Source organism: Hibiscus syriacus, unplaced genomic scaffold, assembly GCF_006381635.1.
Source record: "Hibiscus syriacus cultivar Baekdansim isolate YM2019G1 unplaced genomic scaffold, ASM638163v2 tig00111851_pilon, whole genome shotgun sequence".
Classification (NCBI taxonomy): Eukaryota; Viridiplantae; Streptophyta; class Magnoliopsida; order Malvales; family Malvaceae; genus Hibiscus; species Hibiscus syriacus.
In genome coordinates, this window is record NW_024063203.1 from 1 (window position 1) to 58,257 (window position 58,257).

The 58,257-nt window shown below is 34.1% G+C and overlaps 8 protein-coding genes and 2 pseudogenes across 11 annotated transcripts; 7 read left to right on the forward strand and 3 right to left on the reverse strand.

The window, feature by feature from the left end:
• Window positions 1–1,439: 1,439 nt before the first annotated feature.
• LOC120172475 (putative vesicle-associated membrane protein 726) lies at window positions 1,440–4,403 on the forward strand (the record flags this gene model as incomplete). Its single annotated transcript, XM_039179925.1, has 6 exons — window positions 1,440–1,648; window positions 2,954–3,091; window positions 3,207–3,286; window positions 3,392–3,511; window positions 3,687–3,718; window positions 4,183–4,403. Coding segments are annotated over 6 exons (800 nt in total), but the record flags the coding sequence as incomplete, so codon positions are not given.
• Window positions 4,404–7,533: 3,130 nt separating this feature from the next.
• On the forward strand, window positions 7,534–10,581 carry LOC120172435 (tetraspanin-18-like). Its single transcript, XM_039179889.1, has 6 exons — window positions 7,534–7,963; window positions 8,438–8,537; window positions 8,877–8,957; window positions 9,058–9,162; window positions 9,577–9,783; window positions 10,285–10,581. The coding sequence occupies exons 1-6, from the start codon at window positions 7,647–7,649 to the stop codon at window positions 10,324–10,326; spliced, it is 852 nt and encodes a 283-aa protein (XP_039035820.1). The 5' UTR covers window positions 7,534–7,646; the 3' UTR covers window positions 10,327–10,581.
• A 961-nt stretch (window positions 10,582–11,542) lies between these two features.
• On the forward strand, window positions 11,543–12,019 carry LOC120172424 (photosystem I reaction center subunit IV A, chloroplastic-like). The gene has a single exon (XM_039179880.1). The coding sequence runs from the start codon at window positions 11,594–11,596 to the stop codon at window positions 12,002–12,004; it is 411 nt and encodes a 136-aa protein (XP_039035811.1). The 5' UTR covers window positions 11,543–11,593; the 3' UTR covers window positions 12,005–12,019.
• A 6,238-nt stretch (window positions 12,020–18,257) lies between these two features.
• On the forward strand, window positions 18,258–23,521 carry LOC120172449 (probable inactive histone-lysine N-methyltransferase SUVR2). Of its 4 annotated transcripts, none has more exons than XM_039179903.1 (10): window positions 18,258–18,384; window positions 19,081–19,321; window positions 19,412–19,444; window positions 19,554–20,166; window positions 20,457–21,583; window positions 21,719–21,969; window positions 22,216–22,282; window positions 22,381–22,431; window positions 22,841–22,937; window positions 23,232–23,521. In XM_039179903.1, exons 2-10 carry the CDS (start codon window positions 19,139–19,141, stop codon window positions 23,258–23,260), a joined length of 2,451 nt encoding a protein of 816 aa, XP_039035834.1. In that variant the 5' UTR covers window positions 18,258–18,384; window positions 19,081–19,138; the 3' UTR covers window positions 23,261–23,521. The 4 variants fall into 4 exon arrangements, with proteins under 4 accessions (XP_039035834.1, XP_039035832.1, XP_039035831.1 ...); XM_039179901.1 differs by having other exon boundaries at window positions 18,376–18,460; XM_039179900.1 differs by lacking the exon at window positions 18,258–18,384 and adding an exon at window positions 18,633–18,746.
• A 2,007-nt stretch (window positions 23,522–25,528) lies between these two features.
• Window positions 25,529–31,067, forward strand: LOC120172448 (annotated as a pseudogene).
• Window positions 31,068–31,898: 831 nt separating this feature from the next.
• On the forward strand, window positions 31,899–34,955 carry LOC120172460 (phospholipid--sterol O-acyltransferase-like). The gene is made up of 5 exons (XM_039179914.1): window positions 31,899–32,230; window positions 33,411–33,546; window positions 33,659–33,803; window positions 34,541–34,710; window positions 34,810–34,955. Exons 1-5 carry the CDS (start codon window positions 31,910–31,912, stop codon window positions 34,938–34,940), a joined length of 903 nt encoding a protein of 300 aa, XP_039035845.1. The 5' UTR covers window positions 31,899–31,909; the 3' UTR covers window positions 34,941–34,955.
• Window positions 34,956–35,180: 225 nt separating this feature from the next.
• On the forward strand, window positions 35,181–38,848 carry LOC120172505 (annotated as a pseudogene).
• Window positions 38,849–44,281: 5,433 nt separating this feature from the next.
• Window positions 44,282–44,906, reverse strand: LOC120172506 (ethylene-responsive transcription factor 1B-like). Its single transcript, XM_039179955.1, has one exon. It carries the CDS (start codon window positions 44,904–44,906, stop codon window positions 44,337–44,339), a length of 570 nt encoding a protein of 189 aa, XP_039035886.1. The 3' UTR covers window positions 44,282–44,336.
• A 6,359-nt stretch (window positions 44,907–51,265) lies between these two features.
• Window positions 51,266–51,771, reverse strand: LOC120172507 (ethylene-response factor C3-like). The gene is made up of 2 exons (XM_039179956.1): window positions 51,583–51,771; window positions 51,266–51,529 (listed from the first exon to the last, which is right to left on the reverse strand). Exons 1-2 carry the CDS (start codon window positions 51,769–51,771, stop codon window positions 51,266–51,268), a joined length of 453 nt encoding a protein of 150 aa, XP_039035887.1.
• A 1,865-nt stretch (window positions 51,772–53,636) lies between these two features.
• LOC120172508 (ethylene-response factor C3-like) lies at window positions 53,637–54,308 on the reverse strand. Its single transcript, XM_039179957.1, has one exon. The coding sequence runs from the start codon at window positions 54,306–54,308 to the stop codon at window positions 53,637–53,639; it is 672 nt and encodes a 223-aa protein (XP_039035888.1).
• Between the last annotated feature and the right edge of the window lie 3,949 nt (window positions 54,309–58,257).

Here is a 58,257-nt window from a genome sequence, read left to right on the forward strand (position 1 = left end):
AAAAAACTCGATCCGATCAATCGGGTTAGATCGGAACCCGTCTGGGTCGGTCGGTCGAACCCGTAGGTTCGGTTCCATACCCTTCCCTAGGTAAGGATGGGTGTAACACTCACCCTGCTTGTTTGTCATCATCCCTACTTGCAGGTTGTTCGTGTTTTTTATATTTATTTTTAAACTCATAACCTTAAATAAGTGCTAAATTCGAACAGGGTTTTTTTAAACGAAAAAAAAAACAACGTGAACATGCCAATTTCAATTATCTTCATATCGACCGATCACCGCATTCACCCAACCAAGCTAATCACACTACAATCAATGCCCAACCATAAATCGTCATAAACTCTTAACGTAACTCGGATTGAAAAGGGAAAGAACGTCAGAAATACAATTCATTTTCGGTTTAAATGTTTAGAGACAGTCATAAAATCATACTGATCACTAAAGCATCTTGATAGGAAACAATATACCCTAAATTGCCCCCAGAGGGTAAGCGCAAGGCTCTTATCTTGTGATCGGGATCGAATCTCACGATGGGCAATTCTAATTCTGACTGCCGGAGGTCTTTCACGGAAACTACTCTCAACCTGGTAGTGGGGCAGTCTACTACCCTACCTCCCCTTATTCCATTACATATGAAATAGGGTCACTATTTAATTTAATGGTGTGGTGAGCAAAAATGAAACATGTTTAACAAGTTTGGGAACTTAAAAATATGAGAAAAAATAAATAATTGATCGGGAACGAGAGAAGAAAATATCTTTTGATAATGGTAAGTCAGAGAAACCATCAATGACGATAAAAAAAATGATGATAAAAGTGTAAGTTGTAGTTGATAAAAAAATAATTTTTCATATAAAGAAGAAAGAATATGGATGTAAAGGTTAATTATCGAATTATATGACCTGATTGAAAGAATATGAGAGTGTTAAGGTTAAACATTTATTCTAACTTAAGATAGATCCTTTCATTATTTTTGTTACTTATTTAAAGAATATAGAGATGTTTATGCTTTAAAATAAGGGTTGAATTTATAGGTTTATAAAGGGAAAGGGTTAATTTTTGAATTAAAATTAGGATCAAATTGAAAGAATATGTACATGTTAAAGATTAAATGTATAACAGATGTTTTATGTTTTTTTTAAAATGAGGGTTGAATTAATAGATTGTATAAACGAAAAGGATTAATTTATTGAATTATATAAAATTAAGATCAAATTAAAAAAATAGACCCGTATTAGAGATGAAATGTATTATTATCCTAACGGAAAAGAATAAATTGAAAAGAAATAATGTATTGGACCTTCAATTGGGAGGCCCAAAAGATCAGATTTAGCTTCTCCTCTAAGCGAGAAAGATAAAGGAAAGTCTCCTTTCTTTCTTTCCCTCTCTGAATCTAAAACCTCCGATCTTTCCTCTCTTTTCATTCGGTTCCATCTCAGTGGGAGAGGAGTTGTTTTCAGATGGGGCAACGTCGTTGATCTACGCCTTCGTGGCGCGAGGCACGGTCATTTTAGCCGACTACACGGAGTTCACCGGCAACTTCACCGGCATAGCTCTCAGTGTCTCCAGAAACTTCCTGCTTCAAACAACAAGTTCACTTACAACTGTGATGGCCACACTTTCAACTATCTCGTCGATAGCGGCTTCAGTAATCTCTCCTCTCTCTCTCTCATTTTTATTAAATTTATTATTTTTTCGATTTTGTTTATCGATTTCTCTGTGATCTGCCTTATTTGGCTGCTTCTTCGACGACGAAGTTTTTTTCTTCTTCTTTTATCGTTGTTATTGATAGAATCAGTTGTATTCTTTCTATTTTAGGAATATAGATGATTAAACTTGTGGTATTTGTAACTTTAGAAATTTAAATTTATCTAAAAGATTGAATATTTTTCCGATTAAAATGAATTAAATCCGCGTAGAAATATTGTTATTAAGGCCTTCTTAGCTACATATTGAAGCAAATAGCAGTGGGTCGCATTTCGATACAAAATCAAGTGCTAGCATTTTTGGATAATTGAAAATTAAAAACTTGAATATTTTATAAGCAATCGAAATGTGCACTTTCATAGAACTATTATTACGTATAAATGTGTGCGATAATTTAATCATAATTTGCACATTCTTAACCAAATATGATTTTAATTTTTCACTTTTGCTTGCTTCTAGTGGCCTGAACAGAGTAGATTTGAAGTTTTTGCTTTTTTTTTGTCATTTCAATATAGTGTACTTGACTGATTGTGTGCTTTTCAAATTTTAGTTTGAAGGCATTTTTTGCTTATGCTTCATATTTATTGGAATAATTGTTAGCATGTTATGTATTTTGAGTACATATGTACTTATAGCAAACGATTAATGTCCTACAATATGAACAGACATGCTGATAGGTGAATTTTTAAAAATACACGACAGTACAAGACTGTAAGAATATTGCTATATAATAAAAACTGGTGCTTTTTATCAAATATGAACATGATAATGGATTATTATTATTATTATTTAAAACTCGAATCTTCAAAAACTCCACCAGAATCAAATGCTTATAGTTTATTTCATATTTGAAAGAAGAAAAATTATTCTGTGTTCTGGGTGTGTAACTGCCAGCCATTTCACGATCATGTTTTGACCATACCCAACTTTCTTTATATTTTTTTTGATGTGTCATTATATGTTCTATATGTATTTTTCTGTGTCAAATGCATTGATACTTGGACACTCCTTTAACAGAATGTCTTTGCTTCATAGCTTTTAGAAGAAGAATGGACGGTTTGGTCCATTAATGTTTTGTTCATACATTGAAAGACTGAGAGTCTAGGCATTCATTTCAAATTGGGTACATTTGGTGCTCACATGATGTTTTCCTGTTGCTTCACAACTTGTGTGTTGGGTTGCATCCTTTATCATAAACACAAGGTTACTTCATTATTGTTTGAATTGACCTCCTTTCTCTTTGCAGCTTATTGTGTGGTTGCTATTGAATCTGTTGGCCGACAGGTTCCTATGGCATTTCTTGAGAGAATTAAAGAGGATTTTACCAAGATATGGTGGAGGAAAAGCTGTTGCTCCTGCAAACAGCTTGAGCCAAGGAGTTTGGGTATTTTCTTTTCCTTGACCTTAAAGAGTAATGTTATTCGTACTTGAGTTTGTGTGTCGGATACAAGTATTTGTCCGATACGGCATGTTCAATTTATCTTTGTTCTAAAATTCAGTTTCTGGAGGATCTTTCCCTTCTTGGAGGGTCATATTCTTGTACCCATATGTACATATATACCGGATATGTTAGACACAAGTATTGCTTGAAAATGCAGAGTTGCAGCAATAATGTTAAAGAGTGTCTTTTTTTGTTTTGTTATCAAGGACATTGATAGCTACGTTTATTATATCTTTAATCTAGGCCAAAACTGAAGGAGCATATGCAGTATTGCATTGATCATCCTGAGGAGATTAGTAAGATTGCCAAGGTGAAAGCTCAAGTTTCAGAAGTCAAAGGAGTTATGATGGAAATATTGAGAAGGTAATTATTGACTTATTGTCATCTTTCATATTTTTTTATGTACATGCTAACATGGACTATCACGTGGTGTGAGGGTTTTAAGTGAAATAGTCCGGCTTGACAAAAATATGGAAAATGATAATAAAGCGTTTGTGATCTTTTTTTTTTGTGTTTTCTGTTAACATTTATTTTGCAGGTTCTGGACCGTGGCGAGAAAATTGAGCTTCTGTGGATAAAACAGAAAACCTTCGCTCCCAGGTCAGCAAACGAATATCATATTCTTCTACTTAAGCAATATTTGCACTATGATAGAACCATATCTGGAATTGTGTTGGCATAGGTAATCTACGAAAAATGAAAAGTTGAAACAGCATAACATGTAGGGCAGTAATTTGGTTTGTTATTTGACTAATTGGAAAATATGAAAACAAAACTGTTAATGATAGCATCACAAGGCAACTCAAGGGTAAGAATGTTAAGTTAAATGTGGGATCCTTGAGCATATGCGGTTCAGTTTTGCATTTCTTTCATTTAAAAGCTTTTATCAATACTAGTTCTCAAATATTCAGGAGCTAGCCGAACACTTCAATTAGCAAGCCCGATTATTTCTTACATGATTCTCCTACTGGTGCTTCAAAATTATAGATTATAGATTATAGAAAGGGTATTTGTTGTTTTTTTGGGCATTATAGGCACAAGATTTCCGGCAGCAGGGAACCCAGATGAGGAGAAAGATGTGGTTTCAAAACATGAAGATAAAGCTGATAGTTATTGGAATCCTGATCGCTTTGATTCTCATCATTGTACTGTCCGTTTGCCATGGCTTCAAATGCACTTGACGAATTGCTTGTCAACTCTAAATTCCACTGCCGTCTCATATATCGCAATTGCTGCAGTAACAAGTAATGTATGATGCTCGTAGTAACAGTTTTTTTTTTTTTTTTTGAATTTCATGTGCTTAATGATATAGCCTATATCAGAAGACTTTGTGCATGTAGAATATAAGTTTGTATGGATTCTTTTTGAATAGTAGGTTGATGTGTGGATACATGATATGCTGAAAATTAAAAAAATGGTGTTTTTAGGGTTAGGCCGAAAGTACCAAATGCATTTCTAGGAGGTTTGATCAATGATTTAATCATCAAACAAGCTTGGAAATGATTCTACAACCTCAAAAGCCTCAAAATCCATCATCAATTTCATAAACCTTAATATGAATATAAACCCTAAAATTTGAGATCTTTGAACTCAATCAAGATTTGCATGCAATAATAGTACCAAATGATAGAGCTCATCGAATAGAATAACTTTTTATTTTACGTCTTAATCCAAAAACCTAATAAATTGGCTTACAAATGAAAAATAATTTTTTTTTACCTAGAGTATGAAGGTCGTAATGGATGGGAAATATGGTCAAGTTTTCATGAAATTTTAATTAATTTTATATTAATTTATCATGTATTTAAGCTTAAATGAATATAAAATTCATTTAAAGAGAAATGACAATTTTACTATTAATTAAATTTGATAATTACATCTATACCAAGTCAGATAACCCTTATCATCTTTATAAAGTAAAATATAAATAATTTAATTTACCCTTTACAACTTTTCTAAAATTTCAATCTTTTCATTTTTCAATCGGTAATCCAAATTGAACATGGAAAATATTTATCAAATCCAATATATACTATTATTTTTCATCATTTTAAAATTTGGAAATAATATTTTTAAGCTTAATATATTATAATTCAAATTTTCTCAAAATTTTTATTCGATCTGTTTTATCAAATTTTTACTGGATTTTAACACTTTCTAGTTTTTAACACCAATTCTGGATCAATAATTTGATTTCAATAAAACCACACTCTCAAGATTAAACTATTCATGGAATAAAAATTTGTTTTAAGAAAATTACCACTTAGGTTATCAAACTTTTTCCTATTTTATACTTTAACCACTAAACTTTCAAAAGTTATATTTTGGTTACTAACCAAAATTTTGGGTATTACAATATTAGTTACATAGTTATTATCTTCTTCTGAAAAACTTGTATGATAGGATGTGCAACATAATCGTTTTAAAACACTACGACCTCTCACTTCTTTTTTATGAAGTGGGGTCCACTACCACATCTCCAAAACATGACATTATCCAAATTAATCAGTCAATATATTAGATATTAGTAGTGATAGTGGTTCTATAATTTAATTTTTTTGAATTTACAAGTTTATTGAATTAAATTTATTGGAGGAATAAATTTGTTGAATTAAATTAAAAATAGGATCAAATTGATAAAATGTGAAAGTTGTAATAATGACTAAATTTATAATTATATAAATTTTGTTAACGGTCACGTCAATCTCTCCCTTAAAAGATGGCTTGATTACTATCGTCTAAATAATTAAGTGTTTTGATTAATAAATTTAAGAAATATGTGGCAGAGTGATAAATTGAAATCCTCCCATAATTAAATAATGAAGGATATAATTTACCCTAAAAAAAAAAACTTACATTTAGTAGTAATAAACTATACTCGACCGTCAATGGACACAAATTGTAACTGTCGAGTCTGTGGTCATTTCCTTGCCTTATTTACTTCACAAAATCCTGAGCTTTTTAATGCTTTTTGGTCATATATAGGTGAAGAGGTCCCCTTTGAATATAAGGAAAAATACAATGCAATCCCTCAAAAAAAATACAATGCAAATTGATATTACAATTTAGTAAATTTTCTATTTAAGTGTTTCTATATCGGATTAGAGTGTAATCAGGGGAATGTTATTGGAATGTCAAAAAGTTTAGAGACAAATTTAGCATGACAATCATAGTTTGAAGATGAATTTGAAATGTTCAAAAGTTTAGAGATCCATTTAGAATGAAAGTTATAGTTTATGAATCAATTTTAAATAAGAGTCATAGTTTAAGGAGGTAAGGTGCAATTAACTCTTACATTAATATTATTTTTGTGCAACTTTCACTTGCTTTCGCTCTATAAAAAGGGCCCAAGGGCACGAGCACATTGATACGTATGAGCATTATTTAGGGACCAACATCTTGCTGGTTTTGGCTCTCTGCATGGCTCAGTCACTCGTCGCCTACTTGATCCCGAATAAGTCACGTTCACGTCATCAACCGGCACCAACGAGACGCTCGAGGCTCACTTCCGATAAAAAGACGACGATCTCGGACTCCGCTACGTACGTCCCCATCCATGGCAAGTTCAACTGGACGTTCCACGCCGAGTTCTTCTCCCGGACAAGTACTCCTGCCACATGTGGAGCCATGGCGAAAAGTATCTCGATGTTTTCTGGGTGAACGATAAGTTCCTCATGGAGGAGTGCGGCGGAAACAACTGCCGGTGGAGTTGGAAAATGACGGAGTCTATTTGTTCAGCTATCAACATAGTGAGTATCGTTTGAAATATAAGTGGGATGGCATGGTGAACATATGGGGAAGAAAATGAGTTAAAAGCTGCTATTATTTGAATGTTCATAGTGGAATGAAGGGAAAGTTTAATAGATCAATAATTTAGGGTAAACTATGCGGATAGTCCCTTATGTTTAGGGTCTGACCGACTTTAGTCACCAATTTAAAAATTAAGGAGAAATAATCCCTAACATTATTGATCCATTTGATTTTAGTCCCTAATTTTCATTAACCCCTTTTGTTTAAGTCCCTAACATGGATGAGGGACTAAAATTGAATGGATCAATAACGTTAGGGATCATTCCTTCTTAATTTTAAATTAGTGACCAAAGTCAGTCAAACTAAAAACATAGGGGACTATCTGCATAGTTCACCCATAATTTTATTGCAATAGGATTTTAATATTTAATTATTATAAAATAATTAAATCACATGCACTTTTGGTTATGCGGTCTCTCAAAACTCTATAATGTTATTGAAGCAAATATAAAGTCGACGAAAACCAAACATAATTTGTCTAATGTATTATTTTGTTATATTAGTAATAATTGTGAACGGAAAAAAGAGAAGCTTATTTAAACTTTAGAGACTATTTATGTAGTTTACCCATTAAAAAAGTTGTTATTATCTGCGAAAGTCAATAAACGCAGTTTCGATCTCATTACTTCCCAAAATCAAATGATCGAAACGAAAATTGAAGTCGAAATCGATTGAAAGATCATAGGGAATGCAGACGAATTGCTGCCACGTTCCGTTTGCGTTTGTTCTCAAGTTGTTGAATTCTCTCCAAGCTTTCGTTGGAGTATCGATTGTTCTCTACTCAATATGGATGCTGGATCAGTGGAACCATCACGTCCCGATTTCTCCGCCTGCTTTAGCGCCGTCACCGTCTTCTTCTGTACCTGATTCGGTACTCTTCAATTCGGGACCGGAGGTTGGAGCTCAAGCAGCTAGGGTCTTCGACGGTTTAGCTGCCGGGTTGGTCTTCGGGTTGGGTGATGGTGTCGAGTTAAACTTGAGCTCCGTTGAACTACCTGCTCCCTGGTATTTCCTCTATTTAGTCCATTTTTAAAAAGAAATTTATACAATTGGAGTGGACACTGCATTAATGCTATAAACAAATTGGAAGCAAAGAAGACGAATTTTAATTGTTTGAGAGGACATGTTAATAAACTCACTTTAAGACTTGTATATCTGGAAACCTTTGATCATTTAATTTAATGATTTGTTCTTAGGTGAGGTTCCTTAAGTTTTTCAACAAAACATGCCATGCATCAAAATTGCTAGCTCGATTCGAGTTGTTTTCTGTGTTGTTTCTTTTACCTCTTAATATTTAGTTAGTAATTTACCATTACTCCACTGGCTAGTTGACGTGGTGATTTTTTTTTCATAAAAAAAGTTTAAAGTGAAGTTTTTGTGATTATTGCATTAGATGGTTTATTGTAGAACTTGCTTATTGTGGTGCTTTCGGTTAGACATTTGGATTGCAAACTTTGATGATTTTCTTCTTTGTTTCAGGTTCATATACTCTTTTATGGGAATAGGAATCGCATTATGTTGCATTACTCTCATCGGTTGCATAGCTGCTGAATCTGTTAATGGATGCTGCCTTTGCTTTGTATCCTACCAGATGAGTCTTTACATTTCTTTTTCTAGTGAATTTGGCTTAAAGATAACTTAAAACTGAAGTGATTGTGAACATCTCTAGTTCTCTGCGGTAGACATTAGCGATTTTTAACGAAAAAAGCTAATTTCAGACAATGGTTTTCTATTTATTGGAGCACAAAATTTAATATTTCATCTTCTACATTTTCACTTTTAAGTGTCTCTAAAACTAAATACTTGTTAAATTTATTGGCAAAGAAGAAATTGGTGATTTTAAGTTCTATATCCGCAGCCAAGTATCCAATGGACTGCTTTCCGGTAATGTTTTTCCTTAACTTGATAAAACTGCCAGTATACACTTCTCAAAATTGTTTTAATTCTAATTGAAGCTGCTTTGGTTGCATTTATTGCAATTGACCGTAGGTGGGAGAAGGTATATTTTTCTTTTTGGTACGTTGGGTTTAGCTTGAGATGCTATGGTTTTGATCACGTGCAGGTTATCATTTACAACTAAATACCATATTTTATGACAGGATCTTCCATTTGACCCAACTGGGGAACTTGATAGCTTCCGATCTTTTGTCGAAGACAATGTTGATATATGTAAATGGGTTGGCCTCGGCGTGGTCGTCATTCAAGTATATCTTTTAACCCATGTTCTCCTGCAGTTTATGACATTAAACATTATAAATTAATTGTTTGCAGTTATTAAGCTCATCAAAAGAAAATGTAGTTACTAAATAAGTACATACTTTTTTGACCAGTTGCATTGCACTTCATCAGATGAAGGTTCTACTGAAGTTCATTTATGATGCAATGATCTTCTGACCATGTTTTGCAAAAGTATTTATTTTGGGTTTCACCTCTTGTAGCACTGAACTGTTTTCTTAGTTAATATATATATATATATATTATATTTGTGTTAACTATATCCAAAGGCTAGATGGAAAGGATCTTGTTTTCTGTTAGGAAATAAAATATAAGTTCTCGCCTAAATGCCTGATAAATCTTCTGGTTTCTTTACTCTAATCAATATTCCTTCAATGTTTCAGGCATTAGCCTTGTTAGTAGCAATAATTTTACGGGCAATGGTTTCTGCTAGAAGAAGAGACATTGAAGAGGAAGATGATTATGAAAGCGACCGAGGTAGAACTTGGGAGCCACTCCTGAACCCTCAGTCTAGCCACTCATCTACGTCGGCCAAGGGTGATGGCAGGGGAGCACAATCTAACATGTGGGGTTCACGAATGAGAGAAAAGGTATCCCGACTTTCAGTACATGTAACTCATCTTTAGTAGAGAAAAGATGGCTGGCATGCTAGTTATATGGGACAGTTCACTTGTTATTTTATTTGTTTATTTTGTATGATGTGAAATCTTTTATGCGTCATGCCGAAATCTAATTCGAGATTGAATGATGATCACTGCCGGTGAAACTGGTTCCTTCAAGTTGTCTTCATACCGAAGTGAATCTCATCACTGGAATGCTACATGCGAGTTTTTTTTAAGTAATCTATTGAAGTATTTGGTGATCAGGTGGAATGCATGAAAATCTGGAATCTTAATAGCAAATGCCTGATGGTTGAATACATATCCAGTTCGTAATTATACATGAGTTCATTCAACATAACTTTGGTGTATTAGAATGCAGTAACTTCAGTTAACACCAAGTTATATTTGCCCTTGTATCTTTCATGTGATGCAATTTCTTTAAAGTTGTTTCATTTCCTACATTATGCTATCGAATCTTGTATATTGCAGTTTGGATTGCAGAGTGGCGGTAACTATAATTCACTGAAATAGAAGGCCATCTGCAAGTATGAAGTTGAAGTAGAATGATGATCAAGAGACTGCTCTATCTCACAGGCGGCAGTATCTTCCGTATTTCAAACCGATCAGGTACATATCATCACACTCCTTTAAATTCTTTGTATTTCCGAATGAAATTTATGTTTTGCATAGATCTTTGGACTCGTTCGTGTGTATTACTGACTGTATAATCATGTTTATGAAACGATTCTAATGATTGAATCTGTTGTTACTGTTATTCTGTCTGGGCAAATACTGTACTACTGTTGTCATTTGAAATGATTTGTTTGAGTGAATGTTGTATAAACGTTGTTGATTTCATGTCCTTTTCGCCTCTTCCTCAACCCTATTGTTTCCCTTGGACTGTGTTGCCTGTTGAAGAATGAACCGGTGACTCATCATAAGCATTAGCTCTGTGCTGGTGCATGAATATAATAAATATTTGGGTAAATTACACTCGTAATCACCAACCTATAGTTTCTTTTCAATTAGGGTCATCGAACTATTTTTTTTACAAAAGCATTACTAATGTTATCTTTTTTTTTATTATTTTAGTGATCGACGATTAAATATTTAACGTAGACACTGATATGATATTTTTTTCTTTTAAATTTTTTACGTCATTTTCTCTCTTCATCAATAATCTATGTAATTTTTTTTAAATTTTTTATATGCAATGGAATCCTCAGATAAGATAATTAAATCAATTAAATCTTCAAACTAAGAAGTTGTATTAATTAATTTTTCCGTTAAATCTTTTTTTAAGATATTATTGTCATGTGGTTTATTGCGGTAGATTTTATGGATTTTAGATAAAAGTTATAAATTTTTTATTGAAAATTAATAAAGTTATAAAAGTATTATTTACAATATTATATGGGACATGTGTATTAACTTATAAAAAAGAACTAAATTCAATGGTTATTAAAATAATTTTTTTACATAAAATATTTTCAATCGCATTATTAAGATATTGTAATTTTTTTAATATTTTAAATTCATTGAAAGAAAAATGAAAACATAGCTCAGAGTACAAAATTTGAATCACATTATCCAAACAAATAAGATATTGTGCATACGTGGCAGCTTCCTAGTGGGTGAAAAAATCAAAAGAGCCCACTCCTCCAAAATATCAGATAATCCATTGATGAACAAGAATCCAATAAATTCAAGGCCTTTCGATCTTTGTTCCTTCATTTGCTTAAAAAAAATTGAACCACACAGTTTCAACAATTCCATCTGTTTACGACACAGAGAGACAATGGCCAGCTGCGGCGGCTTCGGCATGGCAACGGCTGCCTCGAGGTTTCTATTAACTCCCAACGTAACGGCCACTGCAAAGACCAACATCAACATGGCCTTTTTCCCTTCCAAAATCAACAACAACAACAATTTACGGCTCGTTGTGAGGGCAGCCGAGGATGCTTCGCCAGCAGAGCCAGCGCCGGCAACCGCCACGGCGGTACCAGAAGGTGGCGAAGCACCTAAGCCCAAGCCACCATTCATTGGACCAAAAAGAGGAGCCAAGGTTAGCTTCCACCTCATAATGACAACTTTCATCGCCAACCCAATTATTCTTCTCCTTAGGACCAGTAGGGCCATCCTCTCCGTAAAGCTCAACCGAGAGCTTATCGAAAATTTTCTTCACCGAAGACCGAAGCATCATCGGTAATACATGAACGATTTTATCCAATTCAGTTCTCGAATCATAGACGATCTTCAGGCCCTATTTTTGCTTAAAATGCAACCAACCAGGCTCTGCTACAACCCCATCTCCTAGATATTCTTCAGCAACAAGTTCATATCGAGTACTCGAATCAACGTACAAGTTACTACTAGCGCAATCGTTTCGAATCCCGATTCCTAGTGTTGCAGAACCTTGAATGTAAGTCCCCGGGTGAGAAAACCTTGCGTGTCCATTTTTTGACGAGTAGACGATCGCTTTATTTCCTTGTACTCCAAATCATATGCATTCACCCATGTACCACCACTGTGCTGGGAGAAGTATATGCTCCCCTGCATCCCTCGATGAGACGGTCTCGTCCTGGCATCAAATCGCAAGAAAAAGTCCCACGGAAACACCCCTCTTGTATCCCTCGATGAGATGGTCTCGAGCTCCAAACTCTAACAAAAATTCCGAATGCATAACCCGATAATATTCGCATCCATCCATCAAATCAGCTCGAACACCTCTCACTTCATCTAGTTTAGATTTTTTAGAAGAATTCGTGACCAAATGACCTGCAGCGTTATAGCCCTATGGAGGCTGCGGCAACTAGAAGAAACCGCAACCTACAGGACTTCCCTCACTACCATCGCTTGATTTCCAAACTAGCTTATAATCAAGAGGCACTCTAAGGCTCGGTGAGGTAATATCGAGAAATCAGTGGCATTCGATTCAGAAGGCGTTTCCCACTTAACAAGAACAGAACCTCTTAAAGGTTGGTCATTAGATTGACAATAGTGATCAAGGCCATAAAATCCATCAGGTATTCCAACTGGTTTATAAAACGAGACACCCCTTTTCGTGTCCTCCAAGTTACTGCTGTAGATGAACTTTGATCTCGAGACTTTAACAACTTCGAGTTCTCTGAGATTTATTATTCTAGAAGCAAATCCTTCACCTGAAAATAGAGGCAGTCAATAAAAACATTTACAGAATAATTTTTTTTTAAGTATTGTATCCAACGGTCGCACCCGACACTACAAGAATTAATATTTTTAGTGACCATTTGATCATGACACCAAGATTTTCGTCACAAAGACAAAAAATATTTGTCACTTTTGAAATGAATAATTGTGACTTATTTTTATTTTGTCACTCTTTAGATAATAATTGTGATAATTTTGAAGTTCATCACAAGTAATTTGTCACTAATAATGTTTGATTGTTATCAAAGCAAGTTGTCGTTATCAATTGCTCACTAATAGAGTAGTCGAATAGGCTCCAACTTATTTTTCGTGGGAAAAATTGTAATAGTGATAATATATTACGTAGTCATTATTATTATTATTATTATTCATAATTGTGATGAAAACATTTTGTCACTAATCTTAGTTGGTGATTTGTGACGAAAATAATTTTTATCACTAATGAAGTAAATAGTTGTGTCCTACGTATATTTAGTCACTAATAAAATGTTTGAATTGACATCACATTTTTTAAACAAAAAACAATATAATAATTATAACATATTAAGTGGTCTCTATCCTTGTTCATATTTGTGATAGTAACATCTGTTCACTAGTAAGTTTATCATTTTATAATGATATACTTGTGATGATCTTAAATTATGTCACAAGTATTACTATAAAAGTAAATATATTTATTGACAAATTGATGACTATTAGTAATTTTGTCACAAATATCAAACTTTTGGTGACAAAAAATTTGTATGAAGCTATTAATAAAAATAAGTGTAATATTTTTTTATTTCATCACTGTTATAGTAATAATTATGATGAATATATTTTTCTCATAATTAAATTCTCACTATAAGTATATAATTGTGATACAAATTTTTCAATCATAAAAATTTTGATACTATTAAAATTCGTAGATTGACACAATTATCCTTGAAGAGAAATGATATGATAGTGACAATATATAAAATGATAATTATTTTTTTATATTTATTGTGGTAATAAAGTTGCTTGTCATTTAAAATTTTACTTTTTGTTGTGATAAGTATTGACATCAATAATAATTAAAATTTTTGTTAAGATAAATTAGTTTATTGAATGGTAAAATTTTGTTATTAGTCTTATGCTCTAATTCGATTAATTTTAGTCTTTATATATTTTAAAATTTTAAATTTCAATAACTATCTAAATTGTACAATGAGTATATAACTAATAAATGACTAAAAAAATTACATTAACTTTTTAAATATTTTATTTTATATTATTATGATTTTTTTATTAACAAGATAAATGACTGACGATACTATAAGCTTTGATAGTGTCATTTAATCTTCAATTATAATTAATTTTTTTCTTCAAAATAATTGATTAATTTTTATATGTAATTTATGATCTTTATGGAGATATACATGAAGTTTGCAAACACCGTTAAGTATTAGTACTTTCTTTTTTAATTTAAGACTTTAACTACAAGAGGTTAATACATTGTCAAATATTTTTATTTTATTTTTAAATATAATTTAAGAACACTTGGTATTATTTTATATTTAAATCTTAATATTTATATAATTATATTTAAAAATAAACCTAATTATTTTTTATATTTACCTTCCATGAACATATTTCATATGAGAAATCATAGAAAATTAAATTAAATTATTATAATAATAAATAATATTATATATATTAAAATAAATAAAATTAATTCCAACAATAATTTAACATAAAAATTATTTTTTGCCAATAACATATATTTCTTTCTCAACACAATGGCTAGACGTTGCACTATTTCCCTGAAGGTCACAAGTTCAATGACAATGATTACAGTACAAGTTCCTAAAAAAAGATGTATACAACTAAAAATGTAATATCTATTATAATTGATTGCATAATAATTTTTTTAATTAATTTAGTTATGTAGTTGTGATAAATTATTTGTCACTAATAAGGATGCTATTAGTGTCTAAATTTTCGTCAATGTTATTAATATTTATGTGTCAAAAAAAAGGTCACAAAACATACTTTTAGTGTCAGATAAATTTATTACAATTTCTATCGATAATAATATCAAACATTTGGTCACTAAAAATACTTAGTGTGATAATATCGATGGTCACAAAATATATTTTTAGTGTCAATTTTTTTTTATCACAATTTAAATTGATAATTGTTTCGAATAGATGGACACAAAAAAAAATGAACAATTGTGACAGATTTTAAAATGATTGTCACTAATATAATATTGACGAATTATTAGTGACGACTTGAAAATTTTATCACTATGTATTTTAATGTCTAAATTTAGTGTTTTAGTGACAATGAAGATGATTTTTTTTTGTAGTACGAGTACAAATAACATAGATTTTAACATACTCTTTTGAGTATGTATTTATATCCGTATCGAAAATTACATCTCATATTTTAGACGTATAATCCAATATAGATCTGATCACGAATCACCTATCGATAAAAAAATGAATATATATATTTATATTAAAAGATTAACTCTTTATTTTTTCTTTCGATGAATATTTTCTCATCAACAAAATACACAACGATAGGGAAACCCAGCATTCAAAATGCGGAAATTGTTTTGGAGTTGAGAAATGCAAGTACCTGGAGGCCATTGAGGAGGAGGAGCTGGGCCGGGAAGAGAGAAGGTTTCAGGCTCGGAAGGCGGCAGTGTATCCATTTTCTTCCGGTAGAAACATCCGCACCCGATCATTTCTCTTTTGATCTTAACAAGCTCTGCAAAACTGGGATTAATTCAGATGCTACTTTGCGGCTGATCTCCATACCCGTTGGCATTATTTTAATAGGACTCCCATTTTGTTTATGATACGCAGGGTTGCATGCAATTAACTTTTTTTTTTTATTTAATAAAAAAGAGATAAACTATACGAATAGTCACCAATATTTGAGTAAGTTTTAGTTTACACCATTGATGTTTCAAAAGTCACATATCGGTCACTAATGTTATCGTTTGTTATAAATTGATCACTCGATGTTAAAAACCATTACTGTGGGTGAAGAAAAACTGATGTGGCCTGTTAATATGATTTTTTGGCATCATTTAATCATATTATACCATTTTGAGAGACAGGGTAAGCTCTTACGCCTCACCTTCATCTTAAAGCTCCAACCCAAAACATAATGAGATAAGAACATAAAGCAAGTTGAGGATGAAATCCAAAATACATATCATCGTTAATGATTGAAGAAAGATCAAGATGCTTAGATAAAAGTGGAGTCTTGAGTTTAGAAACCTTCAACGGAGCTAAAGTAACATCCATTCGCTTCTCTGGACCATGATATTCGATCCAAACTTGTATCCTTTTCCCACTAAACATACTCAGGTTTCTAAGCTGACGACTGCCATCCTCGTAATATCCAACTGGAGTAGATGCAATAGACATTAAACCATTAATATCAATCCCAACGTGATTGTTATTGATGTCACCCGAATCTCTACTTTGTATGGTATCGAGTTATACAGACTACAGCAACAACGTGGTTTCTTCTATTGCCATTGTTGATGTCATTGAAGAGTCCAAGATACTAGTTTGGAAGAGCTCCGGGAAGGCCCATGGTCAGTGAAATCACGAATGCGATGCCGTGTCCGTTGATAGTCAGATACTCGGAAGTAATTGCGAAGACAAAGGTGTTAGAGAAAGAAGAAACAGAGCCTTTAGTTGAGTTCTTGAAGTTTAGAAGGTGAGGGTAGAAGGCATGGCCTTTTTGTTGGTGGGTTTCATTGGTGAGCTTTAGGAGTCCATTGAGAATGAACTGTGCGATGCCATCAAGGCTTGGATTAGCCAACCGGAATCCATTATAGATGAAACCAACAGTATCGTCACCGGCTGCTAAGCTTCTCATAGGAGTTAGCAGAATTGCTAATCTGAAAGTGAAACAAATCTCCATAATCTGTTTGTTTTATCATTGTAGATCTAAGTCTAGTTGAGTTGAGGAGGAGCAGTTTTGTTTAAGAAGAAGAATGGTCGGTCAAAATGGTCTAAATGATGCCAAAAAAAATTATATTAACGTGTCACATCAGCTTTCCGTAACCCACAGTAACGTCTGTTAACGTCGAATGATCAATTTACAACAAACGATAACGTTAGTGACCGATATGTGACTTTTAAAACACCAGTGATGACAATAATAATTTACTCAAACATTAATGACCATTTATGTAGTTTACGCTAAAAATTATAGAGATATCCACCGTGGACCCATTTACATCTGTCAATGTCTTATATAGGTTTTTTTGAGGGTTCAAGTAAGGTTTTAAATTTGGTAGTTTAAGGTAGGGTTGTAAATGAGAATGACGAAACAGATCGTGAGTTACTCAAGATTGACTCAATAAAGGCTCGATAAATACTCGGATCGAATGGACTCGAGCTCGACTCGAGTTCTTAACGAGCCGAAACTAGTTACTTGATATTCGACTTGAAAAGCTTGTGAGCAGCTCGAAAATATAATATATTAAGATTTTATTTTTAAAAAATAAATTATTTAATAATATTAACATTTATGTATTGATTTTTTTTAAAAATAAAGTAAGCTTTTCTTGTATTTAAAGTTTAGGTTCGAGTTTGAGGCTTCAATCGAATTAAGTTTAAGATTTTTTTTCTTCATTTCGAACCTTTTCGAACTATTCAAGAGTTTCATTTCAGAGTTTTCGAGTTGAGTCGAGCTCAACACTACTCGAGTTCGACTCGACTCGTTCCCACTCCTAGTTTAAGAGATGGTGGGGCTGATCCATTTTGAGATTACATTAAATTATTATTTTTGAATATAAGATGATTATAAGTTGAATTTATTCTTATTTTTTCTTAATCGTTGATGCATATATAATTGTCAAATCAATTTTTTATAAAAAATAATATTTTTATTATTATTGAGACCATTTAATGAATTTAAAAATATTAAATTATAATTGATGAGTATCATAAATATTATAAAATAAAAAAAATTAAATTTCTAAAAAAAGTAAATAAATATATTTGATTTGATTTGAAATTTTTTAAATAAGATTTAAAATGATAATATAATACTCTTTAAATTTAAAATTTTCAATTAATTTAATTTAATTCAATCAAATACTTACCCTTAATCAAAAATAGTCAAACGAATCGATTTCAATTGGTTAACCCGAGTTACCCGAATATGTCCGGTGCTACTCACCCGAGCCCAAAACCCTATAGTTTCTCCACTCGGCCATTTTGCGCTATATATTGTTGTCGAGTCGAGTCGAGATGTCTAGACTCAGTACATCGCCCTCTAAAAACATTCAATTTTTTGGGCGTTTTTCCTTGAGAAAATCAGAAGTCAAAACCTTGAAAGCTCTGTTTTTGTTTTTCAATCTCCCTCTTTCCTCTACCAAGGTTATTCTCATGACGAAATTTGGTAATATTTGATGCAGAAAGCTCGGTGGTTGTAGAAAGCTCGGTGGTTGTAGTTGTTATTCTCATGACGAAATTTGGTAATATTTGTTTTCCTCGTAAGAGTTGAACTGACAGGAATATGATGCAGAAAGCTCGGTGGTTGTAGTTGTTTGGTCACTGAAACGACACCGTAAAAAGAAAAATAAATTAGAAATTCTTAAGGGTTTTAGCCTTTATTTTCTGCTCTTTTCTTTTACCCCTTTTCGGTACCGCGCCTCCCTATTTTCCAAGGCCGAACTTTTTTTAAACAAAGATCTATTCTGTTCTTCTTCTAGGGTTTGGCTTGGTAACGTAAACAGTTTAACTGGCTTCTCCTTTTTTCATGTAATCATGGATGCTTTAGCTTTTAATTTTCTTTCTTGAACTTTAATTATCTACATTGTGGCAATGTTTTGAAATATATTTGGATGATCACGTAATTATCTCAATTTAGTTGTATAGTGTAGACTTTTAAAGTTAAATCGAAGTGTTCGTTTCCTGCTCTGATTTGTGCAAGTTAGCTATCGGTCCAGTTAGTTATGTATGCCATTTCTTTTTTTATTTTTCTTGCATTTGATGTTTACAATTACATCATTTTTAATTTCCTTCTGCTACTCTTCTACTTTCATTCCTGGACTGATTGTTGTTTTCTATCTTAATCGTCCTCAAAATGGGAAAGTTTGGGCTTAAGCGTTGGTGTTTTCAAGCCTGCAAAACTGATAGCTTTATCAAGCATTATGGCACCAAACCCCAGACTTAAGCAGGCCTTCCGCGCTATGGAGGAAATAGGGATAAGCAAGGAAAAAGTGAAACCGGTATTGAAGAAGCTTCTTAAGCTGTATGACAAGAATTGGGAGCTAATTGAATCAGAGAATTATAGAGTTCTTGCTGATGCTATCTTTGAAGAGGACGATAGTAAGGTGCATTTTCCTTTATAATCTGTTTTGGTTCAGCTTTAACTCTTATCACTTGTCATATTTGTTGCTGTCGCTGATCTTTGTGCTTTTCAGGTGCCACAACATGAAGCAGACAAGAACAGCGATGTATGCGACTCATTTCTGTAACTTATGCTGGCCGTGCATAATATTTCTTGTTTTTCCTTGTTCTCCTATCTGATGTTGACTGACATGGTTAGACTGTTTTATCTACCAGGAGGAAGATATTGAGGAAGAAGGTTCTGTACCTGTTGAAATTGTACACCCCTTAAAAAGAAGACGCCTGAGAAAAAAGTATGATCAGGAATCATGTTCTCATAGAAATGACAGCTCCGATGGGGGTGGAACCCTTTTTAAAAAGCCTAAAGTTGAGGAGGATGAACTACCTCCTGCTCCTTTGCAACAGCAGCCACTTCAGTGTAATGTTGAAAATATAAGGGCAGAATCTCTGCCTGCTTCAGTTCGACCTGTTTCATCTCGGCCTACTTCTCCTGCTCCTGTTTTACCCCATCAAGGTGGTAGGAATAAAGGGAAGCAAACTGTAGAACCTAGTCCTCCGGCGGTACAAGAAAGACCTGAACCAAATTCACATTTATCTCAAATGCATGTCAGATACAAAGGAAAGGAACCTATATCAGCTCATGTTGCTTCAGATCGGAATGGCCTTCAGCGAGCATCTCGAGCATTGTGCATTAAAGAGCCAGCACCTGAGCCTGGTATTAGTCCTAAAATAAGTTTGCCAGTTACTCATGCTTTGATAATTCCCAAGGAAGAGCCGATTACTGATGACATTCCCGTGGATGAGATTCCTATTGCAGTTATTCACCCAGGTAAGTTATTGTCATTCCCATATGAAATGCCTCTTTTATTCCTTAATTCAATTTTCATTTCAAATCAATATTTGATTAACCTTGTGGCAATTCTCTAGAGCTATTTTCATTTAGACCCTTTACATGTTATGGGGTTTTTGTAATAAGTACTATTATATGCTAATTAACATTTATTACTATTATATTGTTGGATATGAAAATTGTAATTGATGCCTGAAGTTTTTTGTTTTTGTTCTATTTTCTAATGATTTTAGTCCATATTTATTTTACTATTAAAACTTTTTTATCAGATTCATTAAGCGAAAGAGGTTTGTTAGCGGGGGACTTTTCAACTGCAAAACCAAATTGGCAGGAACCTCCAGAATCCCTGCATGCAGATAAAACTGTAGGAGGTGCTGCTTCAGCTTCAAAGAGTGAGAGGCATGGCAGCTGTGACCTTACTACCGTTCCTAAAGAAATTCCTTCTAGTCTTGAAATTGCCTCAACGCCATTGGGAGAGGTGAAGATTTCTATAAGCTACAATTCTGCTCTTGGAAGACCAAATTTCCAATTGCCTAGTGTAGATGAACTTAGAGAACTGATGGAACAGAGGTGCCTCCGGTCATATAAACTCATTGACCCTAATTTTGATGTATTCAAAGTTTTAAGTGATATGTGTGAGTGCATATTGGAATTGGCAACTAATTCCACTAAAAAATTACAAGAAGTTAATGTGATACCGGCTCTTGATGTATTGAAGCAATCTCCTGCAAGGGATGCTCTTAATGCTGTGAGCAATACAGAAAATGGTTGCTTGCTAGGTAGGATGTCAAATGAATCTTTCAATGTTCAGTGCTCTAGAAACGGATGTGTTGACAATGTGGGTGGGGAGGAATTGATGGTTGTTCCGCAGCATGGACTTACACCTGATGAAATAAGGTGGCTTCATGATGCAATTGACCTAACAAGGGGGAAAGAAAAAGTTCAAATTTCGTGGGTAAATGAAAATAGTAAAGATTTTCCACCACCATTTCAATATATATCAGAGAATCTGGTCTTTCAAGATGCTCGTGTTAGATTTTGTCTTTCCGGGATTGGAGATGAAAGTTGTTGTCAGACATGCTTTGGGGATTGTCTCTTGTCTCAGCAGCTTTGCTCATGTGCTTGTTATTCTGGGGGAAATTTTGTATATACGTTAGCAGGTGTTCTGAAGGAGGATTTCTTAGAAGAGTGTATAACTATGACTCGTGATCCTCAACAACAATGTTTCCTTAGTTGCGCAGAGTGTCCCCTTGAGAGATCAAAGAAGGATGACGTTCCAGAATCTTGCAAAGGTCACCTAAAGAGAAATGTTATAAAAGAATGTTGGAGCAAATGTGGCTGCAATAAGAGATGTGGCAATCGGGTGGTGCAGAGAGGTGTAAATTACAAATTGCAGGTTTGATTGATCCAAGTTTTGTATAGTTTATGGTCCTTGTTATCATTAGGTTGCTTTTGAAATTAAGGCATCAACCTTTGAATTTGCTTTATAAAGCCCTTTTTCTTCAGCTGACTAATTTAGCCTGAATTTTAGGTGTTTCTGACACCTGATGGAAAAGGTTGGGGCCTTAGAACTCTAGAGAAGCTCCCCAAAGGAGCTTTCGTTTGTGAGTTTGTTGGAGAAATACTCACCATCTCCGAGTTGTATGCAAGGAACAGAGAAAAACATGCATCTCCAGTCCTTCTAGATGCCTATTGGGGGTTGAAGGGAGTTTCCACAGATGAAGAAGCTCTCTGTTTGGACGCCACATGCTATGGAAATGTTGCTAGGTTCATCAATCATAGGTAATTGTATGTGTGATGTATATTTGACTTTATGTGCCCTTTGCTTTTCATACTGTGTTCTTTCAGAATTTTCCATTACTTGTGCATCTATTTCTATGTGGTATGCTTTTTTTCAGTGAATCTGTTTCTATGTGGTGTGTTTTTCTCACTTTAGTTATAGATCATGGAAATTGCATTTGAAGCAATACTCGAGCACCTTCAGTAAAGTGAGATTTAAAATATATGATTCCCCCCCTATTTTGCTAGATGCTTTGATGCAAACTTGATTGAGATTCCTGTTGAAGTCGAGTCTCCAGATCTTCATTACTATCATGTACGGCATACTGATTTCTTCTACCTTCATAGTCCTATTTGTTTTGTGGCTTCAATTCTGTGTAATAACAAGTCTAATTGAGCATTGACCATGTACAGATAGCCTTCTTCACAACGCGAGAAGTTGATGCACTTGAAGAGCTGACTTGGGTGAGTGATTTTCTTATAGTTATACCATCCTGATGCATGTAGTTGATATCTGGTTACATTTTATATGCTTAAGAAAAAAAATGGTACGATCAGATTGTTGATGTCGCATCACGCATGTGAAGAGATGAATTAGAACATTTTTCTTCCTTGCGAGATTACTTTCAGATATTCTCTAAACAGTCGTGACAAAGTTAATAATGTATATTTTATAAATTAATGCGTGATGCACATACACCTAGTGTGCTTGTATGAACATCCTCTGACATTGAATGATGCTATTTTTGTTTGGATATATGCGATCAGGAGCAATTATATGTTCATGTGTGGTTTGAGATGAAAACCGGGTATGAAGTTTTCCGTTACGTGTTTACTTTTTTCTGTAGTAAGAGGCTATATATTCTGCGTGCAGGATTATGGACTTGACTTTGATGATCTTGATCATACTGTTAAGCAATTCCAGTGCGGATGTGGCAGTACGTTTTGCAGGGACATGAAACGTTCAACTAGTAAGTAACTGTGGTGTAAAATTTCTTTTCACGGCGAGATAATACGCTTTTAAGAATTTTAAATGTTTGACTTGCCGAGAAAAAGCATAATCGAAACTTCCCAAAATGCAAAAAGCTTTATTGCCTTTTTGGTTGTCCGTTAAACCATGATTTCATCTGCAAATGCTCAAACCGGCTTTTTGTATCAAGACCTTTGTCGACAACGATATTAAACGAGGCCCGCTTTCCTGGTAACTGCTATTGTCTTATCGTTAACTGGTTGTATCTTTAACAACAGATGTTTCTATGGTGCAGGGTCTAAATCTGCCATGATCACCAGATGAACTAATTATTGGTAAGGGAAATGTTTTGCCATTTTTGTTGATAGGTTGTTTTGGAACAGAGATCCAAGGCACGTTCGGAACCGAACCATCTTCGGAAAAAAAAAACGAGAGCTAGTTATCTCGATTAAGTCTGTAGATATAGTAAACCATGTAAATATGGTTTGAATACTGGGACCAAAAATGTCTGAATGATGAAAACTCCGGTGCCGGTGGCAATTTAAATGGGCTAGTCTGGTTTCCCTTTGAAAACACTGTTACATATAAACCATTTCGTCATTAAAATTAAAAGTTGACGTCTAATATGTCTGATATAATAATAGTGTTCGTTGTTCGAATCCAAATTTAGCTTTGTTTCCTTTTTTCAGCTGGGGTTTCATTTTGGGTTCCTGTTGCTGGATCCATATTTGTTTCACTCTTCTGGACTGTTTTTAATAGAATGCTTAGCTTGCGTTTGTTGCTTTTTTTTACCATAAAATAATAAATTTACCTCTTTGTTAAAAAAAAAGAGTGGGATTGTTTACCTAATAATTTTGCTTTAAAAATGACTGGCTAACTAGCTGTCTTTGTAAGAAAACTGACAAGAGATCAATGAAGCTTCTATATTATGCTGTAAGAAAATAAATTCATAATTAATGTTAATATGTTAAAAAGACAACATCCTATACGTCTACGTTAGGATTAAAACGGAAGGAACTAGGAACTCATGGGGTCTGATTTTAAATCTTTTGTTGTAATTAACGTATTGTATATATTGTGCCAATATATATATAACGTAAAGGATATTTATATTACATATGTTAATGTAACTGATTAAATGTGCTAAAATATAAATTATAAATATGATGTATTAATTAAATATCTCTTATTGAACATCTGACGTCATTTTTATTAGGGTAAATTATATATGTGATTGTTTAATTATGAAAGGTTCTAATTTAACCATCAATCTTTTAATTTTTTAATACTATTTAATTATTTAAATGATGCAAGTCAATCCATCTGTCATTAATAGTTGATAGAAAAATTGACGGTTAATAAGGCTGGTATAATTATATATTTAGTACTTGTTACTTAATTTTTATTTAATAAATTTAAATTTAATCCTCATTAAAGCTAAGATCAAATTGGATTAAGGTTTCAATTACATGCAATACATTTTTTCTATAAAGAATAATCAATACAGCATATGAATGGAATTACAAATACAACAAATATATATGTATAACTATAATCAGTATCTTCGAAACACAAATAAACAATTTGACAAATGTATATATATTTATAGAAAGACACTAATTTTATTAAAATTAGAAAATATCTAGAATTACAATAAAAATTTACAAGTATAACTGTAAGCGTAAACTAAATTATAATAGGACATTTTCTATAACAATTGATACAAAAACTAGCCATCTAGATCATATAAATACCAAAGAAGGAAAATATTAAAAAATCTAACCAAAATACTCTAACAAAATAATGATACGAACAAATCTGACTGCATCGACAAACAAACCACAAAAAGGATGAAAAAATTGAAAGACCACGACAAATCGCAAATTAGAATCAAGTGACGTGAGAAAACTATCTACGAACGCAAAACGTGTATCCAAATCAATTTGAAGGTCCAAAGTAGGGAAAATCAGCATAATAACAAATAAACGTCATCTTGATCAGTTGTGGCGATGTCAACTCTAACCCTAAAAAAGATAAACAAAAACAATAACAAAAAAACCGAAAACTGCCAAAAGACAGAGATAAATGTGCCACAAAAACATAGATAAACATGTCATAAAGACATAGTTAATCATAAAAAACTAAAAAACAAAAGTAAAAGACAACTGATGGTCGACAAACAATATCAAAATTGATACCGTTGTCGGCTAAACAAAATCAAAGAATAAAAAGTTGGTTTGATTGTAAAAAATAACACAAATTGTAAAGAAAAAAAAGTGAGAGAAAGAACAAATAAATATATAAATTAAAATTAAAATAACTCTAGGTATAATTAGCATATAGTAAAATTTAAATTATAATAAACTTAGATAGAGAATCCACATGTAAAATAACGAACAATAATACTCAAACCTAAAATCTTTTAATCGAAGCGAGCTATTCAATGGGGGGGGGGGGGGGGGGAAAGCACCAACCGCTTTGGTTTAACGTCTATTGGACTCAAACGTACGACTTCCCAACTCACAGTTTGGTACAGGCACTCTCATATTTTACTTGAAACCTAATACAACTCATCCAATTTCATCACTTATAATACACCCCCTCTTCTCCCTTCCCCTTCCACCTTTTGCCAATGGCGTCGAGCAACATGGCGGCCGGCTTCGGTTCACTTGCCGTCGACGAGGTACTCTCTCTTCTTCTCCTTGTTATGTTCAAGAAAACGTTATTGAAATCTACATCTAACTTATTTACGTTCTTTGGATGTCGGATATGGCAGAATCGGGCGTCGGCGAGGACATGCAAGGTGTGCGGGGATAAGATCGGGGAAAAGGAGAACGGACAAGTGTTCGTAGCATGTCACGTGTGTAGTTTCCCGGTTTGCCGGCCTTGTTATGAATACGAAAGGAGTGAAGGGAACCAGTGCTGCCCTCAGTGCAACACTCGCTATAAGCGTCTCAAAGGTCTGTAACTACTCAGTAATTCATTTCATTTCTGTTGATAGAACAAATGAAACGTTTCATTTGTGATATCCTTGGAAGATCTGATTCGAAGATGGTATAACACATGAAATTGTTTTGTCTTTGGTTGTTCCGCAGGTAGTCCGAGAATCCCAGGAGACGAGGAAGACAACTCAGACCAAGAAGATTTTGACGATGACTTTCAGATGAAGAACCGCAAGGATAACTCGGATGGACATGTAAAACAAAGCCCTTCAACAATAATTGTAATAACAATCTGATGGTTAAAAAACATGGTTGATTTTGCAGGAAAATGGGGACTATAATAATCAACAATGGCAGCACCATGCTCAACCTTTCTCTGTTGCAGGAAGCAGTAAGTGTATTCAGTAAACCTTGACTGGACTGGAATAACTTGAATCAATGTGAGTATCTAATTTAGATTATTGAAATGGTGAGCAGTTGCAGGGAAGGATTTAGAAGGCGAGAAAGAGATGTACGGAAGCGCAGAATGGAAAGAAAGAGTTGAGAAATGGAAAGTGAGGCAAGAAAAACGAGGTTTGATTAGCAACGATAATGCTGGAAATGATTTCCCCGAAGAAGATGATTACCTGTAAGTTTTCACCTCCTAATTTTTTTACCACCTGTTTTGGTTTTATTATTAATCGATTAATCTGGATCGATTACTACAGAGACAAAGGTAAACCTCTCTACCCAATTTGTCCTATACACAACCGTCAGGATTCAAACCTTATGTTGGTCTAGTGAGATGAGACACTATATTCTTTAAGCAATGTCAATGGTTCGGATCTTGACGTTTACATATAGAGCAAACTGGATTAAGAGGGTCGTCTCATAATGGATCTTTGCAAAGCCCAATCTGATTTGGTCGATTAATAGAATAGATACCAGTAATTAATTAAAAAAATATAATTTCACTAAGCCATTTAATTTAATCTTATGATTATATTTCTATAAACATAATGTAAATAAATCCTATCTTATTTGTAAAAAAAATACACTTAATTTTTTAGATTAATTGCACTAATTATGTTCAACTGTATGATTATGATGTTGAACTATTATATTAATTAGATCATTTTCTCAATTAACAATTAAAATTATCCAATTATACAAATAATTTTTATTTGATCTTTAATTTTTTTATTGAAAGCATCTGTCATTTAAAATATCAAATTCAAACTATCTATTTAATATATATATATATATATATATAGTTTAATCTATATATTTTAAATATATTTAATATTATATTTAGGTTGATATCTAATTCTTATATTGTCAGTTTAACAAAATAAAATAATTGATACAACTATAGTAATATTTTAAGGATTAAATTTTATTTTTTTTATATTTAGGGACAAATTTAAAATTAAGGAGATAGTTTGAGGGAATTAAAAAAAACTATTCCTTCTGTTTTTTTTTCTTCAGAAACTGAAATATGACGGTTGAGATTCTTTTGCAGCTTGGCTGAAGCTCGACAACCTTTATGGCGGAAAGTCCCAATTTCATCGAGCTTGATAAGCCCTTATCGGATCGTCATCGTCCTCCGCTTCATCGTCCTCGCATTTTTCCTCCGGTTTCGTATTCTAACGCCGGCATACGACGCTTATCCGTTATGGCTGATCTCCGTTATCTGCGAAGTTTGGTTCGCCTTCTCTTGGATCCTCGATCAGTTCCCCAAATGGTTCCCCATTAGGCGCGAAACTTACCTGGACCGCCTCTCTTTGAGATTCGAGCGTGAAGGGGAGCCGAATCAACTAGGCGCCGTCGATGTGTTCGTCAGTACCGTCGATCCTCTCAAGGAACCGCCGATCATAACGGCCAACACGGTTCTATCGATCTTGGCCGCTGATTATCCGGTCGAGAAAGTGTGTTGTTATGTGTCAGATGATGGCGCTTCCATGCTCACTTTCGATTCCTTGTCTGAAACGGCTGAGTTCGCGAGGAGATGGGTTCCGTTTTGTAAGAAACACAACGTTGAGCCGAGGGCGCCGGAGTTTTATTTCAATGAGAAGATTGATTATTTGAAAGACAAGGTTCATCCTAGCTTTGTTAAAGAACGGAGAGCCATGAAAGTAAGTTGCTAAACTCGCTGTTTTTGAGTGTGATCTAGTCGAGTTGAGCTCAAACTCTGAGAAAATCGATTCGAGCTCAAGTTTCGAATCGACGTTCAGTTTGAGTTCGATGCTTGTTTGATTAGTCTCATTTATCTAGTGAAAATGAGTTGAATCAAGTTTTAATATTAAAACTTGAGTTTAGTTTAAGATAAAGATGAAAATGTTAAAATTCCTTGGTTAGACTCGTTTTCCTGATGAGATTTGAGTTTGATTCTTCAGGCTCAACTTTAAATTCAATCATTCGTGTTTGAATTCAAGCTCATTTTCCTAGTTAACAATGGTTTAATGCATATATCTTATGTTATTGCAGAGGGAATATGAAGAATATAAAGTAAGGATCAATGCATTGGTTGCAAATGCTCAGAAGAAACCAGAAGAAGGATGGGTGATGCAAGATGGCACCCCATGGCCCGGAAATAACACACGTGATCATCCTGGAATGATTCAGGTAATTTAAAGATTAATAAATTACAGATTATGATACGATTTTTTTGGCTTAATTATTTCCTATATCGTAAGAGTCTTCAATATAAATCATGTATTTCTTCGTTTTCACAGGTCTATCTAGGAAGTGCCGGTGCACTTGATATCGATGGCAAAGAGCTACCTCGGCTTGTCTATGTTTCTCGTGAGAAACGTCCTGGTTATCAGCACCACAAGAAAGCCGGTGCTGAGAATGCTCTGGTGATTACTCTTCTTATAGTCTAATGTTCTTTGTTCTGCTGATTCAGTTATTTGTGACATTCATTTCGATTTTCCTTCGGTTTTTGGAAAACCAAACTACTGTCTATGAATTGTACCAAACCATTGTTGTTTTGTATTCATTTCTGATCTTTTTTTGGGTGACGGATGCCATTACCAGGTTCGAGTTTCTGCAGTGCTTACTAATGCACCCTTCATATTGAATCTGGATTGTGATCATTACATCAACAACAGCAAGGCCTTAAGGGAAGCTATGTGCTTTCTAATGGATCCTCAGTTTGGAAAGAAGCTTTGTTACGTTCAGTTTCCGCAAAGATTCGACGGTATTGATCGCCACGATCGATATGCTAATCGAAACGTTGTCTTCTTTGATGTAAGCCTTGCTTTCCGCTCGCAATTCTTTTATTTTGACTTTGAAAAATTCATGCCTAAAACTCCACTTTCGGTTTATAGATCAACATGTTGGGATTAGATGGACTTCAAGGCCCTGTATATGTAGGCACAGGGTGTGTTTTCAACAGGCAGGCATTGTACGGCTACGATCCGCCAGTCTCCGAGAAGAGACCGAAGATGACCTGCGACTGCTGGCCTTCATGGTGTTGTTGTTGTTGTGGAGGTTCAAGGAAGAAATCAAAGAAGAAAGGAGAGAAAAAGGGATTACTCGGAGGGCTTCTATTCTCCAAAAAGAAGAAAATGATGGGGAAAAACTATGTGAAAAAAGGGTCTGCTCCGGTCTTCGATCTTGAAGAAATCGAAGAAGGACTCGAAGGATATTGAAGAATTGGATAAATCATCATTAATGTCGCAGAAGAATTTTGAGAAACGATTTGGGCAATCACCGGTTTTCATTGCTTCAACTTTGATGGAAAATGGTGGCCTTCCTGAAAGAACTAATAGCACATCACTTATTAAAGAAGCCATTCATGTAATTAGCTGTGGCTATGAAGAAAAAACTGAGTGGGGCAAAGAGGTGAGTAATGTTATACATTTTAACAATTTGGTATCGAAGTAGTTGAATTTACATTATGTTTTTTGTTTGTTTGGGAGTCAAGTTAAGCGACTTGTATATTGCCAGATCGGATGGATTTATGGATCGGTGACGGAAGATATTTTAACAGGTTTCAAGATGCACTGCAGAGGGTGGAAATCAGTTTATTGTGTACCAAAACGACCGGCATTTAAGGGGTCGGCTCCAATCAATCTCTCGGATCGGTTGCACCAAGTTTTGAGATGGGCACTGGGTTCGGTAGAAATTTTCCTTAGTCGTCACTGCCCACTTTGGTACGGTTATGGAGGAAAACTGAAATGGCTTGAGAGGCTTGCTTATATCAACACCATTGTTTACCCTTTCACTTCAATCCCTTTACTCGCCTATTGTACTATTCCAGCCGTTTGTCTCCTCACTGGCAAATTCATCATCCCAACTGTAAGTACTTATGCCGTTTTTCACTCGTCCCGAACGATCAATCCTTTTCTATGTTAATGTAACTAAACATATATTGTCTGAATTTTATTTATTACTTTAATCTTTGACTCCGACCCTGAAAGTATTCATCAGATCCTGTCCCAAAAATTTACATAATAACTTTTTATGCAAGGTTTTGACAAGTTGTGGTTTCTTGGCAGCTAAGCAACCTTACAAGTATATGGTTCTTGGCACTTTTCCTTTCCATCATAGCCACAGGAGTGCTTGAACTTCGATGGAGCGGAGTTAGCATCCAAGACTGGTGGCGAAACGAACAATTCTGGGTCATCGGAGGTGTCTCCGCCCATCTTTTTGCTGTTTTCCAAGGCCTCCTCAAAGTCCTTGCCGGGGTTGATACCAACTTCACTGTAACTGCCAAAGCAGCGGAGGATACAGAATTCGGTGAGCTTTATCTCTTCAAGTGGACCACTCTCTTAATCCCTCCCACAACCCTGATCATAATGAACATGGTCGGGGTCGTCGCCGGAGTGTCGGATGCGATCAACAATGGCTACGGTTCATGGGGTCCGTTGTTCGGCAAACTGTTCTTCGCTTTCTGGGTCATTCTTCACCTCTACCCTTTCCTCAAAGGATTGATGGGGAGACAAAACAGGACGCCCACCATTGTTGTGCTTTGGTCGGTACTGTTGGCATCCATTTTTTCACTGGTTTGGGTACGGATCGATCCTTTCTTGCCCAAACAAACCGGTCCGGTCCTCAAACAATGCGGCGTGGAGTGCTGAACCGTGTTCATATATTTTTCTTCTTATCATGTTCCTATTTTGCCCTGTACTATGATTCTGCATATCTTGTGAGAAATTTCCTAAAGGGATCTATGCTGATTATATAAAGTTTTCTATGAATGATTTTGTTGGTAATAAAAGAAAAAGAATGTGATTATTGGTTTAGTCCGGTTCAAATGATTTTTACATGATGATAAATATTTTATTTAGATTGATTATAAAATATATATAGATTTTAACACTGTTATACAAAAGTATATGATAAAGTTAAATTATAGTAAATATTTTACAAATTGATATTTTAATTAAATTTTTGGTTTAAATTGGTATTTGAACTTAAGTTTTTTTTTATTCAAATTGATAATTATAACCAATTTGAATCAAGGATCCAAATTCAAATGTCTAATTAGACCAAAAGAAAGTTTAAGTATCTTATTAGATAAAAAAATATTGAATGATGACAATTCTATGTTTGACTGGAGAATTTTCTTTCTTCTAGTTTAAATAAAATTTTCGAGTCTTTTGCTCCACCTTCAAAAGATTTTCGTTGTTGATGGTAAAATATGAAAGAATTCATGGATGATAAAGGAATATCGGTTGTGCTTGACGTTCATATGGAACAATGATAGTGAATAATTCTACGATCGTAGAAAAATGATAAAACTCTCAAATATGATGAGTATGTAAGATGATAATTATGTAGACAAAATGAGATCGATGACTCTTATTTAAAAATATATATATATATATATATATATATTTTTAAATAAGACTAACATATCATGTCACTTTTTTTATGACGGTGATTGTAATTAAAGTAAATTAAAAGTACAATGATTTGTTGTAAGTTTTAAAAGAATAATGATCAAAATAAATATAATTTAAACGTTGAGAGACCATTTAACATAATTTACCCATTTTTATTATAAAAAAATGGGGATTTCCAACCTCCCAAATGAAGTTGAATGGTCATCCATCGTAAACTTTCTAAGCATTTTAATGGCTGCTGGGCATACGTCATGACAAATGAGAGAGAAAGAAAGGGATCAATCATGGGCGGAGATGATCGAAAACGCCGTTGTTTAGCGATGACTCTGACGGTGGTTCTGTTCCTGGGAATTTTAGAACTCGGCGAAGGAGAGCTGAAAGGAGATTATTCAAAGATATCGGGAATTATAATCCCAGGATTTGCTTCAACTCAGCTGAGAGCTTGGTCCATTCTCGACTGCCCTTACTCTCCCCTCGATTTCAATCCACTCGACTTGGTTTGGCTCGACACTACAAAAGTAAGGATCCCCTGCTTTTGGGCTCTTGTCGCCGTTTAGTAAACTGCCTTTTTCCCCTTTTGGATTATACTGTTGTTGTTGCTGCTGCTGCTGTTGTTCTGTTTGTGTATCCCCCCCCCCCCACACAATGTTTCTGTTCTGGTTATATTCAGTCTGTTGTTGGACCCATTTGTGGGGTATTATTGAAATTGAAACTAACAAAAAAGTTAGAAAGAGTAAACGTTTGGTTGATTTATAGAAAGAGCATAATCAAGTAATGCTATTTAACGTTCATCATATATATATATAAATGGTTAATCACGAGTTAGTTTGGTTATCTGACATCATGGTTTTTGGAAATATTTTTTAGCAATGAATGATGAACTTGGTTTATATTACAGGCTCACGTGAAGTTGGTTTTCCGCCCCTCTTGTTTAACTTTATTTGGTTTCTTTTATCTTGTCTTTAGTCTTGAATAATTTTCTATTGCATGGGATTATAGGATGTATTATAGGTTCTAAGAAGTTGAATTTGATGTTTTTCTTTAAAGCCTAGTATGTATGTTTTTCCCTTTGCTGACAGTATTGATTTTTTCTTCTTTTTGAAGATTATAGATGGAAATAGAATATTGATCTATAAGTTCATGGATTATCAATGAATTTTGCTCCTTACTATGGTTATCAACATACTTAATAGTTAATATTGACACCCTTTTTATCAACATAATGCAATCATTTCTCTTATCACTAGACTGAAAAATAAAGAAAGCAAACAAGAAAAGTTGACTATCAGGAATGCGTCCAGAAATCGTGGCCATCCTCAATATCATTAGTTTTGATGCTTCCTCTAAGCCATTAGTACTCCATACTCGCTTTTGAACAAATTTCATCTAATATTCTGTTGTTACCTAGTAACCGCCTACCTAGGTATTTAGTAGTGGTATACAATGTTCCTTTTATACAATTTAACCTGATACACTCAACATTTTTGTGAGTTCTTTTTCACATATTTAGAGGATCATACTTCCATTTGATGTCTGAAAAGTGCCAAACATGTCTTTCAGGAAAAAAAATGAAGTCGGAGTAATATAGGTTGTATGGTGTGGTTTGTTTTTTTAATATACCAAGATTGTCACACTTCTGTTTATCAAAAAAAAATGAAAGAAAAAAGGAAAAGATTGTCACGCTTCTTTTATCTGCAGCTCCTCTCAGCTGTAAATTGTTGGCTTAAGTGTATGTTTCTTGATCCTTACAACCAAACTGATCACCCAGAATGCAAGTCACGCCCTGATAGCGGTCTTTCTGCTATTACAGAACTTGATCCAGGTTACATTACAGGTATTATTCTCCTTTTCTATCTTTTGTTCTTATTTACACTTGATTCGAAAACATATATCAAGTGTCTGCAAAATGCTTCATGCTTAACTTTTTGTTTGTTTGTTTATAACAGGCCCTCTTTCTTCAGTGTGGAAAGAATGGGTTAAGTGGTGCATTGAATTTGGTATTGAGGCTAATGCAATCATAGCTGTCCCATATGATTGGAGATTGTCACCATCGATGCTTGAGGAGCGTGACCTTTATTTTCACAAGTTAAAGTATGTATATTTTCTGGTTCATTCTGTTTTTTCTACCTCTGATGCATGTAGCCTAGTAAAATTTTGTTTTATTTATTTATTTATTTTCAGTGACTAACCTTTTGGTGCATCATCAATAGATTCTTCCAAACTAAAATTAAATGTGTATTCCTCATGGAAGTTCTGTTTCTGACAATATTTTGCTTGATATTTTCTTTTCATTTTTTTCAATGAATGTAACTCTTTGCTTTAAACTCCTCATGAAGCCTCTTTTTGAGTAACTTTCTAAGTCACACTACTTTTCTGGTCTGTGGTCAGAAAGTTGATTTTGATGTGTTCTTTTATTTTAATAGTGTATAATTTAGTTATAGTTACTTTTTGTCTAAACCCAAGTCTGACGGAAATTTTTTTACTCGAAATGTTTATGTGTGAGGCACAAATATATGTTGGATCATGCTCTTGAATTATTAATTTTTCTATGCACTCGAAAATAAGAATCCAATTCTGCATTTCCCTCGACTTTGACACTAGATCCATATATTGGGTTGAGATGCTACTCTGACACTTTAACTACAGGATGAGTTGAAAGTGCATTGTTTTAGATTTACATAAGTTGAATTTTCAGGATGTCCTGTTGATGGTAAACTAAACTAACCTAATTGTAACTTAGATTTTTTATTGATGATTGTGCAAATATATTGCAATCTTGTGACAATGATGTTCGCCTATTTAATTAGTGCTGCTGCTTCTGATTGCAGGCTGACATTTGAAACTGCTTATAAACTTCGTGGGGGGCCATCAATTGTGTTTGCCCATTCATTGGGTAATAATGTCTTCCGCTACTTTTTGGAGTGGTTAAAGCTAGAAATTGCACCAAGACAGTACATCCAATGGTTAGATGATCACATATATGCTTATTTTGCCGTGGGTACGATCCTTTGCATCAAATCCTTTACACAAGATGTTTTTTCCTGGAATAGTCTTGTCTGACCTTTCTTGGTCTCATTATCTTCTTTTTTTAACCTAGGAGCTCCTCTTCTTGGTTCAACAGAGACGGTCAAAGCAGTACTTTCTGGAAACACATTTGGCCTTCCTGTTTCCGAGGTTACTTTTCTACTTTTTCTCAAAAACCACCACATCCTACATGAACTTTTTTAACAGCTTTCGTTTACATGCTCAAGTGGAAAACAGCTTACCCTGTTATGGTTCCTTGTCAGTTAGACAATTAATAAACGGGCATGCATATAGAATACTAATGGAATATGGAAACAGGTCACAACAATCTATAAAACTTTAATACAATAGAACTAGAGCAATGAAGCAGGTCACAACTACTTTTCTGAAACTAGTCCCCTTTAAAAGCTATCTTTAAGGAAATTGCATATGAAGATTAAACTTATGGTAGAGCCTTGTAAGAAATCTGCAGTCACATTCAATGAAAGGTAATTGTAGGCAGATTTTGTAGAAACGAATGTTTAGTTCTTATTAGATTTCCAATAAGATATATGCTTTGAAACCTTAAAACTACTTGAATGACTTCCTATGATTCCATGAAACAGGTCTGGTAATGCAATATGGAAAACTTTAGTACAATAAAACTAGAGCAAATTCAAGATGTTAAAAGCATCTATGCCTAACAGCTAAGCTATCGGTGTTCAATACTGCATATGTAAGAACAGCAAATTGGCAATGGAATTCCTTAATTTCTTTTCAAGTTGTGAATACAGGTTCCATATTTTATTTTATATCCGGCTTTTCCTCCTCTTACCAATTTATGTTATAAGATTTTCATTAGCTGTTGTATGGTGATGTAGGTATGTCTTCGGTGATGTCCATTTGGGACAGAGCTGTAGGTTAAGGAATTCTTCAGCCGATACGCTGCGGCATTATGTATAGAATAGAAGGTAGGCTAACCACTTGCTTATTGTCCATCCTGCACTATAAACAGATTCGTTGCTTCAGTTCTACGAAGTTTACTACTAATGCTCTCCCATATTTCTATAGTTCCCACTTTGGCAATAATTTTTTTTCAACGTGCATTGATTCGGTCTCCTTTGCTGATTTTGCCTTTTGGCTCAAATTTTACATGCTTCCCGTTGAGGAATTTGGGTCCACTGTATGATAAATTTGTTAATATTACTGTAATATTCACTTGTTTTAGAGATCAAATGGAAGGTTGAAACATGGTGGTTTATCTGAGTCGTCTTTCTTAAAGCATTTGAGTCGGACCCTCCAACTACATGGAAAAACTTAACAAAGGTCAAACATATCCATGTCCGGCACATACACCCGAATTCGAGCAACATAGATGTGCGCATATGGATATGTTGTGCGAAAAATCTTTATCTAGATGTCATCACTTCTCATCGAAAACTAGTGTTAAAGTACATATAAATTTGATAAGGGATGGCCTTCATTATGTATCACTTGTGATGTTGAACCTCATCTTTTAATTTTTGTTGCCCCAGGTGTTCATCTGTAACCCCGAAAGCTTTCTCTACTCCAGACATTATTACCAGGCATTACAAGCAAATCAAGGAGCTCTGTCTCGAGCGAGGTTGTTTTTCCGGTTGGAGACCCGACATTCTTTCGTATGCCATGCGGAGTTATTCCTTGGGTCCCTCTTCTCATTACAGGGTAACACCGATACCACGTAGTTACCTTTTGCGATCGCTACAACATAGTTAGCCCAATTCTTTGCTGGAACTGGTGGCGAACGATAAGCAAACCGTTATTTCGTTCCTATTGCTCTAGATTTTGATTCCAATGGAAGACTTGAGAGTTCTTATAAAGCTGAGGATGGTATCATCCTTGAACTGTGATTCATCCACCAGTTGAGCATCAAATTTGTTAATGGAGTATTAATTCGAACATTGGTAGCCATGTATTGAGAATATGAAAACCTTGTAAAAGATGCTAGATTAATTAATATTTATACATTGACGTCAACCTCATTTATAAGGGTCAAAATCTTGTCATATTACTTATAGATCAACACTTTTGTGATGGGACTGTTTTATAATTATATATATTATATATTACTTGATTTGAATTAATCGATTAATATATGTTTTTCATTCAGTTTGATCGAACTGATTTTTGTTCGGATCAAACCAAAAAACAATGGAAGCATAAAAAGAATTGACTTTTTAATTTTTATAAAATAGACGAGAAAATCATAACTAAATAATTATTGTAGCCAAATTTTCAGTTAACTCTTAAATTATTATAACCAATAATTAATATCCTGATTTTTTTATATATATTCGAGACTCAAACTTAATTTAATAAAATTAAATTTCATTTTGTTGTAAATGAAATTCAAATTAAGCTATGAACAGATGGCAAGCCGATTAATGTAGAATGCAGTTTTGAAGATATAAAATATTTAAAAATTAGAAATTAAATTAAAATATATACCATAATCTGTGAATATCTTACATAAACAAATTTAATATATTTATAAAAATAAATTATTTTATGGTCTGACTTACATGTCATTTATAGTTCTAATGAATAATATCTATTAATTTTAAAATAAATTTTATATAATTATTCACTCTTTATTTACATATACAAAAAGGGTGAAGATTCATATTAAAAAAAATGAGATAAAAAAATATTATTAATTGTGACTAAGTAGTGAGCGGGGTCCATGTAAATCTTAGATTACCGTGGCTAAATATAAGATAGTCCGTCACCAGTGTTTACTATCTACCCTTGTGAAATTTGTTATCAGGAAGGGGGTATTCAGGGCACCGTGATGCCTGGATGTGCAGAAACATTCCAGGAATCACAGCAAGGGCAGCAAAGCCATGCAAGGTTCCAGGACCAGCACCAGAAGGTCCGGCGCTTCCGCAAGGGTGACGTCATTGCATTGCCGGCCGGCGTCATGCACTGGTTCTACAATGATGGCAAGGAGCGCCTTGTTACTGCCAACCTCCTCCACACTGCCAACATTGCTAATCAACTCGATAACAATCCAAGAGTATATACTTCATATATATATATACACACTACTTTCACTCATTCTTAGCAGCAAAAATAGAAAAATTTTAAATTTCTAACGATTTTTTATGATGAATTCTATTGTGTTGTTTAAATTCAATCTTGCTGGTAACCCAGAAGAGGAACAGAGAAGACTAAGGAGGTTTGCACGACAGCAGCTTCACGGAAGCAGGAGTGAGCGCCGGGAGGAGGAGGAAGAAGAAGAAGACAACCGCAGCCGCCGCTACGAGCAGAGGAGCTCGTAATGCAGAAACCTTCTCCGCGCCTTCGAAAGTGAGTTCTTGGCTCAAGCTTTCAACGCGGACATCAATATCATTAGGAAGCTGCAAGAGGTCCGAGGAAACAGAGGCAGCATCATTAGAGTCAAGGAAAGACTGGACGTAGTATCACCACACAGAATGGAGGAGGAAGAGCGCCAAGAAATCCAGCAGGAGGAGGAAAGACGCCGCGAAGGAAGAAATAACGGCCTCGAGGAAACATTCTGCGCCATGAGAATCAAGGAGAACATCGCCGACCCTGAACGTGCCGACATTTTCAACCCGCAAGCCTGTCGTCTTTCCACTCACAACTGGTTTAACTTCCCCATCCTCAACCCACTCGGCCTCAGCGCCGAAATGGGTCTTCTCCACAGCGGCACAGCGTAAGCTCCACAAAATCTCCACATTTCATCAAATGTCAAATCACATAACATTAACACTCTATTTACTGTAAAGAGAGAGCCCGTATACCATTCCACAATGGCGCGTCAACGCCCACAAGATACTTATGTTAAGAAGCTGCGCCAGAATGCTGGTGGTGAACAAAAACGGCGACACGGTGTTTGACGATAACGTGGAGGAAGTGCAGCTACTGACGGTACAGCAAAACTTCGCCTTCTTGAAACGAGCAGGCGGCGAAGGAGCCTAATGGGTTTCCTTCTTCACCAATTCAGAGGCAACCAACACCCCGATGGCTGGAAGAGTCTCCGCCATCAGATCTCAAGAGAAGAGGCCAGGAGGGTCAAGTTTAACAACCAAGACACCTTTTTCTTCACGTCCGAGAGGAGGACCGAAGCTTGATGCAATGTTAAATGGTGTTAGGGTTGTTTTGCAGTGGATCCGAGAGGAAGGGATGACCTCCTTCCATTAACATGTAATCGGCTGGAAAAGGTTACTATTTCAATATATATGTAACTTTTGAATATCTACTCTTCTACTTCCATCACATTCACATCTTCTTCGCGCCATTGAACTTGAATCCCTACTTCTTTGCCTAGCTCCACTGCTTTTCTGGCTTCTCTAATTAAAACATTCACATATCCCACTCCGACAGGGACCTCCCTTTCAATTCTGATGATTCCCACGCGTTTTCTTGTTTCTTTTTCTTCTTTAAAGCACGTTCCCTCTTTCTTTTTCCCCCATTTTTATCCGAGTTCTATCTTGAATATCAGCCCATTAACCAAACTGTTCGATCTTTTTGGCTTTTACACAAGTCTATTTTATTTTTTTGGATAATTCGATTTTATTACCCAAATATCTATATAAAAACAGCCTGTTCAATAATACAAACAATATCTACTTACAACATAACAGAATTCAGCTATTCAATACCCAATGATTACAAAGTATAGTATTAACACTATCATTCCTATTAATAATTCTACCCCTTAGTTGGATAGGTGTGTTTTACAGCATAGAGTAATGCTTTAAAATTTCGTGAGCATACCTGGAATAGCCTCTTGTTCCTCTCCTCCCAAACAGTGTAAATAAATGTTGTCCAAGCTAATTTCAAAATTATAGTGAGCAAGGATCTACCTTTCCAATCAAATAGGTATCTAAAGTATTTTATGTTAAAATAGGTACCTAAATTATTTAAATTTTTTCATCTAAATTCTAGAAAAGTTGACGTGTGACATTTGTTAAACAATATTTTAAGTACTTAAATAAAAAAATAAATATTTTAAGTATTTATTTTGATAAAAAATACCTTAAGTATTTATTTTGATAAAAAAAATATTTTAATACTTAAATAGAAAAGATAGAATATAAAGTAAATAAAAGCCAAAGGAAGCTGAACAGCCTAGGTGATGAGCACGTGGAACTGTGTAGAGGCAGATAACGCGAAGAACCGACGACGCAGGGAAATTATTAGTTTGTTTTTGTTACGCGAAGAACCGTAGCATGTTACTCGTCTTGCCATCTGTTTGTACTTTAATTTGAATTCATTTACAATAAAATGAAATATAATATATCTTAAGAAAATATTGCTGAAAAAAATACTCTATTATTTTCTCTAAAGATTTTTAATTTAAATAAAAAATCAAACAACTCAATTCAACTAAAAAATTTTCAAATAAAATTTGAGTTATAAAACATGACTCGTCTAGGGATGGTAAAAAAATCCGAACCCGCCGGAAAAAATCGAAAACCAAATTAAATGGGGACGGAGAAAAACCGTTTATGTTAAACGGGGATAGGGACGGGAGAAAATCGTTTATGTTAAACGGGGACGGGTTTAGTAATCCCCGCCCCGATTACCCGATTACTCGGCCCGATAAATATTAAAAATAATTATTATATATATATAATATTAATAAATTTAATTTAAAAAATATATATAATATTAATATATTTAATTTAAATATATATATATCTAACCTGATACCCGTTTAAATAACTGTTTATGCTAAACGGGGATGCCCGTTTCCCCGCAGTTTTCCCCGATTATCCGATGGAGATCCCCGTTTAAATCCCCGCAATTTTTTAAGTGAGAACTGATACGAATTTTTTAAACGGAGAAGAGGACTAATACCTGACCAGTTACCATCCCTAGTCAACTTGACTCTCGAACACCCATCCCCATTAGATGCGTGAGTTTGAATATAAATTTTTCCGGAAAAAATAAAATATATGATATGAAATATTATAAAATAATATTACCTACTAGCCAAATTCTAGTTCATATGATTAACTTTAATAGGGGTAATTTAGACGATAGACTCTAGTTATTTTTTTAAAAATCATTTACAATTTAATATAAAACATAAGCCTTAAATTAAAAATTCTCATTCAAATTATATATATATATCTCACAAACTATGTCAAATATTTACATTTAACTGATAAAATTGAAAAAATAAAAAGATATTTAAATTCAATCAAAAGTGACTTGAATATCCAAAGATAGACTCAAACCGAAAATTGATCAATATGATGTTAAATCAATTTAAAAATTGACCAATCAAATTTTGACTCCAACCCAAAAGGATTTTTTTAGATGTAGATGTATGATTAAAGAAAATAAAGTCATGCAAAAAAAATTAACACGAACCTCGTTAAAAATATTTGCCTAGATTTATTTAAAGGAAAAATAGTGTTCATATCAATGACAAATTTAAACACAGCCAGTAAAAGAAAGACACTGATCAGGCTCCGACCCAAAAATTAACTAAATCGATATTAATTGACTTAATAACCGACTCAACCTAACTTACCACAAATCCAAACTAAATATGTACTAAATTCAATCCAACCTAAATAAAACTCAAATTAAATATAATTTGAACCCCAAACAACCTATTCAATATCTTGTTTCAACAAGCAGATTACCTCTCCTCTAAATGTAGCTACATTGACGGTGAGTTGACCAACGCCCCCCCCCCCCAACTCTTTAATATTTTTCAGGCATAATGATAAAAAAAACATTTCTATCATCTGATAATAGTGTTATTTTAGTTATGATTTTTTAAAAAATGCTTAACGTTTTATTTTAAATCAAAAAAATATTATTAATTAAAAATCATTAAAAATCGATTAACCATCAAAAACTCATTCTTATTTTTAAACCCTAAAATATAAAAAACTATCACCTCTCAGTTTCATCTCCGTCAATGAAGTAACTCAAAATAAAACATTGGAAATTAGCATATTCCAAATAAGGAGATAGGGATCAAAGTAACATTTTTACTAAACGTTAGGTATCATTACGAGTAATTGTAAATTACAAAGGACGAAACACGAAAATCAAAGATGACGTACGGCGGCTAGACAAATCCAAATATACATGCACTACAGAAATCAGAGAGTTTTAGGGACAAAAGAAAGTGGATGGAAATTAAACTCAAAAAGCGCAGTATTATGACCCGAGTTGGGAATTTTTGTATGCGGTTCGTCCCAACAAATTTTCTTGGTTCCATTTTATAATATAATCTCTCAAATCGATTTTGCTGTAATTTGAAGCCGGAGATTATCTCTCAAAGAATCCCCATATTTTCTGGCGAAACTTGAGTTCCCTCCCAAATAGGAAGACGATCTCTCCTCTTGTCAGGTTTGATTTAACTCATTCATCAATTATAATGATTATTCAAACGAGTTATTCGTGTATAAATATAAATGATTACAAATAGATTTAGTTGTTTGGTAATTTTTAATTTCAAACGTACTCTCGATACAAATATGTTATTGATTTTGATTTGAAAAAATTCTGATTAGATACTATCTTATAATCAGCTCGAATTATTAGGAAAAGAACTCTAGAAAACAAGAACACATCAACTTACCATGATAAATGAATCTCCAAACACTATTCTGTAGAGCTTCAATACCATCTGGCCTTTGTGTTATTCCTTTTGTAAGTAAGATTCTTTACGACTTTCTGACACCTTCCTTAACAAATGTCACCGAAGAGCAATGGAAGAAACAGTCGTTAGTCATAAGCATGTAGCACCACAAGTGTCTATAAACACATGTAACCTTTCGTCAAAATTAGACCAACATGCGTCGGGGCATGAGGCCAACCACCATGATATGCAAGAACCTGCAAAATTCACAGCAAAAAACCAAAGGAAGTAGGGTTTGTGAACTTGAATTTAAACATTTATCTAAACTTCAGAAATAGTGTGAATCGAGCGATAATAAGTACAAATGTAAAATTCGTGATTATTTCTCAAATCCAATCATTTTTTTGGAGTCTTATTTAGTAATGATTTTGAGATTATTATACTTTCTAATTGATTTTGTGATGTTAATGGACAATGTGGGATGAAGGTTGAATGAATTAGGCTATGGTTTATTCTTTTTAATTTGGATAGAGTATACCGATTGATTGATGGCAATTTATTTTTTTCTGTAGAACAAAGAGTCACAATATAATGACAGGGGTCAACAAATCATGAGAGTTTTGTTTCTTTTTCCTAAAAGAGAGAGAGAATATGAGGAGAGCTTGAGAGATTAATTGTTTTCTATCCCCTTTCATTAGATTGAGTATTGTTTCTGATTATATGTCGATCTAATTAATCTCTTTTGATTGAGTCTTGTTTCACAATATAATGATGTTTCTTTTTAATTTGTTTCTGATTGAGTCTTCTCATAAATTTTGAATATCTAGTGCCACATGACATCATTAGATTGACAAATAATCAGAAACAAGGTCTATACAAAATCTAACTTAGGTATGTTTTATAAGTTCATTATCATACATCCTATTTGGTTAAAAGGGTGACTAAATATACAAAATCATTTTGTTTAGGCAGAAGAAAGATTTACGAGGACTATGTTGATGGGAGAAATAGGAGTGTGGATGTGATAGTTAATTTATAATGATTCACTCTTTTGATTTGAGTAAAGAGTCACACATGATTGTTTTATATAAGGAAAAGAGAAAACATAAAAACTAAAAAAGATGATGAACAATAAAGAGTTTGAGAGAGTCTCCTTCTCTAGTCTTCTGTGATTCATATGCTGGTGTCTGACAAAGAGTGGTAATGACTATCTATAGATTGACACGACAAATAAATTTGACGGTCACATAATATATATAGCTAGTAGATTATATGTTGTGCATATCAAGAGACGATTGCTTCTATAGATTTTGAGGTTTGATAGGACAAGAAACAACGATGAAAGTGTGCCTTGCAGAGAGATCAGAAGGAGATACAACAGGCTACAATCCTAATTCGTGGTCAAAAGGTCAGGGGTGCCAAGTGGTGGCCCGGTGTAGGTTTCCGTGGATCCTTTGAGCCCGCCGGAGGTGTACTAAGGGTTGGTATAACAGGGATAACTAGTATTAGTTACATGATGATAGAGATGTTGGAATACAAAGAAATTAAATTCAACATAAGCATAATATTCAATAATAAAGCATGTTGAGCAAAAAGAAAAATCAGACCTGAAAGTAAGAGATTGTCCGCCGTTAACTACGAAAATGTGCAATTCCTTAGTTGTGGAAGAGGTTGTTACAATACAACTGCACAGATCTCATCACTTTATTGCAAAAAATAAAACCTAAAGAAGCAACAGCAGTGTTTCTATTTTATCTCAATTAAGAAAGATGGAGGACAATTAGGGATATGAGAGAAATCCCTAATTTGAAAAAGAGAGCTAAAATAAGATAACCCTAGCACTTTTATAAACCCTAAATGAATCTGTAATCCATAATAATAATAGTGTTTTTATTCATAATATCAAATGAGAAAACATAATTCAGAAGAAAGATGCATTTAGCTATGGAACAAAGAACGGAACTGAAATTGAAAACAAATGAATATACATATAAACAAAAGAACCTGAGTCAGTTTAAACATGAACAACTTAGAAGTTGTTCCAAGTAATCAGTTCCCAGATCTTCCAACACAATCAAGTTCTCTCCTTGTGTCTCGTTTTGTTTGCTAATGATTTCTTTGTTCTTGGATCTTGTACTAGGGCGGTGTTGTCTCTTCTTCAGCGCCTCTACCGGCGAGCACCCGTCGTCGCATCGGTATTTTATGTTACGAAGCGATTCTGTGACGACGTGGATCGGGAAATTGAGGGTCGTCGACGATCCCCTCGTCGAAAATGCTGCTTGGTCGTAAGCTAGAGCGGCCTCTTCGGCTGTGTCGAATGTTCCGAGCCAAACCCTAAGGCCATGTCTCGTTGAATCCCGAATCTCCGCAGCGTATTTCCCCCATGGCCGCTTCCTTACACCTATGTAAGCTTTTTCTTTCTTGGGTGATTCTTCATGTTTAGCAACACCCGATCTAAAGTTATCTTCGTTTACGCCGTTAATGGAGTTCTTGAAGTTGAGAAGAAGCTCATCCCAGCAACCGGAAAATGTCGCCGGGGACGGCGACAATGACGGGGATCCAAATGATGGTTCAGGCATAGTTGTCCTTTGAATAATGTTGAAAGAAACAATACTTGTCTATTGAGGTTGTTCTGTTTTTTGGTAACCTAGGGTTGGATCCAACAACGTTTGAACCTAAAGTGCAAACGCTCAATAAATGTTCCAAATCAGAGTTCCAAATCCAGAAAAAAAAAATTATATTATGTTTATTTAAAACATTATGGGTAAATATTATTATAATTATGCCTATTAAACTAATTGATGATGATGATGCCACTGATTTTAACAAAAAAATAATATTGACACAAATTATTTTAACAAAATGTCTAAAAACATAGAATAAAATAAACAAGGAAAAGGGTTGGAAAGCAATTAACACAATATGACGTACGGCGGCTGGGTTTAAAACCCAAATATGTATTTTATATATCGAGCAAGATAATTTATTAGGGTTTTGTCTCCTTTTCCCTAATCACTCTGGTTTCCAATTTTGGTCAATATGTGTGGTTTTTTCCTCACCAGCTTTTGTGTGGTCTCTTACGGAAACTGCTCTCAACTTGATGTTGGGGCAATCTACTATCTTACCTCCCCCTTATCCTATACATATGGGAAAAAGGGACAACCATTTTTATATAATAATAAAAGGCATATATTATACATGAAAAATTATGTAAGTGAAAAATGCACACAAAAAAATTTAATATATTATTAAAATTATTATTTAATATTATAAGAAATTATAGGAATATTATTTAATAAGTTTTCAATAAAAAATTATAATAAAAATACAAAATCATAAATAATAAAATTGCATTCAAACTCCCCGTAAATAATAATTTTTTCATTTAAATCACTTTCATGGAATCTGACTCAATTCATGACTTTGAGTTTTTTTTAAAGTTTCTAATTTCCCCAGAACTTAATACATTAGATTTTTTTCATTGAACTTTACTTTCTCTTTTATTTTGGTTACTCCGCTGTTAAATAGTTAACGGCGATAAAAATGATACCGTTTTAAAAAAATAAAATTTTCACCAAAACGACATTATTTTGTATCTATATAACATCTCATTTTAACTTCGTTAACTATTTAAAGACTAAGTGACCAAAAAACCCCAATGTATTAAGTTTAATGAAGAAATTAAAAGATTTAAAGTACAGTGAGTGGAATAGGAAAGAGAGTAAAATTCAGTTATCAAATTTGTAGTTTACCCTTTTGTTTAAAACGAATATATTTTCAAACCGACAACTGATATTGACAGATTGAGCTTTGATTCCAACAACGGTTGAAAATACCAGGATTAATGAACATAATAATGGGGGGGGGGGGAAATAGATTAAAATAATGAGAAAAACATTATCCAAAGAAAGTGGGAAAAAAGTGTTTTTTTTCCCCTCTAAAAAAAGGCTATTGACACGAGAATCAGAGATGACGCACGGCGGCCAGGTAAAACCCTAATGCACACACAGTACCAAACAAGTGAGATTCAGGGACAAATGGGTCTGAGGGATTTTCCCAAAGAGAACAACAGTGTTATTAGCAGACAAGAACTGGTTTGTCAAAGGAAATGCCGAGGTTGCTTTGATCGTTGTCTCTAACAAAGGGAAGCTGTTTGAGTGCTCATCTGGTTCCAGGTTTTCTTCTCTTTTTATAAATATTTTTCTTCTTCTTTCAAGTAGTTTATATGCACTCTTTCTTCATCTCTTGGTTTTTCTTATTGCATGCTTCCACGTATACACACATGTATAGTATTTATATGTCCATTTCTAATTGTTTTCAAGTTATGGTTAATTACATTCTTTCTTCCCATTACTGCTCGGTACCCTTTGATAATGTTTTTTCACTGTAATATCACCTAGACATGGAATGGGAAGAAAGAATGTAAATAACAAAGAAAGGGGGAAAAAGTTAAAAACTTGAAAAACATGATTTTCCCCCCCAAAAAAATGCATACATTATACATGTTTTCTTTTAGAAATACACGTATTTGTACTATTTGTACAGGCACAAGTACAAGTATAGGAATAGAGATTTTATTTGGACTAGACGAGTTTGACCTAATCAAATTAGTTTTTTATTTTAAAAATCTGAGTTGATTTTTCTTCAATAAGATTGGATCGAGTTTGAATTTATGATGAAAAACTTGACTTGTGACAGTTTTATAATTATCTCTTATATATTTAAGAATAATTATAATATGTTATTTTGTTTTAATTAAGTCCTTATTTTATCTAATAAAATAATTATATATAGTTAGGTCGGTTTAGGTTTCGAATCGGGTGTGAGTGCAAGTGAAGGAGTTTAATTTTTGGGTTAGGTTTGAGTAGGTCAAAAACCCAACCCGACTTGACCCATACCCATCCCTATACACAGGGACTGACTCAAGATTTTATGTTAGGAGGTAAACTTCTAAAATTTTAGTGAGAGGTGAACTTATAAATTTCAAGGTGACGAAAATATATTTTTAATAAAAAATACATAAAAAATCTAAATTATAAGATGATTTTAAATTTTTAGGGGGCGATTGTCCCCATATGTTTACTGATTATGAATATAACATTTTGACTGTCATATAATATTGTACTGATTTGAGGTCTTCACTATGTATACCAAAGAGCTTCAATCAAATTGTTTCCTTACAAGCTTCAATGGTCGCCATGTCTTTCGCTTCAATAGTTAACAAAGTAATCATACTCTGCAAAGTAGTTTTCCAACTAATGACACATCCTTCAACTGTGAAGACATACCCTATAAGTGATCTCCTCTTATCAAGATCTCTCACAAAATCAGAATCTACGTACCCCACTACCTTATCTCTAGTTCCCCGAACTACAAGTAAACATCATTAGTACGTAAAGATACCTGAAAATTTATTGGAAAACTTTTTAATGTTCTTTACCAAGATTCCCTATATATCTACTCATTAAACTAATTGCGTACGCTAAATCTAGAAGCGTATAAATCATATTATACATTAGATATCTCTCTACACTAGAATATGGAACACGCGACATGTACAATACTTCATGTTATGAAGTGCTCACAGGGTTCACACTTTACATATTAGACCTAAAAAGAACCTTTTTAATGTACCCCTTTTAACTTAGATACAATTTACATGCTTTTTTTTATCTCTTTTAATCTTCATTTCGAGTATCTTATTTGTATGATCCAGATTTTTCATCTCAAATGCATTATTAAATTGAATCTTCATTTGCCCAATATCTTCTTTAATGTTTGTATCTATCATCATATCATTGAAATAAAAAAGCATATATATGGAAAAACTATCGCAACCCTTTTTGAAGTAAACAAAAATATCAAAATTACTTCGCTTAAAGTTAAGAGAAACCATTAAAGAATCCAACCTCTTATACCATTGTCTCAACGACTGCTTAAGTATATAAAGAAATTTCTTCAACGAACAAACATGGTCCTCATTTCCTAAGATCATGAAACCCTCATGTTGCTACATGTAAGTATCTTCTTCTAGTTTACCATGCAAGAACATCGTTTTCACCTCTAGCTGTTCAACTATGTTTTTTTTTCACTAGAGAGAACACATTATTAAAGCCAATTCCTAGGATTTTGGTTGAACTCTTTTGCAATCAACCTTACTTTGTATCTGACTCTTCAACTTCTAGAATTCTTTCCTTCTTTTTGTACACTCATTTATAGTGAATGGCTTAATTTCCGCTAGAAAGTTTCACTAAATTCCAAGTGGCATTCATGTGGAGTGACTTTATTTTCTCCCGCATTGTGATCATCCACTTGCATGAGTTTTCGTAGCTAACTACCTCTAAATAGGATGATGACTCTTGGTTCACATCAATATCTTAGGCAACAATTAGAGCGTACGCTACTATATCAGGCTTCAGGTACTCTGTAGGTGTTTAATTCTTCTTCTGGGTCTATTTCATGTAATAGATGACAGTGGATCAAACTGTTGCAAATTATTTCTATTATCTACGAAAATGTAAGATGAAGACCTTGTTTCAAAATGAAACCCTACATTCTTTTGTGTGGACTATGGTTCCTACAAATCCTTGGTTGTTTCCCTAAGGGGTTATCCTTGCAACATAGCAGAGTCATCAACTATCACATCTTTGCTAATAACTATTTTTATAGTTTCAAGACACCACAACTTATATCGTTTGACTCCCTAGACTCTAATTTACCATTATTTACATGAGCATACACAGGACAAACAAATATCTATAACTCAGAATAGTCCACAAGCTTGCTAGATCATACCTCTTGTGAAGTCTTTTTGTCAATGACTATAGATGAAGGCATGCTAATCAGAAACACGCTAGCGAAGCCGCTTCAACCCATAATGACTTTGATATACCAATATTAACGAGCATACAATGAACTCTTTCTATTATTATTTTATTCATCCGTTCAACGATACCATTTTGTTGTGGTGTATGACGGACCGTTAGGTGACTCACAACCCTTTTTTTTCTTACATATCTTAATAAATTTGTCAAAACATAATTCTAAACCATTATCAATGTGAAGGTGTTTGATATGTCATTCAGTCTATTTCTTGATCATTGCCTTTCAATTCTTAAAAATTGCCATCACATCGCTCTTCTTCCTCAGGAAAAACAACCAAACCTTTCTGGAGTAGTCATCAATGATTGTCGGTATATAGTTCACGTCTCCATGAGAGGATATTCTAGACGCTGCCTATAGATTCCCATGAACGTAGTTTAACGTACCTTTGTGTTATGAATTCTTAAGTAAAGCAGACTCTCATCTGTTTTCCAAACACCTGTTGTGAATTCACGCCTCAAATATATATGCCAAAGTTTGGTTACATCTTCCTCTGACAGTGTGATTGATGCAATAGCTACATCAACAATAATCATAAAGCCTTGGAGAACATACAACCTTTAAGCGAACCCTTGTTAACATTCAAAACTCCACCTTCAGCGGAATACTTATACCCTTTTATATCGTGGGTACTTAGCTAGATCATATTACGCTTTAATTTTGGAACGTGACGAACATCACTTAGAGTTCTGAAAATGTCATCATGCATCTTAACTTTAACACTACCCATTCTTGTAATCGTACAAGATGCATTATTACTCTTCAATATAATACTTCATAGGTCACAAACTAATCACAATTGAGACACATGTGATAGGTGCACCTGGAGTCGAGGATCCACTCCTTTCTTGCCTTCACGTTGTCGTCAGATATTTCTAGAAGTTCGTACTCAACATCTTTTGCAATATTCGCAATGCCAAATCTCTCCATGAACTTTCTTCACACCCTCTCTTTATATTAGTTAACTATATTTTTACAAAAATTATAAGTTTTACCTATATTGGAAGATTTTTATTTAGCTATTCCTTTACTACTAGAAGAACGCCCATTTTTTTACAGGGTTTAAGAGTCTTGATAATCAGGTCAAAACTAAGTAGTTATAGATGATGAGAGTTTATATATTTGATAGGAGAATTATTTAATATAGAGGGTCTCAGGGTGGCAGGCCAAAACTTGACATGACATGGTACACTACACTAGGAAATCATCCTCTCGTGACTCACATAACCTAAAACAGAAGAAAATGGTGTTGGTTCTAAAAAGATAACATCAATAAACACAAATATTTATCAAGGTTTGGATAATGATAATGATTTCTTTTTTTACACGGCAATACCCAAAAAAAATACACTTCAAGAATCTAAGATCAAACTTTTGCAGCATGAGGACGAGTTTCTTTAAAGACCTATATTTGAAATAACAAAATTTTTGAAGTTTCAAGATGTTTATTTTAGTAATTATGTTTTCAGAAACAATGTAACACAAAAAATTTGATGAATAATATCCGCTCAAACATGTATTTCTGAAGGTATTATTTTGAAAGTATTTCTACATGTAAGTTACTTACAATTGATTTTATATACACTCATCGATGCTATGTGGTTAAGCACATTGAATAACTTGGTTGACTATCATATTTGTATCATCTCAGTTACACTTGTCATGTATTTAATTTTCTGGACAGTGACATATGTAAGTATGCTGGTGTATTTTGAAATCCGAATTTTTTTATGTTAGTTGTTTATTTTATTAATTTTATCTATTCTTAGATTTTATTTGTGCCCACCTACAAACAAAAGTTTTATATTATTAATATATTTGTTATCCCTCAAAAATATTTATGGATTCATTATTATTTCTAGGATAAATTACGTGCTTAGTATTTAAACTATCAATTTTAGTCTATTTTAGTAATTAAACTTTAAAAAAATCAAAATTTAACGTTTAATGGGTACTAAAATGAAACAAAAACTAAACGTTAAATATAATTTTGAAAAAATTAAAAATTCTTAGATCTCTTTTATGCTTATTTAGTGTTCAATTTCCCAAGTAAGTTTCAGCATGAACAAGTTAGAAGTTGTTCCAAGTAATCAGTTCCTAAATCTTCCAACACGACCAAGTTCTTTTGTTCTCGTACCTTGTTTCGTTCGCTGCTGGTCCTCGTGTTCTCAGATCTTGTCTTCAAGCTGAGCCTCTTCTTCAGCGCCTCTATTGGCGAGCAACCATCGTCGCATCGGTATTTGATATCACGGAGCGACTCCGTGACGACGTCGATCGGGAAATTGAACGTTGCCGACGATCCTCTTGTCGAAAGCGCGGCCTGATCGTAGGCTAAAGCGGCTTTTTCGGCAGTGTCGATGTTCCAAGCCAAACCCTAAGACCATGTCTGGTTGAATCCCTAATCTCAGCCGCGTATTTTCCCCATGGCCGCTTCCTTACACCTATATAAAATTTTCCCTTCTGGGGTAATTCTTCATGTTTAGCAACACCCGATCCAACATTGTGTTCCCTTGGGCCGTTAATGGAGTTTTTAGACTGATCCGAGGCCGCCGCCGCCGCCATATTCACAGAAACCATTTTTTCAGTCACTGAAGTTGCGAAGAAGCTCCTCCAAGGAACCGGAAAATGTCTCCGGCGGCGGCGATCCCAACGATGATTCAGGCGAGATGTCGGGAACAGTAGACTTTGAATAATGTTGAAAGAGACAAGACTTGTTCATTGAGGTTGTTCTGTTGTAAATTTTGGAACAGATATTGATAATATAACCTATGATTCGATCCAACAAGGTTTGCACTTTCAAGTACCAAACGCTTCATAATAATACAGGAACCAATGAACAAAATGTCTAAAAAAAACCGTGGATGAAATATTCAATTAACCGGAGATCCAGAGATGACGTACGGCGGCCGGGGTTAAAATCAGAATTACACAGTAACTGTTATGTGTGTGTGTGTGTGTGTATATATATATATATATGCAGCGAGGATTAGGGTTTTGCCTCCTTTTTCTTAGCCTTCCTGGTTTTGGATTTTGGTCAATTTCTGTTGGATTGTATCCTTCCCTTTTCTCTGTAAAGTTCCTTTTTCTATGATAAACTACTCCAAATTTTAGTGTTTATATTAATTTTAATATAAATCTAAAATGTTTTAACGTTAATATTAATATTTTCTAATAATTTGAGGTGATTATAAGATAATATTTGTTTAAAACTCTCTTAATTTATAGACCAAGTAAACCTGCTCAAACTTAAATCTTTTAGGGAGAACATTATATATGAACAGATGAGTTAAGGATAATTCTCTTGAAAATTTAAAATTGTCATAGATTTTGAATTTTTTATAATTCAATATATTTTCGTCCTTGAAATTCTTAAAATTCAAGTTGACTCTAACATAAAATTTTGTGTCATTTACCATTGAGATCACTTAATAATTCCAATTTTAATTAAACTTTAATTTTAGTTTTATTGTAAATATTGATACGTTAATTAATAACATAGTTTGATGTTGATGTCAAAATTAAAAAAATATTCTACGATTGAAAAATTCTTACAATCTCTTAAAGCTTACAAAATTAAATATAAAAAGGTGTTTTTTTAGGATTGAGAGAGTTTCTCAAATTTAATCCTCATCTATGAGAATAACACATACTTCGTGGTCAACCATTTGCTTCTTTAAGATTTAATAATCCTAAACTTTTAATAAATTTTAATGAATATGATTATGTAATAGTTTAATAAAATTTAATAATTATTTTTAAAAATTAAAATATTTTATAATAATTTAATAAATAATTTATTATTGAATTTATCAAGTTGTTTTAGCATTTAAAGGAATAATATTTTTCGTAAAGATCTTAGATTCAAGTAGTCGCATTTTTGTGTGTGTGCATGTTATCAGTGATTAAATTTTTTTGAATGGATATTATTTTATAATTATCTTAAAATGTTAAAAATTAAATAATTTATACATTTTAAATGCTTAAAGACAAACAATATTTTAAATATAATTTAATGATCTCCGTTATATTTTACTTAAAATGATTTAACTAATGCAAGTAGAAAGGAGGATTACATCGACAAGGTTTGAATCCTAATCATATGTAACATCAATAAAAGATTCTAATTATTGTTTTTATATTGCAAAAGTATGAATTGCATTAAAATTTAATTAATGTAGTTTGATACCGTCTGAGTAAAATCTGATATTCAAATTCTTATGTATGTAAAAAAAAATTCATCAAAATATTTATTCACCGAAATCAAATGTACGACTCAAATCGATCCAGATTAATCAGAACAACACCTTAAAATAGAGAGCAATTGATTTTTTTTGTAACACGGCCATAACTTTTGGAATCAAAATTTATCAGTAATTTTAAAATTTATTCATTATAACATTCATATCGTTTTTCAAATTCTTGGAATTTCAACATGAACAACTTAGAAGCTGTTCCAAGTAATCAGTTCCTAGATCTTCCAACACAACCAAGTTTTGTCGTTGTCTTGTCTCCCTTGAAACCTCGTTTATTTTGCCGACGATCTTCTTCTTATTCTTGGATCTTGTCCTCAAGCTGTGTCTCTTCTTCAGCACCACCAACGGCGAGCAACCGTCGTCGCATCGGCGCATGACGTCCCAAAGAGATTCCCTGACGATGTCGATCGGAAAATTGAGCGTCGCAGATGAACCTCTTGTCGAAAGCGCGGCCTGGTCGTAAGCTAGAGCGGCTGCTTCAGCACTGTCGAATGTTCCGAGCCAAACCCTAACTCCGTTTCTCGTCGAATCTCTGATCTCGGCAGCGAATTTCCCCCACGGCCGCTTCCTTACACCTATATAAGCTTTCTTTTTCTTCGATGATTCTCCGTGTTTACCAGTATCCGATGTTGGATTATCTTTCTTTACGCCGTTAATGGAGTTCTTGGACTGATCTGAGGCCGCCGTCATATCCACCCAAACCATTTCTTCAAAGTCATTGAAGTTGAGAAGAAGTTCATCCCAGCCACCGGAAAAATTCTCCGGCCACTGCGACTGCAGAGACGATCCAAACGGTGAGCTTGAATAATATTGAAGAAAACAAGACTCCTTCGTTGAGGTTGTCATGTCTGTAAATGTTTGAACTTTGAAGAACCAAACGCTTTATATATACCAAAATCCCTAATAAAAAACACACATAATTAAAACCATGGTTAGAAGGATTTCTTTAAGAAAACAAAACAATTAATAACCATAAATGACGTACGGCAGTGGGGGTTAAACTAGGGATGACAATTTAACCCCCATCACGGGTTAAATCCAATTCAATTCGATCGGGTTGGATTTAAAAAAAGAGAGAATTGCCTCAGTGACCAAAAAAAAGTTATAATATACGATTTTAACCAACTTTTTTTGGATTTGCCAAAATGACCAACAAAATCGCAATGCGAAATAAAAATCGCAACGCGATCCCCAGAATCGCAAATCAGTTTCCAAAATCGCAACGCGATTCTTGAAAATCGCGATGCGATAGTACAAATTCGCATTGCGATTTTTCATAATCGCAACGCGAATATGAAAATCGCAACGCGAACACATAAATCGCAACGCGTATCCGTAAATCGCAACGTGTATCCGTAAATCGCAACGCGTATGGGTAAATCGCAATGCGTATCCGTATATCGCAACGCGTATCCGTAAATCGCAACGCGTATCCGTAAACTGCAACGTGTATCCGTAAATCGCAACGCGTATCCGTAAATCGCAATGCGTATCCGTAAATCGCAACGCGTATCCGTAAATCGCAACGATAATCCGTAAATCGCAACGCGTATCCGTAAATCGCAACGATAATCCGTAAATCGCAACGAGAATCTGTAAATCGCAACGATAATCCGTAAATCGCAACGAGAATCTGTAAATCACAACACTTAAATTTTGGGTATATAACACTGAAATCATAAACTAAATCCCTAAATCGCAACTCATTCCATCTCCATCTATCACTCTCTCCGGCGACATCCGTTCCTATATCCAACGACATCCTTCCCAATCCGGCAACAGGTTTTAGTTTCGCAGCTCGTCTGTTTAGTAAATTAATTTACAACCATGAAATCATCTAATGTTGATCATGTTTGGATAGATTTGTGTTTTGGAGGGTCATGGGATAATGTTCATGGTGTTTTACAATATATGCCTTTACCCATGAATCTTCAACTAAATTGTCTTTACAAAAGTTAACTTATGAAACTCTAATGCTACGTGTTTCAAATAAATTGAATTTAGAGCCCCTAAGTGGATTTAGGCTATCTTATCAGAGAAATGGTAAAGTTTATTTGTTAACCGACAATGAAGATGTTGAACGATTCATTGCTTACATTAGTGTTTCACAAGATGATGTTACATTGTATGTTGTTGAACCTAGAAGTAGTATTGTTGGGTCAGTAGCGGGTAGTAATCAACTAAGTTTTTCTCAAAACCCACAACCTTTCTCTAATCCAAATCCCAATCAACTTTCAGCACCAAATTCCGGTTTTCGTATTGACCAGTTAGACGATGATGAGCCAACAGAAAAAATTGTGAGTACTAGTCAGTATTCGAAATTTGGTCTTGGTCAATATCCGGACTTTGATATTGGTCAATACACGGATTTTGATGATGTTTCAGAAGAAGAAACAGACCATGCGTGTAATGATATTGATATTGGTCAATACCCGAATTTTGATGATGAAACAGCCGTTGCCGAAGAATGTAATGTTGATGATAATGAGGAGGAAGTTACGACTGTGAATGAACATGTTGAACATCCATTCTGTAATTCATATAATCCTGAAGAAGAAAAAGAAGAAGAAAAAGTCCCCGAAGAAAAGAAAATGCCACGGGCGTATAACTGGAACATCGTGTTACACCATGGACTGAAAAAAAGATAACGAAACGTGTTGTGAAGTCAACGTCATGGAGAGTTGAACCATGTTCAAACACTTTGTTTCAAGTACTGGATAATAACTTAAATGGGCTAGTCGATCTAAATGCAAAGACGTGTAGTTGTATGAAATGGCAAACATCTGGTTATCCGTGTGGCCATGTTATAAAAGTTGCTCTTCATTTAAACCAAGATGATTCAAGCGCATACGCTATGGATTGCTACACTACAGAAGTTTATCGACAGACTTATGCCGAGATTGTCTACCCTATTCCACATCCTTCTGAGTGGGACATACCAGATGACTTACAAACAGTTTTGCCACCAGCCATGGACAGAAGGCTACCTGGCCGACCAAAAAGTCACGATCGTATACCGTCTAAGGGTGAAGAGAAGAAGAGATCGACATGTAGTCGGTGCAAGGAAAGTGGTCATACAAGGTTGACATGTGGATCACCAGTGCCATCAAAATCATCTTTTCCTCTACCAAAATATGGATCCTCATCAAAATCCAAAGCTCATATGGTGTCAAGCAAAAGGCAATCATCTTTAAAATCCCAATCACGATTGGCTTCACCTTTTGAGACTGTTAACTTAGGTGATTTTTAAATGCAAACGTTGTATTATGTGGATTTTATGTGTGAACTTTTAACATTTTCAGTTGAATTAATGACTCAGGCCAACCATTTTGACTTAACCAACTCTTGTTATTCAGTTGTTATCACTATTAGGCATGCATTTGACTATCGCAACACGGAAAATACAATCGCAACGCGAAATGAAAATCCCAACATGAAAATCGCAATGCGGAAATGAAAATCGCAACGAGAGAATCGCAATGCGAAATGAAAATCGCAATGCGAAATGAAAATCGCAACGACAGAATCGCAATGCGAAATTAAAATCGCAATGCGAAATGAAAATCGCAATGCGAAATGAAAATCGCAATGCGAAATGAAAATCGCAATGCGAAATGAAAATCGCAATGCGAAATGAAAATCGCAACGAAAGAATCGCAATGCGAAATGAAAATCGCAATGCGAAATGAAAATCGCAACGAGATAATCGCAATGCGAAATTATAAACGCATTGCGATTTTCATTTCCGCATTGCGATTTTCATTTCGCATTGCGATTCTCTCGTTGCGATTTTCATTTCGCATTGCGATTTTCATTTCGCATTGCGATAGTCATTTTTGCCTTCAACATAATGCAGATTGAAATCAACAAAATCAACCATTACATTTCAATCAATTAAACAAGCACAAATAAGAATTATGTTCGCATCAATTACACAAATCAACTTTTACAAATCATCTTTTACAAATCAATTAAACAATCAAAAAATAAGCAATAATTCTTATTTCCGATCATCTACTATTGAATCAACTTTTACAAATCAATTAAACAATCAAAAAACAATCAATTAAACTATTGAATCAACTTTTGCAGCTCGACATCATTTTCACGCAGTTCACTTCTGAGATTAACCTGCAGAAACCAAACATTTGTTCAAACAACACTTTCTACGCAAATTATTGAATTCTAGTTAATTAACCAAACATTTTCATTTATAAGTATATAAACTTACCAATTGTTTATGGACATTTTTATAACGCGGATGCAGGTAGGCAGCGTCTCGTATATATCGATTTAGCCATATAATGCCGAAACCACAAGCCTACTGCAGCTTTATCTCTATCGGTGGGAGGTAGATACTTGATGCTTCCCGTCGTCAAACAAAGACAAAACAAAGACAAATATATTTCACAGTGTTAAAGAATACACAGTTTAGCAGAATTGGCAGCAACCGAACAAATTTACTTTCAACCAAAAGACAAAACAAAGACAAATACTATTTCACAGTGTTAAAGAATACACAGTTTAGCAGAATTGGCAGCAACCGAACAAATTTACTTTCAACCAAAAGACAAAACAAAGACAAATATATTTCACAGTGTTAAAGAATATACAGTTTAGCAGAATTGGCAGCAACCGAACAAATTTACTTTCAACCAAAAGACAAAACAAAGACAAATATATTTCACAGTGTTAAAGAATACACAGTTTAGCAGAATTGGCAGCAACCGAACAAATTTACTTTCAACCAAAAGACAAAACAAAGACAAATATATTTCACAGTGTTAAAGAATAT

Bases quoted from the DNA above. Each gene is read 5' to 3' on its own strand.
- LOC120172508 (XM_039179957.1), bottom strand. From the start codon at position 54,308: ATGACAACCTCAACGAAGGAGTCTTGTTTTCTTCAATATTATTCAAGC.
- LOC120172460 (XM_039179914.1), top strand. From the start codon at position 31,910: ATGGTCATCCATCGTAAACTTTCTAAGCATTTTAATGGCTGCTGGGCA. The intron at 33,547-33,658 runs GTATTATTCTCC...TGTTTATAACAG, and splicing joins TGATCCAGGTTACATTACAG to GCCCTCTTTCTTCAGTGTGG. The intron at 33,804-34,540 runs GTATGTATATTT...TTCTGATTGCAG, and splicing joins CTTTATTTTCACAAGTTAAA to GCTGACATTTGAAACTGCTT.
- LOC120172424 (XM_039179880.1), top strand. From the start codon at position 11,594: ATGGCCAGCTGCGGCGGCTTCGGCATGGCAACGGCTGCCTCGAGGTTT.
- LOC120172507 (XM_039179956.1), bottom strand. From the start codon at position 51,771: ATGGCGGCGGCGGCGGCCTCGGATCAGTCTAAAAACTCCATTAACGGC. The intron at 51,530-51,582 runs GTTTGGCTTGGA...GCCTACGATCAG, and splicing joins CAACCAGACATGGTCTTAGG to GCCGCGCTTTCGACAAGAGG.
- LOC120172435 (XM_039179889.1), top strand. From the start codon at position 7,647: ATGCAGACGAATTGCTGCCACGTTCCGTTTGCGTTTGTTCTCAAGTTG. The intron at 7,964-8,437 runs GTATTTCCTCTA...TCTTTGTTTCAG, and splicing joins GTTGAACTACCTGCTCCCTG to GTTCATATACTCTTTTATGG. The intron at 9,784-10,284 runs GTATCCCGACTT...TGTATATTGCAG, and splicing joins GTTCACGAATGAGAGAAAAG to TTTGGATTGCAGAGTGGCGG.
- LOC120172506 (XM_039179955.1), bottom strand. From the start codon at position 44,906: ATGCCTGAACCATCATTTGGATCCCCGTCATTGTCGCCGTCCCCGGCG.
- LOC120172449 (XM_039179903.1), top strand. From the start codon at position 19,139: ATGGCACCAAACCCCAGACTTAAGCAGGCCTTCCGCGCTATGGAGGAA. The intron at 19,322-19,411 runs GTGCATTTTCCT...TGTGCTTTTCAG, and splicing joins TTGAAGAGGACGATAGTAAG to GTGCCACAACATGAAGCAGA. The intron at 22,283-22,380 runs GTACGGCATACT...GACCATGTACAG, and splicing joins CAGATCTTCATTACTATCAT to ATAGCCTTCTTCACAACGCG.